The following is a 72,089-nucleotide window of genomic DNA, read 5'->3' on the forward strand; positions in this document are numbered from 1 at the left end:
TAGAGGTTCAGGATTAAGAAGTGTGTCCTGCAACTATAACTAATGAGATCAACAATTTTCTTCCACAGTAAATTCTGAAGAAAAATTATTTTATATATATTTTTTTAGGTTTATTTATGGAGAGAGAGAGAGAGAGCAAGAGTGAGCAAAGGCGGGATGCCTGGGTGGCTCAGTTGGTTAAGCGTATGACTTCGGCTCAGGTCATGCATGATCTCACGGTTTGTGAGTTTGAGCCCTGCGTTGGGCTATGTGCTGACAGCTCAGAGCCTGGAGCCTGTTTCAGATTCTGTGTCTCCCTCTCTCCCTGACCCTTCCCCACTCACACTCTGTCTCTGTCTCTGTCTCTCTCAAAAATAAAGATTAAAAAAAAATTTTTTTTTTGAAGAGTGAGCAGAGGAGGGGCAGAAAGAGAGGGAGATTCCCAAACAGGCTCTGCACTGTAAGCACAGAGCATGCCCTGGGGCTTGATCTCATGAACTGTGAGATCAGGACCTGAGCCAAAATTGGATTCTTAACCAACTGAGCCACCCAGGTGCCCCTGAAGGCAAACTCTTAAGAAAAATTCCACTCCAGAAGTGTGCTGAGCAAAGACAGTGATTTTATCCCCTATAAAATTTACTTAAAACAAAAAGGTTTATAGACAACCTGTTTAATGCTTAATATTGCAGTAGAATAATTCATAGTTTTAGAAAAAAACCAACACGTGCACAAACAACACGTATGTGCACACTCACATACACAGATGCTCTTCTCTCATAACTACAGAAATTCCAATCATGAGGCGAGTTCAGAGTTCAGATGGAAGCACCTTTGATGCTACGGATCAAGATCCTTTCATCTCTTCAGTTTGGCCACATTCAAACAGCAGCTTTGATACTTCCGATCAGTTTAACAAACACTTACCGAGTTTCTTCTCTGTGAAGACATTGCAGGAGGAGAGTCCCTTTATGATCCAGTGAGTAGATCAGACCCATAAACCACTAAAACAACGTTGCTGCAGGTTTCTATGATGCAAACAGCAAATGTTTGATAAGACAGTACAGAGGAGGGTGACAATAATTATGCTAATAAAGAAGGATTTGAGGTTTCCTTCAGGAAGTGTAATTTGAGCTATGCCTTGCAGAATGCACAAAATTTTAGTGCTGGAAAGTGAGAGAATGGTCTCTGAAACAGGATTTAAAAGATGTTTCCATTAAGGCCTTTCTCACTAGACAACCTTAATTCTTCTCTCTGATGCCTTCTGTTGCTCAGTCCAATTTTCTGTTGCCCAGATATAGGAAATTTACCCAACAACTGACTCCATCACTCCCAAATGTTTGTTAGTGAGCAGGTGGTCAGAGGCCATTCTGAGAGGCCAACTTTCAGTTTTGAAGAGCTCTGTACCTGATATGAACAGAAATATGTATAAAAGATACTAGTGAGGTGCCTGGGTGGCTCAGTTGGTTAAGTGTCTGACTTCAGCTCAGGTCATGATCTCATAGTTGATGAGTTTGAGCCCCGCGTCAGGCTCTGTGCTGACAGCTCAGACCTGGAGCCTACTTTGGATTCTGTCTCCCTCTCCCTCTCTGCCCCTCCCTCCACTCGCACTCTCTCAAAAATAAAGAAATATTTAAAAAATTTTTTAAAGATAATAGCAAGATCTCTCCAAGATCAGAGGAGATCGAGATCTGTATATCATCTCACATTTTCTGCACAAGCCACCAAATTCTTTCTAATACTTTATTTCAGAGCCTGGATGCTGCATCACCATTGACTGTACAGTAAAGCCAAGCAAATTCTCTGATACTTCATCAGTGCAGTCCTAAACTTAGAACCAATTCTGCCCAATGTATATGCTATTTCTTCTATGCCATGATTTGTTCTAATTAAAAGTAATAAATCTTCTATTTTAAATGATAGACAATTTTGTTTATTTTTGCTTTGGGTAAACCATACAGAGGAAAACTCATGTGGTCTGGGCCCATAAACATGGAATATAGAGGTGATGAGACATTTCCCTCCTTTAGGAATGACTAGAAAAGACATAAAAGATCAATTAAAAGGTTTGATGAGAACAAAAAAAAGAAATCTTTGGTGAGAAGAAAAGAGCTCAACCAATCAGGAAATAATTCATCATTTGGATGAGCCTAATGAGAAAAGCAGTGTGCTGGTTGATGTGACAATATTAAGAAAAGAAAAAGAGATTAATTAAGGAGTAACAAATTCAGGGAGGGAAAATGCTACAAAAAGAATTGGACAAACTCTTCTAAGAAAATAATCAATTTTTTCCCTCTAGTTTAGTTAGATGATTTAAAATAAAGGAATTATTCTATTTTTAAAAATTCTCTGTGAAATAAAAGTTTTATATAATTTTAGTAAATCACAATTATAAATATATTTAAAGGATTTTGGGCTTCTACTATTCTAAATTTTATGAAAATTGTGCTATATTTATTAAAGTACATTAAAAGTAGAAGAAAAGCTGATAAATATAACTATAATAAAATATATTGTACTTACTAAAATGGCAACTTAATGAAATATATTTTTACACTAAATATAGTTAGAAATTTTTAGATAATATGTTTTATAAACTTTATATGTATTATTTGGCCACAAATTCAGAGCATTTTAAAACCCTCTTCCCCCTTACTTCTTTTAAACAGAAAATTATGTGTAATATGTCTTATTGACTCAGATAGTAATGGTAGAGTATCATGGAAGGGATATTGGTCTTAGAATAGTTGGCATGGATTTAAATCCTAAACACTATTATTTTCTAACTATGTAGGCTTAAGGAAGTTTCTTAGTTTTCTGAGCTTCCTGAGACTCAGTTTCCTTATTTTCAAACTTGACCTAACACACCGTATATGCCAGAATTATTGAGAAGAATTAGTGAGATGCTGTCTGGGGCAGAATCAAACAAAAATTCAAAGCACCGTACCTGCCACAGAACACACATCCACAATATTAATATCCTCCTACCATTCCATGACATAGTAGTAATAAAAATTTAAAAATCTGAACTCATCCAAGATCTAATTAATAAGAGAGAGAAGTCAGAGAAATTTATTTCCTGGGACTCCCAAGTACAAAGCTAATTGTATGCTCCTGGGACTGACATGATGAAGACCAGATTTAGAGGGAGTTTGCCCAGTACACATAGGATAATATCCTTTTCCTTGAGGATGTTCACATTTAGTAAATGTTAATGATAAAACAAGTGTGATATATCTAGTCATGTGCCACAAATGCCTAATCTGGAGTAATCTAGAAATAGGAGCAGTTTAAATAGTAAATGCATATTTTGGGTTCCTATTTGTAACATGTAATAAGAATTTGTTCACTTCTGTTAAACTTCATGTCTTTTGAAATACCTTTATGTGTGAAAACTTATGACTTTATGACTGAAAACTGAGAAATACATGTGAAGTTTGATGACTAGAAAAAAATCTCAAGTGGCTTAATTTATAAAAACAATGTATCCAATGATAATAAAAATATGGCTCATATTAATTTGTTAATGTGATTAGCCCTAGTCAGAAATTTCCTCCAAGGGTAGAGTTCAAGCTCTCTTTTTTTTGCTATGAATACTTAAGGACACTCTTTTAGAAAATGTTATTTTAATTAATAAATGTCTATTTTAAGGCCTAAAACTCTAACGATGAATATCCTCAACATTTTTGAAATAAAATATCAAATAGGATTAAGAATTAAAAAATGGAATAAAAGTTGAAGGATAAGTATGGGATCAGTGATAGGATAAGAAAAAGGATTTTGGGGGAGGAAACTGAATAATCTAGGGACTAGGTCACTTGACTCCTGACCTTATTATTTTCCATATATTTAAAGTTTATATCCTAAGCAGGGAAAGTTGTTACGTATGTATGTATGTGTTGTATTTTAGACAGGAAAAAATTTTCTGAACTCTAATACTCTTTTGGGTAAATTATTATCAATATTAGTGAATTCTCCAAGTTGGGCACTTGAGCTGTGTTGTAAAGTTTTTCTTCAAACACAAATGGTCCCAGGCTATTATTTTGTTCTCAGTGTTTAATCCTGCAGTTGTGGCTTCAGTGTTTAATCCCGCAGTTTTTTGCTTCTCTTTTGATGTCAAGCTTTCAGGAGTCATGCTGTGGTCCGTGTAGCTATGGCAGTAGTCACTTCACTGCCCAGGGGAAACGAAGTCATACCCTCATAGTGAAAACAGAAAGAGCCTCAGAAGCAGACAGACTTGAGCTGTACCCTGGATCTCTCAGGTTGGGCAGATTACTCAAATTAAATGAGACTCACTATTATTCTCACCTGTAAAATGAAGGTAGTGAGACCTGTTGTGCGAACTAAATGAACAAACGTCATCTATAAACTATGTAACAGCATTCCTGGTACCTATAAAGTACTCAATAGATGGTTTTTCCCTTCCACTTTCTTCCATGTTGTTGAAAGTATGCCTTTTAGGGGTGCCTGGGTGGCTCAGTCAGTTAAGCAGCTGACTTCGCCTCAGGTCATGATCTCACGGTTTCCTGAGTTCCAGCCTCACGTTGGGCTCTGTTCGGACAGCTCAGAGCCTGAAGCCTGCTTCGGATTCTGTGTCTCCCTCTTTCTCTGCCTCTCCCCCACTCATGCTCTGTCTCTCTCTCTCTCTCTCTGTCAAAAATAAATAAACATTAAAAAACAAAAAGGAAGTATGCCTTTTATTGTTGTTGATTTTGGAAAGCATTAATCTAGTTTGATACATTGCCTGAAATTATGGTAAATTGTCTCTGATTAAATCCCTGAGAGACTCTCTTATGGGTTTACATTTGTCTATTTTGGCTGCCTACTTCTAGGTTTTTGGATGTATTCCAAAGAACTGAGATTTTTTTTTGAGGAAGTGAACCGTCACCAAAGTATTACAAAATTCTAACATTCAGTGTTCGTTATGTTCCTGTGTTAAGACAGCCCAAGTGCTAAATTGAGAACCTGTTTTCCTATTCACATATGAATAAGGAAATAAGTGGAAAAATGAAATATATCAGTGATTCATCATGTAGACTATAAAATTTCCCAGGTTGGTTATCGTACTGAATATTTTACCAAAACACATTTTAATTTAGCCAAACTGGTTTCAAGTATATTTTACTACACATTAGTTGGTGTTGGTACCAGTTTAACATTTTTAATTTATTTTTTAATATTATGAAAATAAGTGTGATACCCTTTGTTACTGAGTTCTATGTTTTTAATACATTTTAAAAATTCTTAAAATTAGAATTTAAACAGAAACAAATTCTAAATTTGTTTTGAAAGTAAGAGCTCATTTTGGGGAGGTCAATTATAATCTGGCTCTTTTAATTATAAACTATCTCTTTACAGGTATAATCAAATACCTGATGATAGGGATATTCAGACAATAATAATAAAAAAACTTTACATTCTGTCTATTGAAATACAGATATCTTCCTACCCTCTCTTCTTGTTTATTTGTTTCAGGGCAATAAACTCTTACTTTTCTCCTCCTGACAATGAAAAATTTGTCTTCCTTTAACATAAATTGTATTTATGGTTAATATTTTTTCCGTTTATGATTTTGGTTATTCTGTTCAGTAACAGAAAAAATTCCCCATGCTTAATCAATGGTAAATTCTTTTAAATACTGCAGAAAGAAAACATACAGAAATCACAGTATAGATACATAAAATAAAAAATGGAAACATACAAAAAAAGAAGAAAAATGTTTTACTTGATTTTATTTGTACCTAAATTTTATGTTTTCTCATAACGATTTACTCAAATGAATGGCTCTAAGGAAATTTGATTGCTTAATTCTTTTATATATTCAGATTTATTTTTTGTTTATTGAAGTTTTTTTGTTTTGAATATTTTGTTTATTGTTTTGTATATCTTTGTTGAGTATATTTTGTTTATTGAGATCTCATAAAGAAGATTATTTTGTTCAAGTAATTGCTATTTCATAGCAATAGATGACAGGAGAGAAAGATTGGAGACATAAACATCAACAGATGCATTTTCAAACTAAAATTTCTGTTCAGTCTTATAGATGTGAAACCAAGGCTATTAATGAGATTATCTTGATAACATGAGTCATAGAAATTCCCCCAAATAGCAAGAACAATATCACTCATTCCATATTCTATTTTTACAATGGACTTTAACATTCCTTCCATTAAGAGGTAAGGTCTACATTCCCTCTCCTTGAATCTGGATGTAATGATGTATATAGCAGAAGTAAGGCTATATGACTTCTGAGTCTAGGTTACAAAGTGATACAATTTCTTACTGATTTTCTTGAATACTTGTTCTTGGAACCCAGTCACTATGCTGTGAGGAAGCACAAGAAGCTAATGGAGATATCTACATACAGAAGAACCAAGACCTCCTGGAACATAGTCTTAGCTGAGTTCCCTGTTGATAGCCAGCACTAGCTTGCCAGCCATGTATGTGAGTCATCATGAAAGTGGATTCTCCAGCTTCTAGTTAAGCCATCACTGCTGATGTTGAAGAGAGCAATGATGAACCATCACTCTGAAATCTGCCACAATTGCAGATTTGTGAGCAAAGTAAATGACTTTGTTATTTTAATTCTGCTATATTAAGCCATTAAGTTTTGGGTAGTATGTCACATAGAGATAGAAAACTGATACCGATAATTTCCTAAAACGTCTTACCAATCATTCTACTAACTTTGCACGAGTTATAAGTGATCACTGTCCACTTTGCTAGTTGTAAGTCAAATAATTTGGTTTTATCACCTTTAATAAGGAAGAATGGATTTTCATATATATGAAAAAATATATATGTATATGTATTTGTATATATATTTTATGTCAATATTGAAAGATTTGTTTTTATTCATGCAAACATCTAATAAAGTCTCATTACCTTATTGAATAATAGTTTTGCTTTAAGCTCTCAAGATGAATTATGTATTATGTAAGAATTGTCAAAGCCAGTTTTGTTTGTTTTGTTGCAGCTCAGTTTGAGAAATAAACTTTAGAATTGGCCATCCTCAAGAAAGAATCTCCTAAGAGCCATTTTCTGCAAGTACTGCTCAACAGCAGCAAATATAAAGGGAATTTGATAAAGAAAGAGTATAGATGACCATTAAAATGACCTGGGTCTTCTCTCACCAAAATAGCTTTAATACATTAAGTGACAGAAGAAATGTAATCACTGACCAAAGGGGTAAGTTACCCTAATTTAACTTAATGTTACTTTCCCAAATGCAGTGGGCTCAACAAACGTAGAAAGTCAGGCAACCCCAATATTATTCATTGTCCCATCTTCCTAAGGCAACTTAAAGACAGAACTAATCAGATAAAGCCTGAAAAAGCTGAATGGACTAACACCAAATACACAAATAATGTGACTAGGTAAAATTGCAAATACAGATGAGCAATAAACAATACGGATTTCAAACGCAAAAAATTAAACAATTTGTTTTAATTAAACAAAAAATTAAACAAAAATTAAAATAAGTTACAAAAATTATAAAATTGCATATTTTACATTCTAGAATGGCAGTTATTAAGACATTGGTAATGCTATGGTTTACGGGATTGTGGGAATTTGGGGATTCTCATACAGTGCTGATGGGAAGGCAATCTGGTATAAATCCAAGGGACAATGCAGTAACAAATATCAAAAAGTACTTTCTCAAGGCTTCTATGTGCTCCTAAACACTCACTTCTCTTTTCCTCTTTGGCCCACAGTTGGATGAGATTTCCTATTAAATGTTAGACCTGCTGTTACATGGTTGTAAGTTTGGCCCATGGAGATGGGTTAGAAGTGATGGATACCACTGAAAATCCTGACCACTAAAACATATCACATGTAATCTTTCATGCACTCTCTATAAAATATTTATCAGTTAAATTATGATAACCCAGCAAAGAACCTGAAGGCCCTAAGAAATGGAAGAGCTATGATTTGGTAGGTATCTGAGTGTCTGATTCACTTCATGGAAAAGAGCCACTCAGGACAACTGGCAACCACAAACCCATGTGTTGTTGTGCAGTTGCAAAATGAAAATAAATATTTGTGTTAATCCACCAAAATTTGGGAGTTATTGGTAACAAACACAGACTTACAAATGAATTGGTATCTTAACGTATTGTGCTGGCACAGCAAAACCCTAATATATGAGGCATTACGTTAAGTGCTTAGGTGGCTCAAAGCAAGAAAACTGATTTCGGAGGCTGAGAAGATGGTAATCCAGGTTATTCAGTGGTGAAATATTTGTTAAAACTCTTATCTATGATCATTTGGAAGGCACAACACAATCCTTACTGATCTTGTAGCTGTAGAGAAATTGGTTTGAAAGAATCAGAGTGTGTGTTGGCTCTTTTTAATTGATAAGCTCAAGAAAGTCTTGGCTTTCTATATGAAACTATATGTGAAAAGGAATTTTGAGAGCACAGAGATTTGGAGCAATAAAAGTTTATAAAAACCTTATCATTTCTAAAACCTAAACAGTGAAGGATAAGATTGAAAAGTGCTTTTGAATATATTGTAAAGCTTCTAACTGAAAAAGAATGAATCATGTCTGTTTTACAGACCTAAAGAGTATTATGCTAAGTGAAATAAGTCAGACTGAAAATGACAAACACCATGTGATTTCGCTCATCTGTGGAATCTAAAAAAACAAAACAAATAAATAAACAAAAAACAGAATCAGACCTGAAAATACAGAGAACAAACTGATTGCCAGAGGTAAGAGGGGTAGGTATGGACAAAATGGGTGAAGGGGAGTGGGAGATATAGGCTTCCAGTTATGAACTGAATAAGTCACGGGAATAAAAGGCACAACACAGAAAATGCAGTTGATATTGTAATAGTGATATATGGTGACAGATGATAACTACATTTGTGGTGAGCATAGCATAATGTGTAGAGAAGTTGAATAAGGATATTATACATCTGAAACTAATGTAACATCATGTATCAAATATACTAAAAATATTTAAAAAATTTTTTTTACATTTATTTATTTTTGAGAAACAGAGTGAGACAAAGTGTGAGCGGGGGAAGGGCAGAGAGAGAAGGAGACACAGACTCCGAAGCAGGCTCCAGGCTCTGAGCAAGTAGTCAGCACAGAGCCTGATGCGGGGCTCAAACCCACAAACTTCAAGATCATGAACTGAGCTGAAGTCGGACGCCCAACCGACCGAGCCACTGAGGCGCCCCTCAAAATATTTTAAAAATCAGATTAAACATATGGACTTTACATCCATTGTTTAGGCTAGCCAAAGCAATTGCCATTATGTTGAGAGAGTAGCATGTGTTTGAAGCAACAAAGAAATAAGTCTTAATTTTTTTTTTTTTTTTTTTTTTTTTTTTTTTTTGCCTAAACGATGGCTTTGGTTGCGGTGAGTGGCACATGAGACTCATCGCAAGCAAATAGAACAGACATCTAAATTTATAAGAGAGTTTTATTGCCAAAGTAAACACGAGCCTAAACTTAAAAGCCATTGACCACTGAAATGATAATGTTCAGGATACAGTATTTGTACTAAGAGGAACAGGCTATGAAACTAGGGGAGACTTAAGAAGTATATATTCCTCATTGTTCACCTCAGTCTACCTTGGTTATGAATATGGAGGATAGGAAGATAATAACTTCTCAGTAGGTAGAACCATTAAACAAAGCAGATCCACACAAAGACCAAATCATAGTCTCAAAAAGGAATATCCTATACCCTCTGTTAAGGAGTCTTTATAAGGCCTTCCTAGTGAGATACCTAGATGTCTGCATACAAATGACCGATATGCAGCTCCCATCCTGCCCTTTTCCAATAGGATTTTCTGTTGTGTCTATCCTATCCCGACTACACTAGCATATATTGAGTGTAGGCGAAGCCAATGCTAATTGGCTCTACTTCAAGGTCATCAGATGAGAGTAGCTATATCTGGATCCAATAAAGAGGACCACACTCATATCACATTAATATTCTGGACTTCAAGTTGGAAGTAGTGACCAGATGAGTCTTCAGAATGTATCTCTTCAGAACAGAGGTGAGTAGGAAAAAGTGTAAAACTAGTATTTGGGGACCAGATGGATACGTGGTATCAGAGGCTACCATGGTTCACTGAAAGCTCTAATCCTTTTTCTCTGGGGCACACTTTTAGACCACATTCTTCATGTAGGTATACCCATGTGACTGAGTTACAGCCAGTGGAATGTGGGTAAAAGTGATGTGTGATATCTCTAGGCCTAACTCCTAAAACTCCTCAAGTGATCCTTCATACTTCCTTTGCAAAATATCCATCAGAGGACTCTGAATACTTACGGGATGCAGAATGAAGAGATAGGAGAAGCCTTAAGATTGAAAACACCATTGAGGATCTGCTTTACTGAGCAGTTTCATAGACTGTTTCCTAGTTTCATAGACTGTTGGATGACCCAGAAAAAACTTATGAATTTTGGGGCTGTTACAATAGTTAGTACATTCTAACATACCCTCTGAGTCAATAATTCTATTTCATTGACTTTTTTCCCTAAGGCTGTAGTCAAGTAAACATATATACCTGCAAAAATATATACACAGGATGTTAACTGAAGTTATGATTATAATAGTACTTGGAAAAACAATATTTCAGGGCACTAATTACATTGATTATATTTCTTTATCTAACTGAATATGATCTGTCAATTAAAATGATAAAAAAGTATCAATATAAAAATAGATTTAAGCCATATTACTCATGGAGAAACTTTTATAATAAAGTTACAATATTTATTTACATTTAAAATAAATATGTGAAATTATTTGATATTGTACATAATAAACTTTTTAATTTTTTAGAAAAATATTTCTATTTATTTTTGAGAGAGAGACAGAGCATGAGCAGGGGAGGCGCAGAGAGAGAGAGGGAGACATTGAATCTGAAGCAGGCTCCAGGCTTTGAGCTGACTGACAGCACAGAGACCAATGCAGGGCTCAAACTCGTGAACTGAGATCATGACCTGAGCCAAAGTCACCCACTTAATGGATTAAGCCCCCAGGTGCCCCACAACAAACTGTTAATAGTGGCTGTATCTAGGTAGTAAAATTATGAGTGAAATATCGCTTTCCTCTTTATTGTTTTTAGTACTGTCTGAATCTTTTACCATTTTATCATGTACTACTTTAATTATCAGAAGTTTTAAAAAATCATTTTCTTTTTTTAAAAAAGTAAAATTTATCTCACCAGCCACATGAGATTTAATCTGTACATCAAATTTAATATAGATTGTGCCTTTCCCAAATCAATTTTAGTGAATATGAATTTTTTCAGAGAGGTAGAGGACTTCTTCCAATCATCTTAGCTTGCTTTTCCTTAAATAGAAGCAGAATTTGGGGGGAAATGAGTATTATCACTGTCCTGCTGCATTGGGTGAAGATTTTTTTAGAACAATATTCATGTTGTGAATGTTAGACCATGTTAGAATAATTCATCACGTCAAGCCATGATGAATTCCTCAGTGAATTTTTAGAGACTCCCAACCTATGTGTTGATGGGATTAGTTATTTTGAAAACCCATGTCCAACTTCTCCAGCCTTAGTTTCTTTAGTAAATCACCAAGGTCTAAGCATTAGTCTATATTTATGCTACTGATCAGCAGTCCTCAGCTTTGAGTCAAACTCACAATTCTCTTCTCCATCTCAATCCTGCCATTGTATTGAGTAATGTTTATATCTGTATAGGTTGTGTATCTGTTTCCTAGGAGTGCCATAGCAAATTCCACAAACTGAGTGGCTTAACACAATAGAACCATATTCTCTCACAGTCCTGGAGTCTAGAAGTCAAAAATCAAAGAGTCAGGAGAGGTATGCTCCATCAGAGATTTGTGGGAAGAATCCTTCTTCATCTCTGCTAGGATCTCGTGGCTTCCAGCAGTCTTTGGCACGAGGACTTGGCATCACTATGACTGATCCATCTTCAAATGCCTTTTCCCATGTCTGTGTCTTCATGTGCAAATTTGTGTCTTTTTCTTTTTTTTGTATAAAGACACCAGTCATTCTGGATGTAGGGACCACTCTAGTCCAATACAGCTTTATCTTAACTTGACTATATCTGCAAAGATCCTATTTCCAAATAAGGTTACATTCATAGGCATCAGACAGAAATGAATTTTGGGGGGACATTACTCAACTTAGTATAGATGATCCACCCCAAAACCATTTTATGACTTCTTCATTTTCAACAAGATTATACTAGTCCTCAGTTACACTCTCTTTTCATCATACCCTGGTACTTGTCACAACCTGAAACTGCTTCACTTCTGAAATATTAAATTCAAAATTTCCATTCTGTGACCAAACTTTTTTTCTTCTTGCTTGCTTGCTTTTCTCTGTTCCTGCTATATCTATACTGCAAATTCTTTGAGGCTCCTAAGTCAAATTATCCCTCCAATTCTCCTGATGCATCAAGCTCTTCTCATCTTTGCCCACATTCATATTCTGTGTTAGATACTATGGTCTGTATCTTGGAAACGTCTTCACCATCTCCCTACCTCACTCCTGTCTTTTTGTCAAGCACATCTAACGAAACTCTAAGCCCTGGATGAACAGGAACATCTATCTCTGTATCTGTACTTAGGAACCTCAGCCCATACGCAAAATAATTCATATAATCAATTAGACTACTATCATCATGGATTTGGTATAAAAAATACAAATTCAACTTTCAACATTCCTGAGTAATTTCTCTGGGTATCTATTCAGATCACTTTCTCACTTCCCTCAACTATAATTTTCAATCTTTCTGTGACTTATCCTTTCAGTAGCTGACACTGACACAGCTTCTTTTTAGAAATGGTTTTTTTGGCTTCCATAACTCCTCCTCTTTGGTACCTCTTCCTTAGTCTTCTCTGCAGGACCATCACATTTTTACATATTTTTAAATATGGATTTATTAGTGAAACTCAAGTTTCTCTCTAAATGTATTTTGTTCTCATTCTATATGCATACTAGGAAAGCAATATTACCTTTTTTACTGTTTTCCATTATAATTTGTATACTGAAGATTTCCTTTTTTGTTTGGAAAACATTTCTAATTATGTCTGTCTTCTAAGCATCAGGCTACATATCCAAATGTTTACTGGATATCTTCACTTGGATGCTATATTGATCAGTTCAGGCTGCCATAGCAAAATACCAAAAACTGGGTGACTTAAACAAAAGACACTTATTTCTCACAGTTCTGTTGCTGGGAAGTCCAAGATCAGGACTGGTTAGGCTCTGGTGAGAGCTCTCTTCCTGGCTTGCAGATGGCTGCCTTCTCACTGTGTCCTCACATGGCAGGACAGAGAGAGAGGACAGGTTCTTTGTTGTATCTTCATATAAAAGCACTAATCCCATCATAAGTGTACCACCTTCATGATCTCCTATATCCTTAATTACTACAGAAAAGTCCATCTCCAAACACCACCACTGTGGTGGGTTAAGCCTTCAGCATACGAATTTGGAGGGAGACACAATTTAGTCCATAGTAGATGTCTAAAAGTAGATCAGCTACATCATGTTGCAAGATTAATCACACCCTGACATATATAATTATCCTAACATCTATCCCAAGTTGAAAATCTTATCATCATATTTGACCTTTCCTCTTCCTGCAAACACCAAGCTTTGGCATCTAGTCATTTAAAAAATACTTATTGAACACCAATAGTATATAAGGCACTGTGCTAAGCACTGGGTCAACCATGGGGAGAAAGAATAGGTGTAATTCACATCCCTAATAGCACTAAGATTCTGGTGTTGGACACAAATCACAAACATTAGTCCTGTAACCATGCAAATATATAAAATGTTACAAGTATGATGAGTATTATGAATGGTAGGGACATAGCACTATAATAGCACAACTTCACTTCAGAATGTCAGAGAAAGATACCTTAAATGAAGATTGGGCTGAGATGCAAAACAAAGGTAAAGATTTATCAGGTGGAAAGGAAAGAAGGGGCACAGGATTAGCAAAAGCCCCATGGCAAGAAGAAATATTGTTGGGACAGAGCCTATAAGCCAGTAAGGTAGTGTGCCAAAAACTTGGCAGTATATGTAGAGTCAGAATGAGTAAGGCCTAGTAAGTCTTGTTAAATGAATTTTATTTTCATTTTAGCAGACAGGGAGCTTTTGAAGTATTTTAAGGGGGATTGTGACATGATTAGATTTACACTTCAAAAGGACTCATTTGTCTGCAGTGAGGAGAGCATGTTACAGAGGAACCAAAATCTAGATGCTAGTTAGAAGACTATCAGTCTTCCACAGAAGAGAAAATGGTAAGGGACCAGAGTGATATCACTGTGAAATGGAGCAAAACACAGAGACTTAATAGATATTCAGATAGTGGCTTAGTCTGCTTGGGCTGCCATAACAAAATACCATAGACTGGATGGCTTAAACAACAGGAATGTATTTTGTGAAGTCCTAGAGCCCAAGAAGTCCAACATCAATGTGCTGGCAAAGTAGACTTCATTCTAATACCTCTTTTCTTTGGCGTGTAGGTGGCAGCCATCTCACCGTGTGCTTACATGATTTCTTCTTTGTGTTTGTAAAGACAGGAGGGAGAGGCAGCAAGATTTCTGGTGTGCTTTCTTATAAAGGCACTAATCCCATTATGAGGGTTCTATTACCATTACCTCATCCAACACTAGTCACTTCACAAAAGCCTCATCTCCCATACCATCACATTGGGATTAGGACTCCAACATATGAATTTGGGGAGGAGGGGGCACAATTCAGTCCAGAGTAGGAAGAAAAATTGACAAGGCCTATTGATGACTTGGATATGGGGTAGGAAGGTGGAAGATGAAAGTGCCAGGAGGAATTTGAGCTTTCTGGTTTGCATATCTGGGCTCACAGTGAACTGACCTCTTAAAATACTCATGAGCCAGTCTCCTTCATTATCTCTCACTTAGTTGTCTACAGTAGTTTTCTCACTGGTCTCTAAGGTTCTCTGTCACCCCCCACGAGTTTCTTTTCTTCATTTTGGTCAGTATGCCCTTTCTAAACTGAAAATCTAATTTGTTTATGCTTCTGAATGATACTCAGGATAAACATCAAATCTATGATGCTATCCTCATTTTAAAGAAATCCAATCATCTGAACTTTTCAGATATTCTAAGACCCGTTTCTTGCCTTGTTCTACTGGTGTCACTCTAAGCAATAATTGTTTTGGCATTATTTTCAGTTTTGTAAATGTTCCATGTTCCTTCTAGATCTTGGAATTTGCACATGCTATCCCATCTAATGAGAAGGTGTTTCCACTTCTCATCCTCCTTCTCGTGGCTAATTCTTACTCATTTTTCAAGAGTCGGTTTAGATGTCACTTCTCTAGGAAGTCTTCTCTTAAAGCTCCTCATTCTGAATACTTAATATGGTCCTTGACTTGTATCTTCCTAGCACTCTGTATTTATTTCAATTGCAGTATTCCCTAACCATTTTTATTTGTTTGGTTTGGTGATTATTTATTTATCTATGTCTTCCTGGACTATGAACACTTTGTTTTTTTTTTTTTTTAAATTTTTTTTTTCAACGTTTATTTATTTTTGGGACAGAGAGAGACAGAGCATGAATGGGGGAGGGGCAGAGAGAGAGGGAGACACAGAATCGGAAACAGGCTCCAGGCTCCGAGCCATCAGCCCAGAGCCCGACGCGGGGCTCGAACTCACGGACCGCGAGATCGTGACCTGGCTGAAGTCGGACGCTCAACCGACTGCGCCACCCAGGCGCCCCATGGACTATGAACACTTTGAATGTAGGAGCCATATTTTGGTCATTGCATTGCTAGAATCTAATATTGTAGACCCTCAATAAACAATTTGTTTGTTCATTTATTTTTTTAAAGTTTATTTATTTTGAGAAATAGAGAGAGAGAGTGAGGGAGGGGAAGAGAGAGAGGTAGAGAGAAAGAGAATCCCAAGCAGGTTCCACACTGTCAGCACAGAGCCTGATGTGGGGCTCAATCTCATAAACTCTGAGATATGACCTGAGCCAAGATCAAGAGTCAGATGCTTGACAGACTGAACCACTGTGCCCCTTGACCCTCAATAAACAATTGTTGAGGAATAAATTGTATGTATGAATACATAGATTAATGGAAAATTTAAATTGTATAATAGGTAATTTGGATTTAATTTGCATGCTCCATTGCATAATTATGCCTGTGCTACTTCAGAAGAATTCCTTAATAAGAGACAAATGTGATAATATTTTTAAAACTTCCTTTTCTTTTTATATCCTGAATTAAGTCATCTAATTGACTAGTTTTCCAGAGAACATTCTGTATTTTCAGCAGATTGTAAGTTTATAGTGCTTCTTTTATGTGAATAAAGTTTGCATTTTATTACTAATAGCTAACATCTATTGATTAGGTATTACATATATTCTAGGCATTGTTCCAGGTTTTTATACATTAATGTAATTCTAATTTATGTAATGTAATTGTATATAATAATGCTATGTAAGAGATATTGTTAGTATTATTTTGTATATGAGGAAAATTAGAGGTTAAGTAACTTGTGCACGGTCACACATCTAGTAAGGGCCAGAGTTAGGATGTGAATCCAGCCATGCTATCTCGAGTCTGTGCTTTCATTCCTTATACCGTATCACCTCCCAGTCTCACATATAACATGAAATAAACAGAAAACTTTTTTTAAAACCATGTTAGGCTCAAGAGAAATACCAGAGACTCTACAGAGTATTAGAAACAGTGCATATTTTCCCCAAAATGATACTTAATGTTTTCCCTCTGTAATTACATGTGCTTCAAACATTTCCAGAGCTTCTAAAATATAGTTAAGTACAAAAACAAAAAGGAATTTTTCTCAGGACCTAGCTGAAGAAAAAATGAGTACAGCTCATATGAAAATTAAAGGAAGAAAAATAACAACAACAAAAAAATCAAAATCTTTGGACCATGTCCAAATTCCAGACACCAGTAAATGCACTAAGAGGAATTGTGTGAATTTAACTTCTATTTGAGATAGTACTTGATGGAGATACATTGATAACTTTTGATGGGACAATTATCATTTGAGGAATATGCCAAGGCCTATAGTTTCAGACCTATTTTTTATTCTATACAAAATGGGTAGAAGGAGTGGTTGAGTGATGGCTTTTTCTTTGGAATATAATTATTATCTGTTCACAGTTTTGGAGGTCAATTATATGCAAATATTATATTATAACAATAGCTTTGGCAATGAAAAGCAGTAACTAGCAACAATTATTATTCCAATTTTTAGTTGTTGTACAAATACTAGAGGAATAAAAGAGGTCTATTTCCTACTTCCCTTTCCTTATTCTTCTCTATGGGAGAAGAGCCTAATTTCACACTAACAGGTTTTACCTTTCATGATGGATGCTTCAAGTAATGGGAAACACAATAATACCACAATTAAAAATTATTTACAAGAAAATATAGATTGTGTCTTTCACTAGATTTACTTATTTCTTTAACAACTTGTTTGCCAAAGTCATTAAAACATTCTGATGTTTTATTATATTAATCAATCAATTAATTCATATATTCCTTTGATAGATATTGCTGAACCTTCTCTATACATGGTAATCTTTCGACTGATGTGTGTCCAGTAGTTCATAAAATAGATATAAATACTTACCTTCATGAAGCTTACATTCTTGTGGAAAAGACCAACAATAAAATAATTAAGGAAATATATAGTATGTTAGATAGAGATAACTTATATGGAGAAAAATAAAGTGAAGAAAAAGGATAAAAATGCTAATTGGAGGGTAACTAAAAGGATATAGATGAAAACTTAAAAAAGAAAGCCAACAGCATGAGTATATGGGGAAAAAAAAAAACTTTGTAGGCAAAACAAAGGGCAAATAGTAGTCTTGCTGTATGAGTGCAACAAGGATGCTCATATTCCTGGAGCAGAAAGAAATAGGGAATGAGCAACAAGAGACAGGTAAAGAAGTAATAACCATCCAGGTCTAAGACATTTTATCATGAGTGACATTGTATGCCATTGGAGAGTTTTGAGTAGCGGAATGATATCACCTGCTATATCTTAACAGGATCACCTTGGTTGCTATGTTTGGAAATAAATAATAAAGAGGCAGGGAGATTAATTGGCAAGCTAGAAAATCAGTACCAGCAAGAAATGATAGTGTCTGAACTTGGGTTGGTGAGAAGTGTTCAGATGCTGGGAAATATTTTGAATGTAAAGCCAACAAGATTAAACGTGGACTGTGTGAGCAAAAGCAAATCAAGAATGACTCAAGATTTTGGGGTTGTATGTTTGGAATCATTACTGTTGCTATTAACTGAGATGGGAAAAAATACAAGATGAAGGTGTGTTTGTTTGTTTGTTTTTGGATGTGTGTGTTAAGCCTGAGATGAGTATTGGGCATTCAAGAGGATATTTCATGTAGGTCATTGTGCCTAAAAGTGTGAACTTTCAAGGAGAGATCTTCCCTTGTGATACAAATTTGGAACTCATCATCATATAGATGATATTTAGCACTATGAAACAAGAAGGAAACATCAATGGAGTAGAGATATAGACCTGTACTGTCTAATGTGGTAGCCACAACCGTATATGGCTATTGAGCATTTGAAATATAGCTACCATCAATTGAGATGTGCTGTAAGTGTGAAATATACATCAGATTTCAAAAACTTAGTGCGCAAAGAGAATGTAAAATATTTCACTAAAACTTCTATATAGTTAAATATTAAATAATATCTAGAGACATTTGAGTAAATATATTAATTAATTAATATTAATTAATATTAATTATTAATATAAAACTTCTATATAGTTAAATATTAAATAATATCTAGAGACATTTGAGTAAATATATTAATTATTTCTTTGGTGGTTCATATTTCCATTGGACAGTGTAGATATAGAGAAAAATGAACTCTAAGAATGGGGCTCTAGGGAATTCCTAGATTAAGATATTTGGAAAATAAGAAGAAACTAAAACAGATTGAGAGGGGCAGTTACATGGAACACAGATACCAGGAAATGCTTGCATCCAGAAAGTCAAATGAAGAAAATATCTCAAGAAGGACGAAGTAGATATGGAGTTTGATCTACCATGCCCAATTTTTTTTTTTACCATGTCCAATTTTTAACTGACTGTGATACTTGAAATAAAACTAGGGTTGAGGATTGACGTTGAAATAGCAATATGAAGATCACTGTTTTTGGGCAAGAGTAATTTCTGTGAAGCTGTAGGGTGAGAGCCTAATTCAAATGTTTACAAGAGAGAAATAGAGGAAAGAGAATGGAAGACATTAACATAGAAAGGTCTTTCGAAGTGTATTGTGGTTAAGGGAAGACAATCAATGAAATGCTAGTTGGAGAGGGCAGTACAGTGAGGTTGAGAGACATCTTTTTAGGAAGGGAAATACAGCAGCATAATTTTTAGGCCGATATGAGTGATTCAGTACTGGAAGAGAAATGTTCATGTAGGAGAACCATTTTGGTGACTTCCTTATTAGTCTACAAGTGTTGGAATCTAGAGCAAAATGCAGGTGACTATATGCAGCTGATTTGCTCACAGAATACTTAAAATCTAGCGGGGATTGTGACAAAGCATATCTGCATGGCAGGGAATTTGGTACTTAAGAATAAACACAAGTGAGGGCACTTGTGTGGCTCAGTCAGTTAAACGTCTGACTCTTGATTTCAGCTCAGGTCATGATCTCATGGTTTGTGAGTTTGAGCCCATCCTCAGGCTCTGTGCAGACAGCATGGAGCCTGCTTAGGATTTTCTCTCTCTGCCCCTCCCCTACTCTCTCTCTCTCTCTTTCTCTCTCCAAATAAATAAATATACAACAACAAAAAAAGAATAAACACAGGTGAGGGTAAGAGCTGGAAGCTTACCCTTTAAAAATGTAAAGAGATAAGATATAGAAGAGAGGTAAATAGTAAAACAAAAACAAAAAAAAACATAGCTTTTACATAAAAATCTGCCTTTAATTCACATACACTAAAAAAATAAAAAAAAAAAAACATTCTTGGGAATTACAAAGTAGTGTGCTCCACAGTATTATTTATTTTATTTCAAGAAGTGGTGAACTCTAGGGGAGAGAGGGATTAAAGAGAACAACAGATTTGTTCCAATAATGGACGATACTTTGGCTGTGCTTTACTTTCATGAGCATACTTTGAAGGTTTTGTTTTCACTACTGATTGTAGTTACATTAAGTAATTAATAATGAGCATGTGTTAACATTAAAACTAACATAAATCCTATGGTTGCTTGTGAAGGAAATAGAATAGCTGCATTGCAAAATTAAAACTTTCAACTTTTATATGAAGAAATAGATTCCAGGTTTTGCTTCTTGAATGCCTATTAAATAAGAATCCAAAGCACTGAATGTTTCTAAATACTTGCTTTTAAGAGAAGGAGTGAATATAATACATGTAATTTCCATTACTTAATTAATTTTAAATTCAACATTTATTATTGAATACTATATGTCAAATACTGTGTTACAGAAGTGGATGAAAACATTATCCTTGCCTTTGAGAATCATATACAGAAGCAGAAGAGTCACTTCTGTAGACAAATAATACAATAAACAATAACAGAGCATCAGTAGAGACTCTATTATTTGTGATAGTTCTCACAACAATCATGAAAGACAGGTATCAAAATTAATCAATAAGGAAACTGTTACTGTAACTTGTCCAATCCATTGTTGACAATGTGGCAGAAGTAGAATTTGAACTCAGTGTGATTTAGTTCCAAAACTTACCTTATTTCATCTAATCCATATTCCCTGTGACAAGCAAAATAATAATAATAATAATAATAATAATAATAATAATAATGCTGTGTATCACTGATCTATTGTTTAATAATAAATTACCTCAACATTTAGTGGCTTAAAGCAACATTTAATTGTCTCAAAGTTGCTGTGGGTCAGTAATCAGAATGGTTTTCCTGGGTCCCCTAATATTGGCAATATTGACAATCAAGTTTCAGCTGGAGCCACAACTGGCTCAACTGGAGGTGAAACCACCTCCAGACTCACTCACGTGGTTGTTGGAAGGATTCAGTTCCTCTCTGGTTGTTGGCTCCTCGTGAGTTGTTGGCCAGAAGCTTGCCTTGGATCTTTGCCACAAGAGCTTCTTCACATAGTATTTCACAACATGGCAGTTTTCTTCATTAGAGAAAACAAGAGAGGCCAAGTAAGATGGAAACTAGATTTTTTTAACCTAATTTTGGATGTGCCATTTCATCCCTTTGACTGTATTCTGTTCAATAGAAGGAAATAATTAGGTGTGGATAACATTCAAAGGGAGAAGGGTATACAAGGATTTGAATACTAGGACTCACTGGGAGCCATTTTAGAAGCAGCCTACCAGGGGTGCCTGAGTGGCTCAGTTGGTTAAGTGGTTGACTCTTGATTTCAGCTCAGGTCAGGAATTCACTGTTCATGAGTTTGAGCCCTGTGTTGGGCTCTGTGCTCACTGTGCAGAGCCTGCTTTAGACCCTCTGTCTTCTTCTTTCTGGCTTTCTCCCCTTCCCCACCCCCCCTCTTTCAGAAATAAATAAAAGTTAAAAAAAATTTTAAGAAAAGAAGCAGCTTACCATAAGGCATATATAAAAAATATAGTAGTAGCTCATAGAAGTTGTTAAATCTGTTAGAGTGGAGAAAAGAGCTGAAAAGAAGCATGATGTGATTGAACTATGGGTTGAAGATTATATAGTAGTTAAAAAGTTATTTTGTTTCATGGGTTTATTTTTTATTTTTTTGCACAGGGGAAGTATGGTTAAAACATAGAGGGGGAAAGGAAAGGCACCTGGAAGCTGTAACAGTATGGGAAAATATGCTGAGTCATAAAATTATGAAGGAAAGTTAGAGATAAAATTATAGAACAATAGACTAAATTTTGAGAGGTCATGTATAAGTTTGAATAAATAATGAAAAATAATTATACTGCCCTCACAAGAAAATCGCACATAAATATACCATTTGTTATTTTTCTGAAATTATCTGTGGATCCAGGTTAAAAATAAATAAATGCTCCCCCCCACCCATCGCCCCCAGCAATGCTTAATTAGGCCCAGGGAAAATTTTGAAGGCCATTCTTACTAGGAAATTGAAATTGTATCCTACAAGTTTTCTGAAGAAACTTTAAGGAAGGCAATGAGTTGATGACATTCATTAACAATGGGTGCAATGTCACTAACTGATTAGAGAAAAGAGATAGGTTATGAAGCTATTGTTGTAACCTAGACAATAAGATAAAGATATCTGAATAGAGCAATGATGGCTAGATAGAAAGAAAGACTAATCTGTAGAAGATATAATCAATTGGATTTGTTGACTAATTTAAAGTTTGAGTGATACAGATGATTTTAGATTTCTGGTTTTACAAGCTGGGTGATAACATTTAGAGAGATATGAAATATTTGGGATGAAAAGACAAAAAAGTCATCAACAAATTATATGTGCATATTAACAAATGCACCAATATTTTAGATACAGAGGAATAAATATAATATTGATGAAACATATATACTTATAATTGGCTATTTCATGAGTAACACTGTTTAAGTGCAACATCTGCCTGTAGTAGAAATATAAACCGTGGTCCACATGGTACTTGGAGGAAATAAGAGTTGACAGGGATCATCTACAACAGAAATGAGATACAAAAATGCTGAGAATTCCCAGTGGTTCTCTTAGAATATTGTAGGCTAAATTAATTAATGGAATTGCACTTCTTAATTTAATTAATGAAGTTTGTAGCCAGAAAATGCTTCTCTCTATTATTACTCTGACATTCACTTGACTTCTGTAGGTCACAGAATATTTCAAATCCCCTTACATTCAGGGTTATTTTCCTTATTTCATTGTTTCCTTCTTGTTCCTTCTCCTCTTCCAACTCCCTTTGAAAAACCCACCTGGGCTAGGGACAAAAGGAATAGGAGGTAATAGAGGTATGAATTGCTTTCCTTCCCTTGGCAATGACAAACTGATGATATTTTAAGAATCATAGCCACAAAGATGACCGGAAGTATAGGTTTTAGAAATCAGTTCCCTGCCCTTGTGTTCTCCAGCCACCTCCCCTAACCTCTGACAGATTTAGGGGTTATAATCTAGAGAGAAATATTTTGACCCTTATAGAAGCATTTCATAGTGAAAAAATGCCATATGAATTCTGATGCTCTTTCATTTGAGCTTTGGCCCGATGAGGACTTCAATTTAATTCACTAGAAATGTTAGGGCCATTTGGCTGAACCATTAACAATAAAACATATGTTTACTGAGTTCTTGTGTTAGGAATACAGCAAGGAATAAAACATATTTATAAACTATAGCCATACTATTCAAAAAATATAAACCTAGTGAAGAGTATATAAATAATTGTAAAGAAAATAAAATTTATAAACAGAACATCATTAATATAAAGTATTATGGAGGTCCAGAGAAAGGAGACATCATACATATCATTAGGAATCCAGACATGTTTCATTTAGTAGGTAGCATCTGAGGCCATCTGTGAGTGACAGGTAGGATTTTTGAGAAGTAGAAATACAGCAGAAGAAACAGAAGAAACCATAATCTTAAGACTTAGGTACATAACACTTTTTAGTAATTTTTCCAAGGAAAATGAAAGATGAGATTGGAAAGATAGAGTTGAAGTAAAATTTGTATATCTTAAAAGCCTTATCATTAAAGCTAAAACAAAATATTTATTGATTTCTGTTGAAGAAACCAGCAGACTTTACCAAACTTGTTTATTCTTCCTCTTTTGCATACGGCTAACCTGTATTTATCAGCATCTCTTGCAGTTAGGTTTGGCCATGTGTCTGATTTTTGACAATGATGTAAGGTATGCTACCTCCAGAGCTGACCCCTAAAACTGAATGCCATCCTCCATGTTCTTTCCCCCTCAGAATAAATTTAGAAAGCCCACATTACCTGATTTCAAGATTTAGAACAAAGTTACAGCAATCAAAGCTGCAGTGATCAAGTTATTGGTTAAAGTATAGAATCATAATCAATGGAATAAAACAAATAGTCCAGAAGGAAACCCAAAAAATGACTTATTTCTGACAAAGGTGCAAAGGCAATTCAATGGAAAAATAATAGTCTTTTTGATAAATGGTAGTAAACAATTAGACAACTGTATGCCAAAAAAAAAAAAGAGGACATCAACATATACCTTACATCTTTTATGAAAGTTGAGTCAAAATGAATGTAGAACTAAATGTAAAGTGTAAACTATTAAAGTTTAGAAGAAATCATGGGTGAAAATATTTATGATCTTGGGTTAGTCAAAGTTAGTCTCTCAGGAGATTAGTCTCAGAATTAGTCTTGCAGGAAACTGAGAACGTATCACAAAAGAAAAATTGACAAATTAGACTTCATCAAATTAAGATGAAGTCAAATTAAGACTTCATCAAATTAAGACTTCATCAAATTTTGTTTTATGAAAGAATTGAGAGAAAAAAAAGAGATCAACCACAGAGCTAGAGAAAATATCTACAAAACACGTTTCTGGGGCGCCTGGGTGGCGCAGTCGGTTAAGCCTCCGACTTCAGCCAGGTCACGATCTCGCGGTCCGTGAGTTCGAGCCCCGCGTCAGGCTCTGGGCTGATGGCTCGGAGCCTGGAGCCTGTTTCCGATTCTGTGTCTCCCTCTCTCTCTGCCCCTCGCCCGTTCATGCTCTGTCTCTCTCTGTCCCAAAAATAAATAAACGTTGAAAAAAAATTAAAAACAAAACAAAACAAAACACGTTTCTGACAAAGGACTTATATCTGGAACACAGAAAGATTTCCAAAAATCAAACGATAAAACTTGATGGTGCAACTTGATGGCTCAGTTGGTTAAGCATCCAACTTTGGTTTTGGCTCAGGTCATGATCTCATGATTCATGATACTGAGCCCCACACTGGGCTCTGTGCAGTCAGTAGACTGGAATTCTTGGAATTCTCTCTCTTCCTCTCTCTCTCTGCTTCTCCCCTGCTCACTCTCTCTTTCTCTCTCTGAAAAGAAACACACACACACACACACACACACACACACAAACAAAAAAGGCAGAAAAAGAGTTGAAGACAAAAACAGAAACAAAGAACAAGGGCAAGAAATAGAATACAGTAACAAATAGATTAGGTATTAACACAACTATATAAATAGTCGCTTTGAATATCAATAGTCTAAATGCACCAATTAAAAGACAGAGACTGAGAGACTGAGTAAATAAAAATAAACAAAACAAAACAAAAGAAAAACATGACCCAACTATTTGCTGTCATAAGAAAAACACATTGTAAAACACACACACACACACACACACACACACACACACTTTATATATATATATATATATATATATATATATATATATATATATATATATAGTGCCTGGGTGGCTCAGTTTTTTTTTTTTTTTTTTTTTTTTTTTTTTTTTTTTTTTTTTTTTTTTTTTTAAATTTTTTTTTCAACGTTTTTTATTTATTTTGGGACAGAGAGAGACAGAGCATGAACGGGGGAGGGGCAGAGAGAGGGAGACACAGAATCGGAAACAGGCTCCAGGCTCCGAGCCATCAGCCCAGAGCCTGACGCGGGGCTCGAACTCACGGACCGCGAGATCGTGACCTGGCTGAAGTCGGACGCTTAACCGACTGCGCCACCCAGGCGCCCCAGAGTGGGTGGCTCAGTTTTAAGCATCCAGTTTTAAGCATCCAACTCTTTATTTCGGCTCAGGTCATGATCTCTTGGTTTGTTAGATAGAACTCTATGATGTCAGGCTCTGTGCTGGCAGCACACAGCCTGCTTGGTATTTTCTCTGTCCCTCTCTCTCTGCCTCCCCCTTCCTTCTCTCTCTAAATAAATAAATAAATAAACTTAAAAAAGACATATATATTAAAAGTATATTATATATTGAATATATTGAGTATATATTATATATATACATACATACTGCATATATTAAAAGTAAATGCATGGAGAAAATTATACCATGCTAACACAAATCAAACAGAAAACAGGAGAAGCTATGTTCATTTTATACAGAGCAGACTACAAAGGAAGAGAAGTTATCAGGATAAGGAAAGATAATACATAAAGATAAAAAGGTCAATTCTCCAAAAAGACAAATAATTCTTAAAGCATCAAACTACAAAAGGCAAAAACAGAACTGCAAGGAAAAATAGATGAATATAGTATTATAGTTGGAGACTTCAAAGCCCTTTTCGGAAATGAACAGATCCAGCAGGAAGAAATTAGTAAGGACATAATTGAACTCAACTATATTATCAATAAACCAGATATAATTAGCACCTGTATGCTACTTCATCCAATAATAGCAGAATATACATTTTCTCAAGCTCACAGAGAACATTCACCAAGATTCCACATTCTGGGCTATAAAACACACCTTTACAAATTTAGAAGAATAGAAATCATACAATGTCTGCTCTCAGACCAAATGGAATAAAGGTAGAAATTGATAATAGAAAGATGACTAGAAAATCCTAAAATACACAGAGATTAAACAACTCACTTCTGACTTACACACGGGTCAAGGAAGAAATCTCAAGAGAAAAATATTTTGAACTAAATAAAAATGAAAACAGTTATTGAAATTTGTGGGGTGCTGTGAAAGCTGTGCTTATAGAGTAATTTACAACATTGAATGCATATGTTAGAAAAGAAGATGTAAAATCAATAAACTAAATTTTCACTACGAAACTAGAAAAAGAAGAGCAAATTAAATCTAAAGTAAGCAGAACAAAAGAAATAATAAGCATACAGCAGCAATCAATAACAGTGAAAACAGGAATGTTTTTTGTAAAAAGAGCAAATCACTAAAACCAAGAGCTGGTGCTTCAAAAAGCTCAATAAAATTGATAAGCTTCAGCTAGGTGAAGAAAAAGAGAGAAAAGTTACAAATTACTAATATTATAAATGAAAGAGGGGACATCTATCACTACAGATTTCATGGAAATTAAAAGGGTAATAAAAGAATAATATGAACATCTCTATGCCCACAAATTTGAGAATCTAGATGAAATAGGTCAATTCCTTGAAAGATACAACCTGTCAAAACTCATACAAAAAGAAATAGATGATCTAAGCAGACCTATATCTATTAAAGAAATTGAATTGATCATTAATAACCTTCCAACCAGAAAGCATCAGACCCCCATAGACTCACTGATGAATTCTATCAAACTTTTAGGGAAGAGTTTATACCAATTCTGTATAATCTCTTTCAAAGTATAGAAGCAGAGGGGATACTTGTTACCTCACTATATGAGGCCAAAACCAGACAAAAACATTACAAGAAAAGAAAACTGTAGACCAGTATCTCTCATGAACATATAGGTGCAGAAATCCTCAACATTAACAAATAGAATACAAAAAAGTATAAGAATTGTAAACTATGACCAAATGGATTTTATACCAGATATGCTAGGGGGTTTCAACATTCAAAAATCACACACACAAAAAAATCAATTCATGTGATCTATCACATCAACAGATTTAAAAATTTCATATGATCATTTCAATAGATGCAGAAAGAGCATTTGACAAAATCCAACACCAATTAAGAACTCAGTAAACTAAGAATAAAGGGGAAAATTCTCAATTTGATAAAGGAACATTCTTAATACAGCCTAGCTACAATCTACAGAAAACATCATTCTTAATGGTGAGAACTTCAAAATTTTCCCACTATAATCAGGTATAAGACAAGGATGCCTTCCCGAATCACTCCTTTTGGATATTGTACAGGAAGTGCTTGCTAATTCAATATGACAAGAAAAGGAAATAAAAGATAACACAGATTGGGAAAGAAAATATAGACCTGACTTTATTCATGGGACTGAGTGCTAGATTCTAGGAAGATGTGGATTCAAAGCCCTATCTCAAAACAATCTCCATGTGACCTTGAGCAAGATTCTCAAGTCTCAGAAATTTACAAGGATATCCTCTCCCTTACTGACTGTATCACCCTCAATGGAGCTATATCATTGTATACATGATATATCATGTATTGTGTACATGTATACATTGTATACATGTATATCATGTATATATATACAGTCCTCAGAAAGTTTTCTTGAGGACTACACCAAGTTCTTGCACTTACAGATACTTAGCAGAGTGCAGGCATATGAAGCTTATCAATGTTAGGTGAAAGTGAATCTGAGAGTGTTTAAGAATGATATAGCTCCATTGAGGGTGATACAGTCAGTAAGGGAGAGGATATCCTTGTAAATTTAATCTACTTTTCCTCATGACACGGACTTTCTTTTTTAAATTAAAACAATAAAACTTATCTTTCCTAATAAACCTATTTGCCTTTCCATTCTGTGATTTACTCTGGTCTTCGACCACAAACACCGTACAAGATTAAATGAGAAACAGTGAATAAAATAATGTGGTTCAAATACATTGAAGGAGAGTAATTCTACTAGTATAATAACTTTTTATTAATAGTATTTTCATGTTACTGAGCTTAATTATGCATCACTATATTTTTCTACACCCTACAAAATAACATTGGAAAAAAATTTTAAATAATATTTTCAACTGCTTTTTCTGTAATATTGGAATATTCAAATAACTGTCTTTATCTTTCACCCAATGGTAAAAGGTGAGTTTGTAAGTAGATAATTGGAAAGTACAGTAGTTTATATGCATTAGGTAAGGGAATTAATCTTTTATTTGTGAACCAGCCATAAAATTGCAAGTTTGGAATGTTTGCGTTTGTGTGTGTGTGTGTGTGTGTGTGTGTGTGTGTGTGTGTTTGTTTTAAGTAGGCTTTATGTCCAGTGCAGAGTCAAAAATAGGGCATGAATGCACAGCCCTAAGATCAAGACCTGAGCTGAGATCAAAAGTCAGATGCTTAACTTATTGAGCCACCCAGGCAGCCCAGAATGTTGTAATCTTGGTAATAACAGTAGTACTCTTATTTGCATTCACATATTTTTGCAGCTAGGCACTTCTACATTGATTGAGCATTGTGGGTGATGACATTTTTGGAATACTTTGGTCGTAATGAATCTTCTATCAAAGTTTAATATTCAAATGATACTCTGGTGACTTTCTAGATACTAACCTAAACAAGTAACAAGATCTAAAAGAATAGCCAAGCTTTGTTAGTAAAAATGCTCTCCAGCATACATTTGTCTTTCTCTTCCTAAAATGAATATGCATTTTAAATCTATTTCCTGGGGAAAAAAAAACTTTTGTATTAATTTCATGCATAATTCAGCAAGGTCAATTCTGACATTTTAAAAACCTTACAGTGGGTGCTAAAATAAGTTTTTAGGAAATGATATTCAAGATTTAGGAAAAATATAGTAATCATTTACCAGTAAGCATTCTGCATGTTCCACATTTTATCTGAGCAGAAGACATATACAAATGAACTGATAATTGTGTATTCTGCAATTTCTTTATTTGCTATTCCCATTCACATAGACTAATACGTATAGATGTTTTTCACTCTCTAGAAATACTGAAATAGTAAATATGAGAGGAAAAAAAACCCTCTGTTTTTACTTATAGTCCTTCTGTACTATTCATCTGATTTAATAAAGAAGAGAGAGAGAGGGAAAGGGAGTGGAGAGGAAGAAACGTTGAGAGGAGCTGGGGAAGGAGAAAAAATAAAAGAAAGAACTACAATGTTAAAGTAAAACTTTAACATTCAACTCTGAGTTTTGATTTAACATACTAACGTCTTGATTGAAACTCAAATGCCCATCACAAATATGAATGTCTTTTGTTCCCAACAATTTACAGCATTTTATGGCCTATTTCATTGCATCATAAATGTCATAATGACCAAATGTTCCATGAAATGTCATAAAATGACATGAATTACAGCTATCATCCAGGTCTACGTCTGGAAAACTGAGTTTCTGGCTCATGCTCAGCTAACGGGCTTTTTGTGTTTGAAATCTCTGTGTACTGTGACACTGAGTTAATTAGTTTTACTTTATCGTCCAAATGTACTATGGTTCTCTCTCAAAAAGTAATTCATTTGTCTGGAGAGTACATACGTAACTGAATTAAGTATCTCCCAATTATAATGCTGTTATTTCTTTAAATATCAGCTATTTAAAGATTCTTAAAATCTCATCTTAACAAAGCTCTCTGGCATGATAATGCTTTACAACTAACGTTTCCTTTTCAGTATTAGGACATGTGCTGCTCTGGGATTTATTAAGGTGTGTGAGACTTTATCATACTGCTCAAATTCAATAATGACTGCCATGTTCTTCGGCCCCCCCTTCTCCCATTAATCCTGTGCATGCCAGAATCTAATCTCATAGTTTCCTAAACGTGAGTAAGAAAAAGGGAAAAGGTCATAATACTGCTATTCACACCACTGGACTGCCTATACTTGGATTACTAACCCTGTTTTCACAAACTGATTTCACTACTTTGCTATGATTCAGCTGGAAGATTTAGCATGGTAGCTAAAAACAGTTTTTAAATGTTAATTTCCAATTTACATCAGCATTTTCTAGCATCTTGCTTCTCATTTTTTTTTTCTTAATTCAAAGAAATGCTATAACTCATAGACAGGATTTTAATGCATCTATTTATTCAAGCATTGATTGAGACCCTTCTGAATCTGGGCACTGTGACTTGGAAGAAGTAAACATGGCAATTGCTGTTTCAGTTTTTATGACATTTATCAAGATCTCAGAAAACAAATATGTAATCCTAAATCCAGTTCTGAGTGTCCAACTTTGGTAAGTGAGGGCATTTGCTACAGAATGCCATTACTACAGAGAAATAACAATTGAAATATTTAAACCAGCATTTTCAATTCTGCAAGCTATTCCTATTCCTTTTTATTTCCTAGTGAATTTTCCCTACACTTTGCCACTGAATAAATTTCAAGCAACCTAATTTAATCACATCCTTCTCAGTAGGAGTGCATCTTTGTGCACTGTAACAGTGAACACTTTGTTACTCTCAATTTTCCAGTTTCACTCAGTATATTCTTTCTGATATAGGAGAGCAAGGAGTGACTGAATGTCCTGAGTAATGTACATCTTGGGTCTCTGCACTCAACCTAATTTTCTCTCTCACTCCTATCTTCCTCACCAAAACATTTGTCTCCTATCTTTCAACACCCAGTTAATTACTCACAACCTGGTTTACTGCCAATCCCTAGCCTGACATACAATAATCATCCAATAAATAACTGAAACAACCCCCAAACTAAGCTACAGAAAGTTAAAAAAAAATATTTACAGAAAGAAGGTTCATTCCATTTGGCATGACACTTTACCTATAAAAACTGTTGTGTTCTCCCAAAATATTTACTTCTATGTAGAAAAGGCTGAAATGAATTTCTTAATTTTTGTTAGAATTAGACAAAAGAGCCATAAAATAATGGGTTTTGTCACACTGGAGGCTTATGTAGTTGGACAATGAATTTTAAGACAAATATAGGTGCTTAACTTATTATAATGCCCCAAGAGATAATCCTAAAGCCCAACTCAGCAACAATAGTCAGAGTTTATATAAGGCAATTTATATATTCCAAGGGGGTAATTACCACAATGCTTGGGGCACTTTATAATGTGGAAAAATACAGTGAGAAAGGTTGTCAGCTTAATGCTTCAATAGTACTAAGCATAGATGTGAATAATTTCCTTGACTTCAATCTTTATAAAATGGATCTTAATCACCAAAGAAAAGACTGGAAGAAAAATGTCTGTTTAAGGGTTTTGTAAAGTTCTGAAACTTCCCATCTGTGTCCATTTACCTAGAATCTGCTGGTCATGCCAATGCAATTTATAATTTTTTTCTCAAGGATTTTTTTAATGTTTAGCATTTCATGAAAAATTCTTCCATTTAAGTACACCTAAACTTTGAACTCCTTGTGGTTTTATAATTAGTAATTCCAATTGTCAGAACTTCTGATTCAGGAAAAAAAATCTATAAAAGAAATATTTAAGTGCTTGAAGAAAAATATTTGACAATAATAAATGAGATATTTGGCCTCATACAAACAAGCCAATGAGGAACATTTACATTATAAAGAGAACAATATATTACTTAAAATGTGCACAATCATGTTTTCTATATAATTTGTTAGGTTCTAGTATATCTTTTACATACTGTTTAATGTGGTCTTTAATGTCATAGTTTTACATTCACATTTTTTATAATTTTTAAAAAGAAATTCATATACATTTACAGAATGTTTTAGTTCATGAATACCATTATACTAGGGATATTTAAGGAAATAAAGATAAAGAAGACATAGTCTATTTCACAAAAGAGTTTAAGTGGTCTACAAGGAGGGAGAGCTCACCACGTTTAATATAGAGATGAAAAATTCAGAGAGGAATATGGTAGGAGCTGTTCTGAATGTTAAGTACATTTTATTTTCAAGTATGCTAAGGCTTTCAACTGTTAACAATAGAAGAAAAAAAAAACATTAAGGGTTCATCTCCAAAACCTGGATAACAAATACCTGTGCATTCATTATAATCCTACTCTTTCTCAGCCCCTTCATTTTGAAAGAGCAGAACACAGGTAGAGATTTTCAGACCTTTGAAAACACCTTTTTGTGTATGCAAAATTTGGTTGTCTTCTCTATTTTAATGTTCCTTTTAAAGTCTATCATTTCTTCAAAGGCAAAATTAACATTTTAATGTTTATTGTGTGGCTGTACCCTGTGATATTCAAGATTCATGAAAACTGAATAAAAGTAAAATTGGACTTCAATGAGTTCAAGGAATATTATCCAGATAATATTACTGTTAGATGAAAAAATTTTCCTTATGCTCATTTATCTTAAAGTAGAGGGATTATTTATTGTTTGGGAGAAAGCTTACAGTTTGGAGAATTGTGTAAAGAAAGCTCTTCCTTTCATTATTTATGCCTGGCTAGATCCAAAGAATTCTCCAACTGCACCACTTTGTTAATGTCTGAACATCAATTCACAGAATATCTGTTATGTGGCAAAGCTGACACTAAGTATTGGATGTTCAGAGGTACAGGACCTGGTCTCTACACTGAAAGAACTTACAGATGAGGCTGGGGGGAAACACAAGGAAAAAGATAATTAAATGTAACATGGAAACTGTAAATTTTACCAACCCTTCAAGGAAGCTACAATTCTTATTTTAAATTTTCTAGATCTTCCAACAAATTCTACCAGTTGAGCAAAACCCTGATAGCAAACAACAGAAAGAATGCAAAAAAAGAACATTTTCACATTTAAGCAAAGATGTGAGAAACTCAAAGTATTAGTAAGTACAACCTATCATTGTATTAAAGACTCATGAAGGAGTCTAATGACTTCAAAACTTAGTTGAGATAAGGAAATCTATTAATGTAATTTATTACAAAAACAAGTTAAAAAAGAAATAAAATAGTATCATGATATTGGTAGCTATACCAAATCATGTTATGAAGTTTAATACCTATTAACTAAAAAAAAATCTGCAAACAATACGATAATGAGCACCTCTCGGAAAACCATTACAAAACATATCTTCTGTACATACATTAAGAGTTTTTTATTACAGCCAGGAACAATACATGTGTGGTTACTCATATCTCCTCTTTAGTGTTGTACTATATCTGCCTAAACATAAATAAACATGGTTGATAAATTAACCCCTCCCCAAACTATTATTTAAATCTCTTTAATAATCCATTATGTGTTCTTAATACTTGGATTCATCTTGAGCTCCTTTATGGAGAAGACTAGATTGGATTTCTTATCACTTTCCCCCAAAAGAATCCTCAAATATGGGATTTGCAATACAAAAGACTTATTAAGTTAATTGCTTATAATTTGGAATGCATTTTCCCACAGAAAACTATGTTTCTGTACTAGTATACAAAACCTATTAATATTAGAGAATGAACATAATGAGAAAACAAAATCAAACTGCATTCTGTATAAGTGAAATACAGAATACTGAAATACTGAAATAAAATGCTGTTGTGGTACAAGCCATAAATATAAAATATATAAATAACACATATAATGAAAACATTTCAATTTTCCTTAGAGCTTGTATTTGAAGCAAGTAAGGTGAGTTTCTAGGCCCTCACATGGACATTAAAAATCAACAGCACGTCTTTTGTTTTGTTTTGTTTTTCATGTATGATTTCACTTCAAAAGTGAATTTTTTTAATTATTGAAACATTATTTTAATTATTTGAAAAGAAGTTTACCTTTATCAATTATGATGCCGGTATTCCATGGGCTTACAACAGATTTATCCAAAACCAAGCAAATGATTTGGTTTATGGAACTGAGAAAAAGAGGACAGACAACAGAGACTATTCTTGAATGAGATTGTTTCTTACAATACTGAAGGAAGGAGGACCCTGATGGAAAACATTTGTAGCACTGCCTTGAGGGAGAGAAAGGATGATGAGTCAGTTGGTTCTTTAGCCAGGCATGAGGTTGTGTCTGCATATGTCACTGGGGTTATTACCCAAAGCAGGTATGAAAAGTCAGGATAAGCGTGCAGATATGCAAACAGTCATTTGAAACTACAGAGCATTAACCAGAAGGACATTTGCAAAGTTTTGACAACTGCATAACTAAATGGACTAATATTTCTAACAATTTTGCTAAAATTAAAATGTATTTGGCATGCTGCTGCCAAAATTTAGTGGTCTGTTAAGCAGCCTTAGGCTAACGTGCCAGACAATGGTGATTTGCTATTTTGGAGTAAAAGCTAACTTAAATACAATGAATTTCATCTTTCCTTTTAATTGAGTTGTGCAGGACTACCCTTATTAAAAAAAAATTATAATCTGTTCAACGTGCCATTTTTAGAGGATCTATTATTGGTATTAGACAAAGTACACATAGTTTTTTCTGTCTTGGAATGACATTACACAAACAAGAAAGAATAAATCCATAGTTGAAATCTGTGCACAATGCAATGAAGGAAACGAATAGGATGCAGTAACACACACTAACAGGGAGAACAACTTTTAGGGGAGGTGGTTATAGAAGGTCTTGTTCAAATGGCATTTAAGCTGCTGTCTGAAAGGTGTCTAGGAGTTATCCATGTGCAGAACGAGGTGATGTACATTTCAGGCAAAATTAATAGTGCATTAATAACAACAGTAGTAATAATAACAACAGCAACAATAACAATAATCCATTTAGATGAAGGAAGAGCTAATGAAAAAGTACCAGGTTGGCTGGAAAGTATTGAAGCAATCGGTGTAGTGACAGGCATTGAAGTTGAAGCCAAATCATGAAGCTTTTACATTATTATGTATATAATGAGGAGGGCAATGCTGTGATAATATTATAGCTGTGGCCCAGCCACTCCCACCTAGGCCTTGTCTCCTGAGTTAGTGGCATTGCGCTTGGAAAGAAATGTCAGAAAAGGAGTGAAGTGACCAATTCTTTTGTGTTCCCCCGGCTTTGAGGCCTAGTTGGCATTTGCAGAAAGGAAAATACAGCAAGAAAATTGGGATATTTTTGAAAGGCAGAGTGGGAGAAGGGAAACAAGGTCTTAGATTTTCTATGATTTTTTAATGTTTTAAGCATTTTAATTTTTTTCATGTTTATTTATTTTTGAGAGAGAGGGAGGGAGAGTGAGAACATGAGGGGCAGAGAGACAGGGGGACGTGGAATCCGAAGCAGGGTCTGTGCTGACAGCAATGAGCCCAACGTGAGGTTCAAACTCACAACCAATGAGATCATGAATGGAGCCACCCAGGAGCCCACAGATTTTCTTTAATTTTTTTTTTTTTTTAAATCTGCAGTTTGACTTTGGTGGCAAAGCATACCAATCCAATAGTGATCTTTCTATTAAAAAGAGAAGCTGATTTTTTTGTGTGTCCTTTTTGATTCCAGCCTTTTCTCCCCGTGACAAAGCATAAATCATGGACGCCAGAAAATAAGGTAGATCTCAGGAATCCTGAAAAGGCTGAGAAGCTTATATTCTTCCTCTGGAGGAAAGGGCAGGGGTTTTCAGCCCTCTCTGGAAACAAAAGTGAAAACATGAGTTACACGAGCCATGGAAAGGAGACAATCTGAATCCGAATCTGAATCTTTGGAGCTGCCCCAAGCAGCATCCCCACAAATCTACCGTGAAAACACAGCACAGGGACCTTCGTGCCTTGCATGCCTTCCGTAACAACTTCAAGGAAAGCAATGCCTTTGCCCAGGAAATGCTGCAAGAGATTCTCCAGAGGTTGTCTCTGAACACCACAGTGATGCCCCCGCCGTGAGCAGAACATGCTGGGAAATGGGAACTAGGACGTGAACGTCATTATGGCGGCAGTTCAAGCCAAAGCCTATGATGCTGTCCGGTGGGACGAGCGCAGCGACGTCAATGCCATTGCTCTTGCTAAAATCATGGGATTCATTGTGCATCTGCCCTCCAGCAGGTGCTTCTCACTGAAGTTGCCTCTCAACAGGCAGCACTGGATCTGTGTTTGAGAGGTGTTTGAGAGATGAGAGGTGCCTATTATAACCTCAAGTCCAAACTGAAGATGCCCAAGTGGACTGGAGGCAAGAGCGAGCTCGGGACATTTCTAAAATATCACTTGTGAAGAAAGAACTGTGAACTCCTACTGGTGGTGCCAGAGGAGGTGGGGGCCCATTAGAGTTGGAGGAGGGCTGATGTGGAAAGCAGTTCTACCCAACCTGCCCTCACCTCAGCCCCCTAAATCCCCTGTAATGTGCCCTGTTCTATACAGTGGGTCTGCCCTTGCCATGTTCCCAAACACAGAAAATGTGGGAGGAAAAACACAAGAGCTTACAGGTGAGGCAGTCATATGCCAGGGAACTAGGATTACAGAATTTGTCATTATAAATAATGGAAACAAAACAAAGGGAATATGAACAAATGGAACAGAAAAAGTTAGTGTCTTGACTAGCTTCAGACACAAATCCAGGTGCTGAAACAGTGACTGCAGAAAAAGCTATGTTTTATCACCTCTAAGCTGTTTTAGTGTGTGTGATTTTACTTTTCATACAGAGTAATACGCATGGCCAACAGCACCTCCAAGGTTATATTCTTCCAGCCAAGTGACCACAACCACAGTGATTCTTGCTCAGTAATTCCCATAATAAAAGTCTCCTTTAAATGCACACCATCTAGCAATTGAACCAATTGCTATGGTCTGGGAAACAGAATACTTGTCCAGGTGTGGCTCACATGCCCAACCCTCAAATAGACATGGGGTCAAGCTTTTCTGAATCACACTGGCTCAACATGACTGAGGCTGCAGAAGTTATTCACTAAGAGAAAATCAGGATGATATTATGGGAAGAAGTAGAATGTATGCTAGGTGGGCTACAGATACAGAAGTGGGGATTCCAGAGACAATCAGGATACTGAGAATGAGGAAAGGACCAGAGGAATTTGAAGAATGAGAGATGGATCCTTCTGGGATTTCTGAATATAAGTCTGAAAGTAAGATAAAATTACATATTCCTGATCTCCACCCAAGGTCTACTGAATCTGAACCAGGAATGCTAGGGGTGTATCCTGTCAATGTGTGTTTAAAGATAAAGTGATTTTTTTTTCTAGCACCATAAAGTTTGAGAACCACTGGGTTAAAATTACAGCCATGAGAAGGCCTCAGTCTCTCAGTAATTCAGTGTGTAGAATTTCCCTGAGCTGTGAATTTGTATTATTTTTTTTTATGTTGCTTATTATCTGGAAGGAAAAAAAAAAGAGGATAAAACAGACCTACTACATAATACTGAAAGGTTTTTAAATATTGGTACTTCTATTAGTGCTTTTGTATGTAGAGAAAAAGCAACCAAAATCTATTTAATATCAGAAATACATCTTAGATATTTTGTTTGCACCTCCAACCTCTCAGAAGATTTTCCCCACAGAGTAGCTTCCAGCAGATGAATTGAGTTTTTGAAATAGGGGTAAAAATTTAAAAATGAATACCCATGAGTGTCTTTGAACATGAATAAATTGCAAGATTTTGCTTTAACTCTGAATTTCTTACTCTGCTTAGACTGGAGTTAAGTGTTTAGTGCTCCCTCAGTGTCAAGTGTGTTGCAAATCCTAGATGTTTTATTGCAAAAACAGCTCATCACTGGTTACTGCGAAATCTGTTGAGATTTAGCCACCAGGTGTCAGTAAGACTTGCAAAACAATAGGTTTTTGCAAAGTTCAGGGATTTTGTGCATTCAGTCTCTAGGAACAAATTAATACAGTCTTTGGTTATATCTTTTTTTTTTTTTCTTTCCAGGGAAAGAGATGCAATCCATTGACAGACCCACCGAACACAGCCAGAGTTTAAGTCTTTTATTCCCCTCTGATATGTCAAGGTCTTGCTTCACCACACTTTCCGAATATGGGCTGGGCTTTAAATTTCCAAGAACTGAGTACTTCAAGACCCAAAGTGAGTGAGGTAGTTTAGCCCAACCAGAAGGAAAAGGATACATCTGAGGAAGGTGATAAGTAGACAAGGTATCTTGCCAGTTAGTTACTGTAAACTCCATGAAATATCAATTAACAAGGAAGCTCTGAAAAAGGTGAGTACTCTTAGACTATTTATAATATTGACAAAAGCAATATGCTAGGACAGTTGTGAAACTTAAATAAAATGAAGTCTTTTTAAAACTATTCATCCAAACTTTTGTATTAGCATTCTCACTTATTAATATTGTTATAGTTGCTATTATTATTGTCTTTGGCATTATTTTTCCTTTTCTGTTATTGCTTATAAAACTTAAATATAGGGGCTCCTGGATGGCTCAGTCAGTTAAGTGTCCGACTTAGGCTCAGATCATGATCTCTCAGTCCGTGGGTTCGAGCCCTGCGTGGGGCTCTGTGCTGTCAGTTCAGATCCTGGAGCCTGCTTTGGATTCTGTGTCTCCCTCTCTCTCTTCCCCTCCTCCATTCATGCTCTATCTGTCTCTCTCTCTCTCAAAAAATGAATAAAAGTTAAAAAAAAACTTAAATGCAAATTCATTTGTCCCTTGTGCCAAGCAACCTGAACACCTGACTTTATTTTTCCTATTTCATATAGACCTTGAATTAAAATTGAAATGAAAATTTTCACAGTATATCATATCAGTGATACCATTCCCAAGATGTATTCTATTTCCTATTGTTCTGGGTAGAGATGAGATTTTTGTGAAATGTATTTGCTGTCACTTTCTTGAGAATTACTCTAATAGTCACTGTGTTCTGGTAAATCCTTTGGTTTAATTCCAATTTCACTCTGTTTCCTCAGAGGCAGACATTTCAAGCACTTGGTGTAGCCAGCCTATCTAGTTAAAGTCTGAGCAAGGTCACATAGTCTGTTGACTCATATGGCAATTCCTGTGTAGAACACAAAATTCTACATCATCTTTGAATCAAATCCAATAGAGCAAGATCCCAGCTGTCCTAGTATCTGTTGAAAGCATGAGACTGACCTAGTTTAAATTATTTCACCGAGTTATTTTAGAGAGTCTTTTAAGACTGCAAGAATAATACAAATTTATTTTAGAAAATTTGACAGATGAAAATACTGAAATGAAAAAGAAAAGCAACGATTAATATTTTGATCTACAAGTCTCAAGATTTTGTTTTGTTATCTTGTTTCACTGTCTATAGTATTTAAAAAAGCAGGAGAATAAACTGCTAATTTTGTACCAGAAATTACCTATTTCTGAATGAATGGAAAGACTTTATAGAGTGTCTTTTCTCCAGATAATAAATGGTAAGCTACAATGGCCAGATTGTATTGTTCCTATGCCTTGGCAGGGTGAAGCCCCTGACAGCTACTGGCAGACATAAAGCACTAACATACATCTTTTTTCCTCCTTCAAATACAACACATTTCTAGAAATTGAAGTAGGAAAGAATTATTGCATAAAAAGTGGTTATGTGGCTGGGAGAAGGATTTAAACAGCTTTGAATGCTCTATAAACTAGGTTTGGTATTATAAGGGTGTGACTTATTTCTCTCTGCTTACAAAAAAGTCTGGGTCTGTAGGGAGTGAGTGATTACAATACTGCTGAGCATCATGATTTTTCTTCGTGTGCACCTGCTGTTTTGCCTGAAGCCTTCATCAGAACTTTGGTTGGTGGACATTCTATTGATATTTGACAAATTAAAAAAAATAGTTCCAGTATTTTTAAATCTCTCCACATCACCTTTTATTTTGTGTTGTGTTTCAGTGAGAATGTGAAGAGAGGTTAATCAGGCATCACTAACTTTCTGCCATTTAACTTGGAAGGCCCTCTTTACCATCACTGTAGATGTTCCCATTCTGAGTCATTAGTGGGAACTTTTCCTTTTATTGTTTTTCAGTATGAGTCAGTGAGATGCATTTCTAGTGCCTATCACTGGGCCCAGGACAGAGCAGATACTGAAAAAATATTGAAAGAGGCAATAAAATATTTTTTTAGGAGATAGCAATCTGTTGCCAGATATTAATAATACAAAAGAAGTCATATTTTTCATCTGTCATGTTTCATCAATTTAGTTGGGACATCTGGTAGATATAATCCAAGGCAGACACTGTTAATATATATAAGTGGCAAGACGCATGGACAAATCTGAGTGATAAATATTGGACAGATTTGTAACAAGACAATATGGAACATTTAGATTATATACAACATAAATACAGTTCCATTTGGGGCAATGAAGAATAATAGAACAAGAACTCAATGTTTGGTAGGAGTGGGTGAACAGAATGTCAGTTGACAAAAAGTGATATTGTCAAGAAGGAAACCAAACTTTGATAGTGTATAGAGGAGAAATTGGATCACAAATTGAACTTTGGTTATACTCAAACTGTGAAGTTGGAACATGACCTGGGAATATCACTAGATTTATCACTTTTGATGGTTTTCAGATTGCTTAGGCAGCCAGGATGCCCTTTTAAACTCTCCATCTGACTGACTGTCTGCATCCTTTCCTACAGAGCACAGGACTCTGCTACAGTGATCCCTGCATTTATCATGTTCAGATGTGTCTATTTCAATGTGTTTTTCTGAAACTAGAGCAGAAAACCATGTGGAGATTGCAGCTGGTACCTGATGCAGTACCTCATCTCATGGTATAAGATAATCTTCAAGAGAACATTGCTCAGACTCCCATGTACACAAAGAGAAAACATTCCCCAGGGAGGATTATCTAGCTCATTGCATGACTATCTAGTTGAATATTTTTCCAAAGTGATATGTAACTTCTAAAAAGCCCCACAAATATCATAAAATATTACAAATAGCATACAAGTCACTTTCAAGAGAACTTGTAACTTATTAGGAGATTTTGTTATTAAAAATAGTTAGATTTGAAATATTATTTCAGAAGGAATTAGTTTGTGTGTTAACATCTTCTGTAGCTACAGGCATGATAGAAACACATTTCTATCCTAATGTGTTTGGGTTCTAAAATGTATTTGTGACTTTGGCTCTATAGAATATAATTGTTACTTATTGTTTTTCTCATTCATTTGCTAAATATTTGCTCAGCACTTCTACCTTTAAACAAGTCTACTATACTCCATAGAAGATACAAAAATGTTTAACCCACAAAAATAAATAGACCCTCTAGGTGCTTAGAAGACCAAGAGAGAAAACAAAAAAATCACAAAAATCTTCATTTTTTCTGTTGATTTATTTAGAGAGAGAGAGAGAGAGAGAGAGAGAGAGAGAGAGCATGAGCAGGGGAGAGCAGAGAGAGAGGGAGAGAAAGAATCCCAAGCAGGCTCTGCACTGTCAGCGCAAAGCCCGACATGGAGCTCAAACTCATGAACCGTGAAATCATGACCTGAGCCAAAATCAAGAGTCGGACACTTAACCAACCAAGCCATCCAGATGCCCCACAAATCTTTATAATATAAGATATAAAAAAGCAGTATGTTCCCTGAGAAAAGTGCAAATCAGTTATTCTCAGTTGGGACAGAAGAATTGGTGGAACTTTCTAAATACTTTTCTTGTAAAATCAGATTAAATTCCTTAAAATATGATGAATTTGAAATCAAGCCAAGAATTAATTGAAGTTGAATACCAGTAAACATAGAAGTTCTAAGTAGTGAAGCATATGCATGTATATTTAATTGGCAAAAGTTACCTGATTAAAAATCTGTCAATCATGGTAATATGAATGGCTGACTCAGTCACCTGAGTGATTGATATGGCATTCAATGAAAAGTATTGTTATTAAAATGACTGGTAAAAGAATCAACTATAAATAAATCAATTTGTTGGCTGGGGATAGACTGTCTCAAATTTATATAAGTAAGAATCTCTGTTTTATAAGTTTATTTTGTATAACAACTAAATTTCTGCCAATGTGGTGGAAACATAATTTTATTTAAGATATAACCTACCCTTCCTCTTTTTCCAAGTTACTGCTAAGTTCTGGGAATCTCACATAGCACAAGGCATTGGAGAGATTCATTAGGTCCTCAGTATCCCCATTCTGTATGGGCTAGATCCATTGTTTTGTCCACACCCATTTACCAATCCATATATGTTTCCACAAAGGGACTTTTCATTCCTCTCTGCCTTACCCTGTGGCTCTGCCTCCTATAGTCCCATGCCATATTGCTAAGAACAAGTATCATGCTGCTATTTCCATTCAAAAATAAGGTACAGAAATCCCTGGAAGGCTATCTAAGGGCTTGACTTTTCTCTCCACTTCCATGGTGTTATCTGGAAAACAAGGCTCAGGCTCTCTTTGTCTGCGAGGGAACCACCCATTTACTATCCTGACCTCGTCATGTGCCATCATCAACTTGCCTCTTTTCCAATAGAACATTTTCTATTTGGAGTGAGAGTGAAGATTCTCTTCTTCAATCTACCCCTTTTAAATATTAATTGTAGGGGCGCCTGGGTGGCTCAGGTGGTTAAGCGTCAGACTCTTGATTTCAGCTCAGACCATGATCTCATGGTTTGTGGGATCAAGCCCTGTGTCAGGCTCTGGGCTGACAGCACAGAGCCTGCTTGAGATTCTCTCTCTTTCTCTCTGACTCTGTCCCTTCCCTGCTCTCTATCTCTCTCACTCAAAATAAATAAGGAAATATTTTGCATACTAATTGTATACATAGCATTTCTCCATTTACTGAGGGAATTATGCTGTTAGAAAATAGGTAGAGCAAGTCTTCCTTCTGCCTTATTGAGGTGTTGAGTACAAAAGGTCTAACTGCTTGAAATGAAGGACAAAACAAAGTAAAAGGGAGAATATACAAAAAAAGTGGGTATTTCAAATGTTTATTTCTATATTTATGTATATTATGACCACTTTATGATTTTTTGATCAAATACAAATCAAATATATAATAAGCAAAGCTATATACATGGAATAACATATCAGAAAACCTATTCATTACTTTGATATCAGTCTTTAAATGGACTGTTTCTAGGGGCTCAGTATGCAAAAACAAATTTTCTCTCTTTTTTTAGATGTTTATGACCTAGATAGGCATGATAATACATAAGTAAGTGCACAAAAATATTACAGATTATGAAAATATAGAAAGTAAACTGTAGATAGAGGTCAATTCTATTTGGATGTGGAAGAACTAAGGAAGTTTTCATAAAAATGCCAAACCTTGAGTTGAGTGATGAAAGACGGCCAGATGGTCTCTAGCTGGTCAGAACAGTGAAGGTCTCCCAGGAAGTGCAAGCAGGAGTAGAAGAGCTGCAGAGGAGTGGTGTAACCAGGTACGATATAGACTGGAATGAGGGGGTGTGACAAAGAAATCTGAGCAGCTTGACAAAGCAATGGCACACAGTGGGCTATGTTAGGAAAAAAAAAAAAACAAAACAAAACAAAAAGCAAAACAGCTGTAGACAGAATTCTGCAGTACTCTGTGTCATTCCGTGGGACTCTGCATGTCATTCTGAAAGGTTGGAACTTTGGTCAAATTGTATTAAAGAACATTACGTGGTTTTAGAGGAGAGGGTTAATAATACTGAAGTCGATACTAGGTATATCATGTTGGCTTCGATTGTGGAGAACAAGTGTGAGGGGAGCACAGATAGAAGCAGAGACAATTTTGGAGACTATTTCAGAAGTGTAGGCAAGCTATATTTAAAAGGAATCTGCACCAGTGATGGGGAAGCAGTAGTGTCACAGTGTTATAAGGAGGCTGAATCAACAAGACCTTGAAATCCAATGCATATACTGGCTAAATATGAATGATTCTAAATTTTTAACTTGGGTCTCTGGTGCATGGTGATGTATTTCACAAAGACAAAAAAAATTAAAAAGAAGAAAGCAGGTCTATTTGGGGAAAAATTAACTCAATATGTAAGTGAATTCTACATTGATAACATGAATTTGATCTTTTTAATACTGAGAAGAATGTTGACTTTTTCATATCCTTCTATTAAGTGAAGGGGTTGAAATGCAAGGTTTAGTGCACATAATACCAGACTGACTGTATATACTTATCTCAGTAATCCGTTGTGGATAATTTCAGTGTTCTATATCAAAATTCTAGCTGCCACTTGGAAGTATATGTCTGATCAGATATATCTAGAATCACTCAACATCTCAAATCACTGTTTTCCTCTTAAACTGTAACATACTAATAAATATTTTGTGTAAGCTGGTGAACAAGATTGCAAAACTACCATACTTCTACTTCTTTTAAAGATTTATTATCTTTAATATAAGGATTTATTTCAGCTGGGGTATTGCCCTGTGTCATATTCTGGACTGTTTTCTTCATCTAATGTCCCATTAATATTAAACCGAAGCCAATGATAACAAAATTTTAGAAGGTAGTGAAATCTTTGGGGGAGGCAACTATTTTACACATATAATAGTACACTGCCTTTTATGATATTTTCAAATTGACAGGATTTCATCTTAACTCACCAACTAAATAGATGGTATTGACCAATGGAAATCTATTTAGTAAATGAAATCATTTTTAAAATGGTGTCTATAGAAAGGTGACTATGGCATTTATGAAAGCTGTTCTGACTCCAGATCTGTTAAAAGATGGAGGAGGGAACAGTAGCATGTGGAATTAGTGTCAAGTTTGCTTTAGCTCTCACTTTAATGTCAGAACCAAAAAATACTTTTTTTGGCCTCTCTCTCACCTTACCATTCTCTCTTACGTTTTTCCTTTCTGATGTTTGTCCCTTTCCAGACATCTCTGCCATAAATGAAACCAATCATTTGACCCCGTCACTTATTTCACTCTTCAAAAAGCATTCATTGAGCCAGTTAGTAGAGATACAAAAGCAAATATAAATTGGTTTATAAACTACAAGGACTCTGATATGGGTAACAACTTCCTACTGGCCATTGTTACTTGACTGATAGATTGATTAATTTTCTTTGCTCTTTTTTAAAATGTTTTCTTCTTAACAGAACAATGTGATCAGACCGATTATAATGTATTTCTACTTTTCTTGAGTGTGTGCTGTGGAGTGAGTGAGTCAATGAGAAAGAAGTAATTGCTGCTGGTAGACAGTCCCAGGAGAAGTGACCCAGTGAAGAACAGGAGATGACAAAGCCATTCAAGGGGTTGTATGTAATCAAGGTGTGGGATCATACAATTTTGGGTCCCGATGACTTCAGAAAGGCACACGAACCTTGCTGATTTCTCCTGTGAGGAGGAACAAGTCGCAGTTCTAGAAAGTGTGTATTATATCCACTTCCAGAGAGAACACCCAGGTTTTGGGAGTATCACAACCTGAACCAGAGATAAGAGATAAGTAGGGAAAAGCTTACTGGGGCCAATAGGTCACTACTATAGTGGCACTGTAGCCAATATATATACATCCTATTACTATTTGTATTAGTTATCTATTGCTATATAGCAAATTGTCATAAATTTAGTGGCTAAAAAGTCACATATTTATTTTATCATATTTTCTGTGTTTCAGGAATAGACATAGCTAGTGGGTAACTCTACTTCAAAAGGCTGACTTCAAAAGGCTGAAATCAAGGTGTTGACCAGGGCAAGGGACTCATCTGAAAGTCAAATGGAAAAGGATCCACTTTCAAGCTCAAATAGCTATTGACAGGATTCTATTGCTTTTTGACTATCAGGCAGTGGGGCTCAGCCCCCGGCTGATTGTTGGCCATAGGCCATTCTTAGTTCCTTGTCATGTAGGCCTTTTGAATAGCTAGCTTACTTCACTAAAATCAGCAAGGGGAAGAGTCAATACACAGTGCCTCCTAACAAGATAGAAATTAGAATCTTAGAAGTTACATCACAACCTTTGGCCTTATCCTCTTATTTACAATCAAATAATAGGTTCCTTCTATACTGAAGGTGAAGGGATTACACCAGGGCATGAATGCAGAGGTAGGATAATATGAAATCATTTAAAAGTATGTCTCCCACGCTACTTACATTCACATTTTTTTATTACAAAGTATTCCAGATACAGAGCAGACTAGAAGAAGCATCAATGATGTAGCATAAACTTTAGAGCAGAAAACCTGGGTTCAAATCCCAGCTCTTCTACTCTCTAGTTGTGTACTTGGCATTCAGTTCATTACTTAACTTCTTTGTGTCTCAATTTCCCTATCTATAAAATAGGAAAAATAATCCTGCTCATCTCTTAGGATTTTTATGAGGATTAAATGAATTCAGTTGTTTAAGTAGTAGGGCAGTCTCACTAAGCTTTTGTTATTATATTTTGTGGATAATATGGCAGAACCAGATGTATTCATCACCCAGCTACACCCCGGATGATCCACTCGAGGGCATGTTTGGTTTGCAGAGAGACAAGAATATCCAGATTTACAAATCTGTCTCTAGAAAGCAGGCCTGGGCTTTGGCTTTCCTTATGGAGAACAAGGCATGGAAGGAATTATACCCATCCTGAGTGCCCTTAAGCCAAAATGAGGATGCAGAAGGAACTGAGTCACACATACTCTACTTCCCTGAAGTAAAGGGGTAAGGGTCTTCATACTTTGTTTCCCTACTTGGAAATGGAAATTCTCACCTCTCTGTGGAGCCACAAGAAATATGAATCAGGTGGTATTCTCAACCCCCAACTCAATACTTACCATGACCTAGAAGGCACTGCATAAATCTGGTTCTATCCACTCTCCATCATCATGACGATACCTCAGTAACTTCACTTACTGTCCCCAGTAACTGACTTCCTTTCTGTTCTCCACAGGAACCAGGAGCTTTCTTACCTCACAGACCTTGAATATGCTCTTTCTTCTGACTGAATGCTTTCCCCAAATCTCTCCACACTGTCATTTCAGTCTCAACTTCAGCAGGAAGGACTCAACCCTCCCACAGAGGTCTAGCATGTAAATTCTCCTTCTCCAATTTCTTTATTTTACTCTCTCCCCTTATTAGAATGTAAGCTCTATGAGTCCCAAAGTCTTTTCTATCTAGTTTTCTGCCATATTGGCAACACCTAGCAGACTCTCTGATAGTAAACATTTGTTGAATGAATTAATGAGACAGATGCAAAGATATGACTGTTGAATTCAACTACGTCTTTACAAAGGAGAAAAACTAGCCATTTTAAACTCTCAAGATTTTCAAATAAGTGGTCACATGAAGGTAGAGTTAATTATTTTTCCCTAACAATGATCTAAAACTGTATCTTATTCTTCATGTGGAAAGCATTTTAATAAGTGATAAGTTAATTAAATTAATAATTTTAATCAGGAGCTTAGAAGAGACAATTTATCAATTTGTGTTCATAAATTAACTAGGAGGCAGAACTTAACAATTAGCTGTTAATCATGTGCTGATTGGTTTTGAAATAACTAGTTGCTTGATCTGATTATTTTCATGTGGAATATCTATTGGAGTTCTGTATTCTGCATGCCCAGCATTGGACTGCCAATAAAAAATGTGTTTCCAATATCATGGGGAAGTCCTCACAATGCATTGTTAAGTACAAAGAGTTCACTCTGTGAATTCAATTTTTTTTTATAAGGAAAGATTCTTTGGAAATATAACCAACTATTAAAAGTGGCTATTTCTAGAAGGTGGTTGGTTTGCAGGTGATTTTAATTTTATTCAGTTGGCTTTTATGCTTTTTCACAATCTTTGTACTTCAGATTATTTTAATAAGGGGTTTCTAATGCAACTGCAAGAACTTTCTCTGTGTGGATATCTTAATAGTTGAAAATCAATGACTAGTTGAGGTCAATACGGATTTAAGTATTAAAGTCTTTTTAAAATGAAAAAAGATATGAACCAGCTGCATTCAGTAAAGTCCTGGACAGAGACAAATGGACTAACAATGGTTAAACAAAGTTTAGGCAATAATCTCAAGGAAGTGTTTTCAACCAGTGGGCGGTGCTTGAGAAAAAAACACCCTACCAGGAGGAGCAGTAGAGCAGTCCCCTGGTGCCACTTCAGGAGAACAGAAAGAGCACTTAACAGGAGAGACCCCTGAGGACTATTACTATATTAATGGCTAAACCCACTACTGAAGTCAGGTGGGAAGTTGGCCAGGCCTCTGCTAAGTCTCAGGTGCTTGATGTAGCTGCCTTTAGACAATGATACGTTTGCATTTTCTGGAGACTGTGCAGGCCAAGTTCACAGAATTTGGTGGATAACTTTTTTTTTTTTTTAAGATTTGTCCATTCCAGAGACTTAGTCCCACACATTAATTCAGAATTATTTCTGAGCCTTCATAGTTGCTAATTAATTTTCTAACATGTAGCACAAAGAAAGACAAAAGCCCTTCTTTTTTTTTTATAGCTCATTCATTTTTACATTTCTTTCTCTGCCCTACCCCTTCTCTATTAGCACAAAGACTCCTTCTATTTTATATAGCTGTAAAAACCAGCAGGCTTCTCTCTTAATCAGTGTTGTCTGGGTTCGTTGCCTGAGGGTCTAGGTCGTTAGTAATAAAGGTCATTAGTTGATGTTTCCAACATACAGAGACTGTCAAATGATCCCCTCATTTAATCTCCCCGTGATTAGAAACAGGCCCAAGCTTGTAGTATTTAGTCATTTTATTTTCTTGTGGGAGAGGTAAAAGGCTACCTCTTGGAAACAAAAGCTTTTAAAAACTAATAGCTTCTTCATAGTAGACCTGAAGGAATAACAGACTGTATAAAGGCACTCAGAGCCGAAACAAGGAAGAAAATGCAAAGAATTGGTATCTGCTGCACCCCAGGCTTCTTCAAGGAGCTGAATTAAACGTGAAAGGAATAGTCCCATCGAGCGGTAGGCAGCCCTAACTTGCCCGCCCTTGTTACCTTACATCTTAGCACTGTCTGATTTCCACCATTCTAATTGAAAAGACACTTTGTAGTAAAAAGCTCTGTTTGAGTCACTTTGAAATCATGGTCCTCAGGTTTTCTTTCTGGCAAATGTTTCTTAGAGATCACTGAGCTTATTAAACAGTTCTGTGTTCGGAAGCTTCTAATGTTGGAACAGGCATAATCCAGACACCTTGGTCTAGGACAAATAGCAGCCAATTCCCCATGGACTCTTTGGAGAGAGGCTGTGTGCTGGTTTCCCTCCCTTGACCTGTATCTTTAGAAGCTCAACGCCATGTACACAGGAAGCACCTGGTAAATATCTGCGATGGCAGATCATAATTATATAATTATCATTAATCATAAAACAGATTAATTTCTGTTCATCTAACTTCCTCTGTGCACCCAAAGGAAGAATGAGGATTTATACAATATTAAAGATTTTGTAAAGAAGGAAAAATAGTTGTATTTGAGTGGAATTTAATAATATTTAGGGAGATAAAAGCATTTATGAAGTTTGGACACCTAACAATTTTTCACAATTCATTTTGAAATGTTGAAAATAAGATTAATGAATGCAATTATAGATGTGTTTCTCTTTTCCTCCAAACTTTCCTCAGCATTATGTTACACAATGAGTACTGTGATATAATAATTGTCCTAAGAAAGTGATTTTTTAAGGAAAAGTCTTTGTTTTCATAGTTATTTTGCAGTACAGAAAAACTGCCTTTTTTTAATTTTTAAAGTTCCTTGAGACAGGAAACACATAATCTGGTTAAAAAGAAAATGGCAAAATTAAAGTATTTAAAGCTCAATCTAATAAAATGCATAATCATTTTCATTATAGGTGACCACCTTTGATCAAATACTGATAATTTATCACAGTTGAACAAGCCTTTCCTGGAAATCTGCTTCCACTCTGTATAGTTGGCATATCTGTGAGCATTCAAGGCCTCACTGACTCCAAACTGAGGCAGAGAATTCCAGTCACCTGTTCATTGATTCACACTATTTTTTAACAAAGAGGATTTGTGAAAAAGGAAATGAAGGGAAAATACCATTTTGAGCTTCTGCATACCAGGCAGTTTTCCACATTTATCTCTTTTAATCCTAACAAGAATTTTACCCTACAGGGTGCACATAATTATTTCCATTTTACAAATAAAGACATTCAGACTGAAGAGAAGCTATGACTTTCCCAAGATTATAAATTTGGATAGGATGGGAAACAAATTTCAAGCCCACAATGACTGCCTCTAAAGCTTACACCCTTTCTTATATTCCATACTGGTGAAATTACTTTGAAAAAGATACATCTACTGCATTTATTCTCCCTACCCCATTCAGAAATTTATATTGCCTATTTACTTTTCTAACTATTTATATACATTATTAATTTTAGTAATTAAGTATATATTGATTTTTTGATGCAAGTTTTCCCTTTGTCCTACTTTATTTTTGCTATTTATTTCCTTTTTCTTTTTCCTTTGCACTATTTCTTTTCTTTTTTCTTTGCACTATTTCTTCCCTTCTCTTTCTTATCCTTTTCCTTTACAAAAGCAGTTGACAGGAAGGAGGAAATAAAGCAAAAAAAAAAAAAAAGTCCCAGTAGCCCAAGTGAAGAAAGAAAGAAATATGAGGCTCGGTATGTAATTCTGGGAGATTAACCAATAAGATGATACATGTGCCCAGGCCAATGACCATTCATTAAACTTGTGTATTGAGTTCCTAGTATGTGCCTTCCATTGTGTTGGTCATAGACTTTAACATCAGGAAATATAGAATTTAATTGACAATATTTAAACATGATGAAGGCAATGAGAACAAGGATGATATGGCCAAGGTGTTGAGGAAAGACATTGACTGGGCCCTTAACCAAATTGGTGGCAGAAAACCAAGAGCTCCATAAAGAGTTGAAGCTTCAGATAAGTCCCAGAGTTTCAAAAGAAGTATTTGAATCCACGGTCCACTATCTAAGGAAGATTTATCTGTGGTTCTAGACTAAAATGATAACAGCATCTAAAGACTGTGATTCATGGAAATCAGGGTCTAGAGAAGAAAATATGCTTCAAGCATAATGGTTGTGGTTTTGGGTTTTGTGTTCTTTACCAGACGGCAGGCTTGGAGTAATAAGGCTGAAACACATTTCACTTTGCTAACTGCACCTAATCAGCACAAAGTCACACTCTCAAGTTCTGAATTATGCTTTAGTAGTCATAGACAGAAAAACAAAAACAAAAACAAAAACAAAAAGAGCTCTGGTCTTTTGCATTTACCTAGTTATTTATACTGACTCTTTACATTTTCTTTTTTTTTTTTGGATATCATGCTAGGTGACTAAACAATGTAATGGTTAATCATGGGACATTCAAATAGAACTCCACTGTCTGAATGAAAGCTGTGAAATTAGTAGTTTTATCCCAAAGGTATTCTAGGAAGAAAAATTTCAATATAGTTTTAAAATTAGAAATTTTTATCTAAGTAGAATTTTTAACTGTAGTTTCCATTATTTATGACATTATGTTGGAAAGTTAATAACAACAAAATAAAAATTGAAAGGAAGTAAATCAAATGTAGTTTTATTATATGTCTGAGAATCACTGAAGTTTGAAAAGCACTCAACAATTAAAATAAATGTGTCACTGTTACTTTTCTTGAATTACTGTTTATGGGTCTACTAAAAAAAAACCCTATAGACTTTGTTCTTGAAGGTGATTTGGGAAATAAAGCTTGAAGATACAGTTTAACTTAATACTTTAGCCAATAAAAATGGAGTATGTGTTTAAAAAAAAATATTCAGTATTGGTACCCAACTTCCATCTCTAAAGCTGGTAGAAACAGAAAATGTACATTCTATAAGCAGAACAGAATATAATTTCCAGCATTTCTTTTTTTCTCTTCTCCTTTTCCCTCCCCTTGTTTCTTCTTCTCCTTCCTTCTCCTTTTTCAATTTCAAGCTGGGTATCTGTCTACTAGATATATGCTGATAGGGCTTTAAGAAAGTTTTGGTTTAATCTATTCAGCCTCTCATCCTTCCAACACAATTGAAATTTCTAATAGCCCATAAATCCCACATATAGAATTTCTTATTCAAAATAAATTTACAATGATAAAATTGGCATTTTCACCTCGTAAATCAGAAATAAGTTCAAATTTGCCCTTAAATAGCATTGTATAGATGAGCCAAACTGAGCCAGCTATCAATTCTGTTTTAGTTCCATCTTAGAACCAAAGATGCCTCACCCTAAAGTCTTCCTCAGCTGAGTTAAGTACTGGTATGAGAGGAGAAAGCCTCAGCAAGAGGAGGCCAGTAGTAAGGGAGGTCTTTGATAGTGTTTGAAGTAGCAGCAGAAACCAGGAGTACTAAGGCAAGAAAGAATGAAGAAGTGAAGAAAACCAGCTGAACAGAGGCAAAAGAAAGTTTGGGCAGGCATATACTAATCAATAGGTTACTTTATAATTAATGCAGTTGTTGTTTATCAGTATTTACATCTGATCTGCTTTTGAACACTCATGAACACATGCATTAAAAAATACATACTCCTCTTCTACTCTAGGAGGCACCATTTATAGGGAACAGAATGGGAATGATGCTTCTGGAATTGTACATCATGGTAACCTTCTTGAAAATTTACAGATTTGCAGATTTCTGCATTATTTACAGAAGTTTTTTGACACATAGATATTATCAGTACAAAAACTCTAGAAAAGAGCTAACTTAAAAAAAATCCTATGTAATTATTAGACAATCAGGATGCTGATTACACAGAACTGATAACCAGATTTCTAGTTATATGGAACTGTTTAATATAACCAAAAATTTGTATGAACCTTTCCATAGATTTAGAACTAATGTTTTATATAACTTGATGAAAGCTATATTGTTATGGATGAAAAACCCCATATCTGAAAGTCAACACGTTAAAACCTAAGCTCTTGATCATCTCCCAGAAATCTTGGTCTATTTTAAAATCTCCTGGGGGGTGCCTGGGTGGCTCAGTCGGTTAAGCATCCGACTTCAGCTCAGGTCATGATCTTGTGGTTTGTGGGTTGGAGCCCTGCATAGGCTCTGTGCTGACAGCTCAGAGCCTGGAGCCTGCTTCAGATTCTGTGTCTCTCCATCTCTCGCCCCTCCCCTGCTCATGCTCTGTGTCTCTATGTCTCTCAATAATAAATAAATGTCAAAAAAATTAAATAAATAAAATAAAATAAAATAAAATAAAATAAAATAAAATAAAATAAAATTTTCTCCATATATATTAAGGAAACTGCATCCTTTCAGTTTGTCAGACCAAAAAACTTGGGAGTCATCCTTAGCACCTAGAAAATCCTGTTAGTTCTTTCAAATTGGTTTAAGATCTGACCACTTCTTGCCACCTCTATGGTTACAAGTTTGGTGCTAGTCAACAAAAAAAAAAAATAAAAAAATAAATGAGGCAGCCCTGTTAATAATATTATGGAAATATCAACTTGATATTTTAAGTGAAATAATGAAGTTCCAAACTAATTTTCTTTTATACTGCCATTTGTGTTTTGTGATTTCTCACTACATATAGTAATGTAATATATTTATATGTGTATTTATTTTACTTGTGTAGAGAATAGGTAAGGAAGAAAAGCTTTGTAAGAATGCTGGAGAGGGGTACCTGAGTGGCTCAGTCAGTTAAGCATCTGACTCTTGATTTTGGCTCATGTCATGATCTCATGGTTTGTGAGACTGAGCCTCATGTTGGGCTCTGTGTTGACAGCATGAAGCCTTGGGATTCTCTCTCTCCCTCTCTCTCTGCCCCTACCTGCCTCCCTCAAAATAAATAAATAAACATTAAAGAAAAAAAAAAAAAGACTGCTGGAAAAACTGACTGCAATAAAGAATGCTTAAGGGGAAAAGTATGGGAGAGTTTTTTCTTTTGATCATATAATTTCTGCTACCTTCTGAATTTTATAGCAAGTGAATATATTGCCAACTTTTTTAAGTTTAGAAAACCATAATTACCCAAGAAAACATTTCATTTATTTTACTTTCAAGGGTTACTTAACTAATGGTTACTTTAAAAAGATAAATATCTTAAGATATAGTTCCATTTTTCACAATAGGTGAAAAATCAATTTAATATTATGTGGTTAGTATAAAATTACACTATGATCATTTTATATCACTATCTTGTGGAGAGAATATAGTTGGAAAGTGGAGATAAATTACTTACGCCATTATGAGGTCTCTTACCTAGTGAAAATTAGGTGAAATTAAGAAAATGGAATGTATGTTTTGTGTATAAAAGAAAAATCATCATAAAATCCATTAAATTAATAAGGGGTCAAATGATCTTTCAGGGAAAATGATAGAAATCATGTCTCTGGAGACAACTGTAACCAAATTGGACAAAATACTAGAAGTATCCTCATGGGAATAATCCTGTTATCTGCCAGGGAAGTACATGACATCAGAGAGTGGCTTCTTTCTTCTTCTTCAATGATCCAGTACTATGATTATGAACAGTAATTAACTCTAACACAACAGGGAAGTTGGATGGGAAGAACCATACCTAAAATGTTGGATAATTAAAGTGAATGAAACAGGAAGCATGCACTGGGGACATAAAACGTGCTACTCCAGAAAAGCTATTAGCTATTGCATTAGAGCCTCTAAATCATATGCACTTTTTACCTTCATTGACTTAGGTCAGACTGGATCTTTCCACTAAAGGAGCCAAATGAGCTTAATGTTTTAGCTGGCTGATGCCAATGGCAAAGAGACCTTAAGATGCACTTCAAGAAAGATGTATGATCAAGGAGGCATATGCTTTTCTCCATTAGTGTAACAAGTCAAGATATCATTTATTTCTGAAAGTGTTTTTTATTGTAACGGATATGGCTCATCATTTAACTCAGTTCACTAAACATCATACACTAGTATTTTATTATAGTTTTAGGAAGAGAAAGGGGAGATATTTCAGGGGTAATTCGCTGACATTTCTGAAAAGTAGTATCATTGCTACAGAATTCTTAAAATGCTAAGTATAGGTTTGAATGCAGAACATGTGGGCACTGAAATTAAGGGTTTCTGTTGCTGTTTTGACTGCATATCATACACTACATTCTTATAGAATCCATATAAAACATTGTGGGATTTCAAAGAAGAGACAGAAAGTATCATCATTCCTACCATTAACACCAAAGGGAAGAATGAAATTGGAGTAAAATACCACTAAATATTAATATAACACTACTAAGTACACTATGACTGTCAGAGCTGTATTTTATTTAGGGCCATTATCTCATGCCACAGATTTTCCACATGAGAAAAAGTATTCACTTGCTATAATTCCTAATCTCTGGATTTTTGGTTTCATACAGAAGAAAGAAAAACTTTTTGAGAGTTCAAGTTTTCAATTGTCTCTTTTATATTTTAATGACATGTAGATAATATAGATACTATGATAATATCGATATACAAGAAGTTTTGGGACATAGATAACTGACACAATTTAGTGTGACTACAGATATGAGCAGTTATATTATGAATCTAGAAAGTAAAATGGGCATTTATGTACATATTATAATAATGCATAAACATGGAAATTATCAGCTATCAATGAAGTATTTTGGGGATGCAATTTACTGTAGAAATAAGAACTGCAGGAAAGAATACTTAAATCATTTTTTTTTTTACTTTGGAAATTGAACAAGTCATTAAACATCTCTTAACCTCTATTTACTTAGTAGGGAGTTAGAAATAATACTAGGAATAATAATTCCTACATTGTAGGGATATTATGGATAAATTAAAAGTTAACAGGCAGCACTTGGCATAAAATAAATGCTCAATAAATTATAGCCATTATTCTGTGCAAATTTTGCTATGTTAAGCATTTTTTTTGTAAATGTAATTGTTAATGCATTTTGTTTCTTTTGACAGTTAGTGACCTAACTATCACTATTAATCAGGTGTTAGCCTGGTAATGTATAAGTATGGGGTAGGCTTGTCTTCAAGAGAGTCAATGGTCATTAAGTTGCATAAAGAAGTGGTTCTGGCTCTGGCCTGACTGTGAGATTGACCTGCTTTTTTCTATCATGCTTTTTGCAATATTTTACAGTTCTACCTTGTAGATGCACCCTACCAGTCACCTGGTAGGTGTTCCCTCAGGGCAATGTCAAACAATGGTTAGAGGAGGGACTCAGGTCAGAGTTCTGGCTGTGAATCTCATCATTTTTTATCTACATATCTTTGTTTATATGATAATTGTATAATTTTTTTCTTCACTTTGCTTGTACCTAAATAGTCCTCAAATTCTAGAGAAATAAAACAAGATTTCTCCTCCATCTTGCATAAATATGTTAAGTATACATATTTAAAATCAAAGTAAAGTAAAATAAAATTCATTTAAGAAAGGCAAAATGTTTACACACAAAAATAATGTTATATGAAAAAATACATATAGTTTAAAAAAGAACTTGGAAACCCAAATAAAATAAACTGTTTCAATGTATTTAGTTCAAAGTTGGATATAAATACTTGTTTTTGCTTTTTAAATTTATGTATTTATTTTGAGAGAGACAGAGCATGCGCAAACATGAGCCATCAGGGAAGGAGCATGGAAAGGGAGAGAGAATACCAAGCAGGCTCTGGGCTATCAGCGCAGAGCCCAGTGGGGGGCTAGATTTCATGAACCGAACTGTGAGATCATGACCTGGGCCAAAATCAAGAATTGGATGCTTCAACAACTGGGCCCCAGGCGTCTCTAGTTATAAATCCTTGTAAATGCATTACAGAAAATTATGTGACAAAACTTACCAGACATTATGGCTACATAGTTAGAATGCTAGCTTCCTTTTTCTTGTGTCAGGCCTAATTGACCATATAGGCTGAAAATAATGATGATGGGCCCAATTAATTATGCTTTCAGAATGTTAAACTTGTATTTAAATATTATTTTCAGGGTGCCTGGGTGGCTCAGTCAGTTAAGTGCTGGACTTCAGCTCAGGTCATGATCTCACAATTGTGAGTTCGAGCCCCACATGGGGCTCTGTGCCGACAGTTCAGAGCCTGGAGCCTGCTTGGGATTCTGTGTCTCCCTTGCTCTCTGCCCTTCCCCTCTTGCACTCTGTCTCTCTTTCAAAAATAAACATTAAAAAATTTTTAAATATTATTTTCATTATCCTTGTGACTCTTTGCCTCACATTAAAACAAACACTATTTTCAGATATAGAAATCTACTTTATTTATTTTTTTTTCAACGTTTATTTATTTTTGGGACAGAGAGAGACAGAGCATGAATGCGGGAGGGGCAGAGAGAGAGGGAGACACAGAATCGGAAACAGGCTCCAGGCTCTGAGCCATCAGCCCAGAGCCTGACGCGGGGCTCGAACTCCCGGACCGTGAGATCGTGACCTGGCTGAAGTCGGACGCTTAACCGACTGCGCCACCCAGGCGCCCCTAGAAATCTACTTTAATAGAATAAATGAAACTAAGTTTTTAGATCTAGGCTTATGTTAACAGAACATATGAACAACTGGATATATGTTTTGAACCAGATTTAATATCAACCTCTGGTTATTTCTGGATTGTAGAAAATGTATACTTCTTCTATAGTACAGTAATTTTTCAAACCACATGATATAAATATATGTTTGTGTTATACCTACCAATGTATTTTAGGTTGTATGATGTATTCTAATTATGGGTTAAACTGAGATTCCATATATGAGGGATATATTCATTAATTCTATGTTCTATATAGTAATGTCTTCAATTCTCACTAGCAGGTGATAACTTTTTTTTTAACAACTATCATTTAGAAGGGACACTGGTGGGGCACCTGGGCGGCTCAGTCAGTTGAGTGTCTGACTTTGGCTCAAGTCATGATATCGTGGTTAGTGGTTTCGAGTCATGGTCTCATGGTTTGTGGGTTCGAGTTCTGCATCAGGCTCTGTGCTGACAGGTTGGAGCCAGGAGTCTGCTTCAGATTCTGTGTCCCCCTTTCTATCTGCTCCTCCCAGGCTTGTGTGCGCACATTCTCTCTCTCTTTCTCTTAAAAATAAATAAATATACATTTAAAAAAATGGACATTGGCAAACAACAACTGAATTAAAATAAAAAGTTTGGTTTTACAAAGGAAATGCTTTTGTTGTGATTTTTTTAAATAAAAAAGTCACTGATACTGAAAATCAAGTCAAATCATTACTTTTAATTATGGTTTGATAAAGTTGTCTACTATAGTCATAATCCTAAACATGATTATCACACACTAGCTGCCCCCTCCATTTGAATATAAATCCAAAATTCACTCAGCGATCATCCACATTGTGAATTACTCTATACTCTTTAGATGTGTCATTTGGGAACATTTAAGTATTTGAAAAATATAGCTTCCCAGGATGGAGCTTCAAACCTTGAGTGACTGGCTATGAGAAGTACCTCCAAGATTCATCTTACTATAGCTCCTTTTGTTGAAGAATTAGGTGATCCATCCATATGTGCAATGTTTTGAGCCAATGACCTTGCTTGACTGGTTCCCTGTCTCTGGGTATGTATCCATAGCCCTTGAAAAGCCTCCTCCTCCCTTTAAGTTCTAGGCACCAGACTTAAATCCTAGCTCCTATTACAGCCATGGTTAGAACTGTAATAAATGCAGATATGTTCATATACATAGTAACAGTTTTATATGCATATATATATATTTATTTATATGTATTTGTGTGTATATATATATATGTGTGTGTGTGTGTGTGTGTGTGTGTGTATTTTAAAGCGAACAAAAGAAATCCCAGTTTTGAAAAAATGTTTATTAGAATAGTTACCAGTTATATATGGTTACTGTATTCTCCCATCCTATCATATTAAACTGTTACTTTATTTTCTCAAATGTTTGTGTACTACATTGTAAACATGGGTTTAATGAACCTTCATTAAATAAACAAAACACTTCCTTCAGGCCAGTAGAACCTTGTCTAGCGTGTATATAATTATCCATGTGTATTTTCTGAATCTTAATACATTCTAAGTGAGAATTCATTTCTCTCTCTTTCTCTTAAAACAGGCAACAGTGATATTTCAGGAACCTATGCTTACCTTAAAGATTCTCAAGTTGCCCTTTGCTATTTTTATACAGGTCAAGACATAGCTTCCATTCTAGCTTAATAAAAGAGGAAATGATTTTCTTTCCTTTCCATTCTCATATATTTTATCTTGAGTGAGAGAGTTGTCTTCAGCACATCTGGTTGCAAGACAGAACAATGAGATGTTTATAACAAAATAATGTTGCATAATGAAGTATTTGAGGTACATGAAGAGTGAATCTCTAAAGAGATTAGAGATGTAATTTGTATTTTGTTATGAAGATGAACACCTGTAATAGTCATTTTTCCCTATGGTAGAGATCTTTATAAAATTAACAGTGATTTATATTTATACTGGAGGATTAATCCATATTAAATTCAGATGCTAAGGCAATTTCAAATGAGTAAAAATGCTTTTTCTCTGGGTCAAAAGCAGGTATTGTGAGGGTGTAAAACTGCCTTTACAAATGAAAGGCAAGTGTTAGAAAAGTGACATCCATTTCTTTGTCTAACAAGTTTCTCTTTGAATATGCAAATGGATATAAAGAAAGGAGACAAGTGGTGAGTGGTTATTTGTCATTAACATCTTATTGTGTCTGTTCAATCAAATCCTTTCTTGTGAACACCTAACTTAAATGTCATGGAAGAATACTCATAATATATCCTTCCTTTTTTTTTTTTTTACAAAAATATTTCTCTTGAAGTTGGCACTCAATGTATAAATAAATAGCAATCCCTCCCTAAATTGACACATACTTGAAATTTGATTACTGTAAATGATGACTATTCAGACCATTCCTAAATAGTTGTTAGGTAAACAAAACTTGGAGTGGTCTTGATGAGGGACCATAAGGCAAGCTGAGGGTCAAACACAAGCTAGCATTACCTGCCCCCCACAGGTAGGATATGTGTGATATTCCTCAGGCACTCCTGGCTGCCCAAGAACAAAAGAAAGGACAGAAAACAAATGGTTAAACTTATAGGGTCTCCATCAGTTTACAAATATCTTAGTAAATTACAAGAAAAAGGCACTATTATCATTAGCTTAATCTCTAGAAACCCATAGACTCTTCCCTGGAGCTCCAACATCACCCTACCCTTAACAGTGATTTGAGGAACAAAGGCAGAAGGAAATGGCAGATAAAATTGGATTTCCTTACAACCTGCAGCCCATTGACAAATACTTGAGGCAGGCAGAGCAAAATGGTTCTCCAGGAACTCCCTACTGTCTTAATGTTAATGCTTTACTAGAGGGAAAAGCAACCTTAGTTTGACAATAGCTAGGCCTCCAGTAATCTGTGAGTCTTTAGCATATGGAAAATCCCTTTAAGAAACTTCATTTTGACTTTACCTCCTGCAACCTCATAGTATATAAGGAACCACTCTTCACAACCCCAGTGCGGCTTGGCACTTTCTGACCACGGGTCATGTCCCCATGCTTCAATAAAATCACCTTTTTGCACCAAAGATGTCTTCAAGAATTCTTTCTTGGCCATCACGCTGAACCCCACCATCACCACAAAAACCCAACATTATCTGCTAAATTTGTGAATTAAAATAATTCAATAGAAATAATTCATTTCGGGGCCTGCATTTGCACAACCCCATATATGATCACTGTGAAGCAAAATAGCTTGGTAGTTAGAAGCCCTGGCTCTAAAGCCCATTTGTGTGTATTTCTGTATCTCTTCCCATCCCAGGGCAATAGCCTGCGTTCTGTGAGTCTCACCTTTCTCATTTCTGGAAGAGGGATGAACGTAGCTAGCTTCCGCTTAAGAGGGCTGTGATTGGAATTCAATGCATCAATACATGCAAAGTTCTCAAGAATAATGCCCAGTTCATAATACAGTAGTTATTATGATTGCAAGCTCAGACACAGTATATAAGAACAATTTAGTGAGAAGTCATATTTTTTATCTGAACTAAATGATTTTGAAAGTGAGTACAATCGGGACTTAACTTTTAAGGTACTACAACGTATTTAAAATATCCAGGTACTATGGGCTGAATGTTTGCCTCCCCCCACCCCCATTGATATACTAAAATCCTAACCTTCAAAGTGAAGGTATTGGAAAGTGGGGCCTTTGAGAGGTGATTAGGTCATGAAGGTGGAGCTGTTATGAATGTGAATAGTGACCTTATAAAACAGACCCCAGAGAGCTCTCTAGCCTCTTCTACCATATAAGGATCCAGCAAGAAGACAACTATCTAAGAACCTGAAAGTGGGCTCTCACCAGACACCGAATCTATAGAGGCCTTGATCTTGAACTTCCTAACCTCCAGAACTGCAAGAAATAAGTTTCTATTTTTAATAAGCTGCCAAGTTTATGGTAGTCTGCTATAGCATCCTGAAGATAAGAAGACACCAGGTTTAGACCCTGACCTAATATTAAATGCAAATCTCTCCTTCCCCCTCCCTCCTTTCCTTCCTTCTTTCTTATGGAAGCTTAACCTCTGAAAACATAGACAAGTAATCTTGGCAACAACTTCAACAAAATTAAACAAAATCATGGAAGGTATTGGTAGTTATGACTCTGTCTGTTTATTGAGTAAAAAAGAAGTGTTCTTTTATTTTACCTGACTTTTCTCCTGTTTTGATAGGATTATTTAACTGGAATAAGATAGGGCCCCAGACATCTAGATTTCAACAAGGCTGCTGAAAATGTCTCTCATTATGTTTTTGTGAGAACTGACTTAATTAAATTTTAAACAAGAGTGACCTAGTGATTTTAATTGACTATAAGCTCATACTGAGACAACACCAAGCTGCAGCTGCAAACAGAGATAAATGACTTTAGGCTGTATTGGAAATGCAGTATCTGAAGCAAGGGAGGTGAAAGTTTTCAGCCATATCTTGATTTCTGTGTTTGTTATAGAAGCACACTTTAATATGAACGTGGCAAAAGAAAAATTTATTATAAGGCCAGAAAACTGGAAAGAGCTGGTTAACAGCCTGAAAGCTCTGTTACATGAAAGAAAACAGATAGGGATCGTCGGCTTGAGAGAAATAGGAAAGGTATGTTTATTGGTTCCCAATGTGTAAAGACCAGTCATATGGAGGGATGCTTAGACTGATTCAGTGTCATCCTACATCATGAAGGTAAGGCAGTATGTGGGAGCACATAGGGTATATTCAGCCTGAAGGAGAGCAAAGTATGCCACTCCAAATCATGCCATTTTAGCATACTGATTATTTTGAATTGAAGTTACCTAAGTAACAGCAAGTACAAGAAAGACACTCTGACCCTCATTTATCCTGCTGAAAGCAGGAAGCAGATGTTCCATGTGAAGGTACTCTCCCTATACCAGGAGAATAGAAGCATCCTTATTGCCAGAGATAGGGAATTCAGGGCTGCGAAGGCTGTACCAACATCACTACTTCCTCACTAATTTGCTACCCCAAGCTCAGACTTATCTGTCTTGTCAATTCTTCACAAATTTATTATTTTTTTCTATAAAAGGTATATAAAATCAGCCTGCTTTGGTCATTGCTTTGAGCTTCATATCTTTGGGGCTCCTGTACATACAAAATTAAATTTGTTTTTCTCCTGTTAATCTGTCAGTTATTAGAGCAGCGAAAGAATCTAGAAGGGGAGAAGGGAAAAGTTTTACTCCCCTACAATCTCACACTAAGGAAAAAAAAGTGTTTTTTCAAGAAATGCCAGCTTTTTAAAAAATATAAAGAAAGAAATGTTCTTAGAAATATTTACACAAAACTGGATGATGATCTGTCAAAAGTGATAGGAGTAATTTCTTCATTAGGTGGTAAATTGAGCTAACTAACCTTCTCATTCTCAGTTTTCATGATGGTCTCTTGTCTAATTTATCCTGAAAATAAGTGGGATTTGAATTCCAAGTGCTAGTATCCTATATGCAATCCTCATGTGTTGTGGAAATTACACTGAGATATTTTAGACAAGTTTTTGAGATATACAAGCTTTTTTAGATATAAAATGCTTTAAGACCATGCTCTGTATGAAAATGTTTACAGATAAAGAAAAAAAACACACACAAAAAAATTGCTATAATGCAATCAACTGAGTAGACTAGTGCTTATCCTATTAAACAAGTCTTTCGGTTATACTCTATAGCTGAAAGGAAAAATTGCTAAATATAGCAATAACAACAAAACTTCCTAGTAGTTTAGCAATGTAGTGAACTAACCACCAACATCATATTCTAATCACTACATAGAATTTACCAAATATGTAATAATTGGTATTGTACATTATTTTAGGTTAATCTACAGATACCATTTAGTTTCTTAATGACCTTGTATTTCATTTAAAAAGTATTTTTTGTGCTTTTCATTTGAGAAGTAAACCTTTATACCATGCTTTACATTTATTGAATTGAAATAAAGTCAAATATGAAGTCACACTTTCTTTTGTTCTTTTAGTTTATTTATTTATTTATTTATTTATTTATTTATTTATTTATTTTTGAGAGAGAGTGCATGAGCAGGGATGGGGCAGAGAGGGAGAGAGAGAAAATCCCAAGAAGATTCTTGGGATTCGTGTGGAGCTGGATGTGGGGCTCAAAGTCACTAACTGCGAGATCATGATGCAAGCCAAAACCAAGAGTTGGAGTCTTAACTGACTGAGCTACCCAGGAACCCTTACACTTTCTTATATAATGAAGAATCCTATAAGGATAAAATATCATAACAGATATTTCATTTATTTATAAAATCACTGAACTGGAGGGGCACCTGGGTGGCTCAGTCAGTTAAGCGTCTGACTTCAGCTTGGGTCATGATCTGTGGTTCATGAGCTTGAGCCCCACATTGGGCTCTGTGATGATAGCTCAGAGCCTGGAGCCTGCTTTGGATTCTGTGTGTGTGTCTATCTCTCACACAAATAAATAAACATTAATTTTTTTAAATTACTTAACTGGAGCCTATTCTTTCTATAATTCATAATATTATTGTCAGAGTTTTAATGTTATACTATCAGTCTGTTCAAAATATGAATTAGGATTTCCTCAAGAAGATTTTAGCTTTATGCCTATATCAAATTGGCTAAACAACATGTTCAAAGTTTACAGAATTCTTCTTTTAAATTCCTTTAACATAATGTCAAATAAATTAAACTTGCCTCAGCTCATCTTTAAATACACACACACACACACACACACACACACACACACACACATTTAGTAATACTTTTCTACCCATCATTGAACCTATCTATGGCATTCTATGAACCAAGCTGTCTGTCCAAGAGCATGCATAGTTAGGAAGCAGTAAAATTCAGGGATTACGCACAATCAAAATAGGAAGCCATTAACAAAATAATTAAACACTTGATCACATGCAGTCCACTGTGCCATAAATTGCTAGTTACTAGTTGATATCCTTTCTCTCCTTCTTTTTTCTTTTTTTTTTTATTTTTTTTATTTAAAAAAAATTTTTTTTCAACGTTTATTTATTTTTGGGACAGAGAGAGACAGAGCATGAACGGGGGAGGGGCAGAGAGAGAGGGAGACACAGAATCGGAAACAGGCTCCAGACTCTAAGCCATCAGCCCAGAGCCGACGCGGGGCTCAAACTCACGGACCGTGAGATCGTGACCTGGCTGAAGTCGGACACTTAACCGACTGCGCCACCCAGGCGCCCCTCCTTCTTCTCTTTTCTTAAGAAAACATACTCCCCCACCTCCATCCTCTATTTTATTCAAGTGGCCCTGTGGTACAGCTAAAAGATTACATTTACAACTTCTTTCTTTAAAAGTTGTAAAGGTGTGTAAATTTACTAGGTGTCAGGTGTGTAAATTTTCATTGATAAGGTATAGATACAAACTATTCATGGTGTTTCTGGAAAGGCTCCTTAATTAGAGCTAAATTAGTTGGGAGAAGTCCTTTGCCCTTTCCTTCCCCTTTCCCTTCTTCCTGCTACAACATGTACATGGAATTTGGAGTTCTGGTACCATCTTCTCACTTTGTCTACAGACATAGAAAGAAAAGCATGCAGCAGATAAATAGAAGGAGTCTGAGTTGCTTAATGACATTATGAAGTCCTTTCACCCACCAATCTAGTAATGCCTACTGATGTTCTTTTGTGAGAAGATAAACACTAGTTAATTTTAGCTGCTGGGAGTCTGGTCTTGTTATAAGTAAAAAAAAAACAAAAAAACAAAAAAACAAAAAAACACAACTCCTAACTAATAAAGAAACTCAGTGACATAAAATGTGATTGGATGCAACTTTCATGTCCAGAAGAGTGGCAAAATGATTTGTTTTATTTTGCATGAGGTCATAATGTAGAAAATACTGGGGGAGGGCATATGTGTATTATGATCTTAGTATGATTTAATAGATCAATCATCATAGAAATTTGTGATTTAACTATTTTTCCTTAAGTAAAATATCCTCCATACCTTGGATTAAAAACAACTGGGTCAAGGATGGGATTCTAGAATATTTGTGAACAAGTTCTTAAATATTTGTGCCAAGAAAATTATGGCAAGAATGGACTACCTCCATAACACAGATGATCCTGGATTATCACACAGAAAAATTAATTTAGCATTGGGAAACCACCCACCATGCTTCTCAGAACAGCGTCCAATAGACACTATTGTCTCTAATGGATTCTCTGTTGCTTCTTGGCATGAGAATTGATTATACTTGGATAGTAATAGAAAATATTCTAACAACAAGTGAGGTCATTGGAAAACAACTGTATCTAATTCAATATTTGACACAGCAAAAATGCCTTGCTGATGCTCAAAGATAAAATGCTAATAAATATACTAATTTCCACTACCAAACTCAGCTTCACTTCTCCCCACCTCACTTCCAAAGAAAACTAATCATAAATAAAACAGATTTTTAAAAAATCTGCCAAATCACATGTGTCCTCTTTAAGCAAGAATTCTCAAATTTATCATTTTGACCTCTGATATACATTAGGTCTTTCCCTTTTATTCTTTATCCAGCTTCTAGGTGTTTATCCTATAAAATAAATGAATACAGAGCGGGTCCTATGTGATACCAGTTGCATTTGATGGCAGAGATACCAAAAGTTGTGACTGGTGAGCCAGAAGCTTCCCCTTTCATCTTCAAGTGTGAGCATTGCGCCTTTGCTATGTTACCTGCAAGGGCTTTAAGACAGGGCCTTCTCCTGGCTGCTATGTGGGGGGTAGGATTTTGTACAAAATTTGGAGAATGTGAGAGTTGGAGAGGCAGACCATTCTTTTAACCCATGAGAGACCATAAATAACTGTCTCTCATTCATATCATATAACTTAAGAATTGAAATATAATTTAGTTCTGTAGTTTAAAAATAGCATAACTTTCCAAAAGAAAGCAGATTATAGAATTCTAGTATCTGAGAGTGATAACCCCAATAAAAATGGAGCTCCTCTGGTTAAGGCTTAAAGGGAATAACAAAGCCCCACCCTACTTGATCTTCCACACTCTCCCGTAAACAGCTCTTATGATTGTCCAAGAAAGTTCTGAGTTCTATAGGACCCTCAGAATGGACAAAACATAGTTAGAAAACTTCTTGTGTAACTTCCTTCTTTCCATCTCCTACCATTGTACAACTTGGGTGCTGGATGAGCAAATTGAGATCAGAGAGTTTCAGGAATTTCTCCACGCTTGTACTATCAGAGGGAGAAGTGAATCTAGACCACTGGTCTATGGGGTGCTTATTTTTCATTATACAACATTGTCTGGATATAAAGGGAATAATTCTTAATATCATTTCAAACTGTTTTTTGAATAATTTCCCATATGAATATATTAAACTGCAGAGAGGATAGAATTTGTCACATGTTTTGGATTCCTTCAGAAACTGAAGACAGTTAACAATGGCTAAGAGGGAATAATTCATGGACATGGTCTTCGATTGTATCAAAATTTAAGGCAACCATAGACAGTTCAACCAATCAGAATATGATTTATTCATTATTAACCATGTGCTCAGGATTCCGGAACATATAAAAGAAGCCTAAAAAATTGTACCTGACCTTAAGAAATGGACTATTTTATTAGGTAGACAGTGTGTGTGTGTGTGTGTGTGTGTGTGTATTTAGAAGATAGTTATCAATTGACCTGTGCAGAATTTAATAAAAACTTTATTATAGTTAATGAAAGGGAGGAAGACAATCAGATTTCTTACTTATCAAATAACAAATGAGTGAAAGAGAGAGAGAGAGAAGTTCAGAAATTTGTTTTTGGTCTTTGAAGTGATCAGAGGTTAATGGGTCTATGGTTGCTCGAAGTCTCCTGGCCTGTCAAACTCCTGGAAGGCAGAAGCTAAGAATTTTGAAAAGAATGATGGTTAGCATTGTGTAAAATAGATTACATATGGAAAGAGAAACAAAAATAGAGAATTTAGAAATGGAACTGGTAGCTTAGAACATTCTAACGAGTATATTTCCTGAAGTTAGACTGTGAAATTTCCTTCAAAACTTTAGAGTCATGAATCATTCTCTAAGCTTGTGTGAAGGGTTTGAGTTGTATTCAATCAAACTTTTCTTGACTAATTCAGAATAAATGGATATAAACTACCTAGTAGAGTGTGTAGTACATGGTAGGCAAAACATGATCTATATCATTATTAGGTTGAAATACTGTAATTCCCAGTACCCAGGATTCCACATGGTTGATGTTATAAAAACAAACATGCAAAGCTGCTGCACTTCTCAATGTGTTGTGTAAAGGAAAACACTGAGTGGAATTTAAGAGCTGGGAGTTTTAGTTCTGTTTCTTCTACCAAATGTCCAGTTGTCCTTGGTTAAGAAGGATGTAAAGAAGCCTCAATTTTCTTTTCGCTTTTTAAAAGTTTTTTTTAATGTTTATTTATTTTTGAGACAGAGAGACAGAGTGTGAGTGGGGGAGGAGCAGAGAGAGAGGGAGAGACACAGAATCCAAAGCAGGCTCCAGACTCCGACATGTCAGCACACAGCCTGATGCAGGGCTCCAACTCACAAACTGCAAGTTCATGACCTGAGCGGAGGTTGGTCACTGAATGGACTGAGCCACCCAGTTGCCCCAAGAAGCCTCAATTTTCTAATGACAAAGGAGAAGATGAGTGATTTCAAAGATACCTTCCATCTTTAAATTTATGTAAAACTGGAGTTGAATCAAAGGCCTGGTGTAATCTACAAGGATTTCTTAATTTTTTCCTGTGAAATCTTCCATGCATAAACCTATATGACTTCCAAAAAAGGGAAGACATGTTTTTTTGTTTTGTTTTCTAATTTTTTTCAAGTATTTTATTTAAGTGTTCTCTATGCCAATATGGGACTCAAACTCAAAACCCCAAGATCAAGAGTTTCATGCTCCTCCAACTGAGCCAGACAGGCATCCCTCAGAAGAAATGTATTTTTTTTTACATGAACTTTTTAATATTAGCTTTCCAGATTTGCACTGTATGCCTAAACTCATTTCAGATAATTATTTAATTATCACTCATTAAAAGACTGGGGAATTTTAGTTTCTAAATCCTAACATGTGGGAAGTATACACTTGTTTTCCTTGACATTAATAAGATCTTAATTCCTTTCGAAAAACTGACTTAACACAGGTTTAATCTTGTATATGTGTTATTATTGAGAATGGATCTGCTTTTACATTTGATAGAAACCATGACTGTGTTCTTATGAGAGTGACATTTAAAATTAGTTTCCCAAACCTGGTGTGCCCATTGAAACCTTGCCAATGGAAGATGAGAAAAATGTCAGAGAAGCTCATACACTTGGATTTCTTTCTGCTGTCTACACTTTTCTCCTGATATCTGCTCCTTGGCATTGCCTCTAGTGCCTCAAAGAGAAAACATGCTGCAAAATGATATATTAGAGTGTTGTACACTATTTTAATACATTTTTAAAGGGAACAACTTTCTCTGCTCTCCTATTGCTGACCTCTCCACTCCTGTATTCATCTTCGTCCCTTCCCTTGATTCCTCCGGACACTGGAGTGTTTTTCTGGGGGATGAAACCAAAAAGAAACTCTTGGTGCTTTAACAGGCTTAGAGACTGCAGGGAATTCTCATTTCTCACAGTGCCATGTCTGATAGCAATTCAAGGATTCACTTTTGCAAAGACTGATGTATGTATTTTGAGCAGAAACAACAAGGAAAAGCAAGATGCTTTTCTATATGTTACAGTGTTTTTAAAATTGCCCATCACTTGGTAACCATGTCTTCCTCTCTAAGGCAAAATATTAGAGGTTCATCTTCTAGTATAAGTGACCATGGAATTAGTGGTTGGAATTGTTATAGCTTGTAAATCACATAGCATAAGGGGAAAATCTGACCCTGAAATTAAAACACACACACACACACACACACACACACACACACACACACATTTTATTTGCTAGACAACTTTTGTTTAGAAGAAAACTTTTTAATGAAACAAGCTAATTTAATCTGGCAAAATTATGGTTCCTCATGGATTCATGTATTTGTAAGTAATGATTTCATGCCTCCTTTCTTGTTCTCCATTGTGATGGTTAATTTTTATGTGAAAACTTGACAGAGCTAAGGTATGTCTGTATAGCTGGTGAAAGCTATTTCTGGGTATGTTTGTGAGGATGTTTCCAGAAGAAATTAGCATTTGAATCAGTAGACTTAGTCAAGAAGATCTACCCTCACCAGTGTGGGAGAGTACTATCTAATCCTTAAAAGGCTCGAAAAGAAGAGAAAGGCAAAGCAAGATGAATCCCCTCTCTCTCTTCTTGAGCTGGGACTGCCATTTTCCCTTGCCCTGTTTCTCAGGTCTTTGAACTCTGGAACTTGCATCAGTGACCCCCTCTTTCTTGCATTTCTTATGTCTTCAGACTTAGGCTGATTTATACCACTGGATTTCCTGGTTCTCCAGCTCACAGAGAGTAGATTGTGTGACTTTGGCGTCCACAACTGCATGAGCCATTGCTATAACAAGTATCCTCTTATAAATATCCATATGTATCCTATTGGTTCTGTTTCTCTGGAGAACCCTGATCATAAACTATCATTCTCCCTTTTCTGTGTCTTAGATATAAAAATCCATGTATATTTATCTGTTTTCAATGACACTGCTCTCAAACAATTTTATGTTTGTCTTCTGTGGGATATTAATCTCATCCAAACTTCAGTACAGAATACAAGAGTCAACATTAAAATTGCTAGGACATCTTATCTTTCTCTGTAATAGAAAAATTATTATTAATGTTCTAGGTCCACTTTAGTAAAAATGCAAATGTGTCCATTTCTCTCAATTTTCTAGCATCCTTAAAGTTGTGACTTGGCCTAGTAGCCTGAAACTATGTTGGTTTTAACAGTAGTTCTGAACTAAATGCCTTAGGTAGCAGAAATCAGAGGAATAATATTGTAGTGACAAAGTTCCTTAACAAAGCAGTAGCACTCAACATGAGGAGATTCCAGTCTGGCCACTGAAACTGAAGAAAAATTGCTACTGTTACAATTGTGAAAAAAGGAGAAGACAAGGGGTTAAAAGTTAAATTAGGAAAATCATTCCAACACTGAAAAGAAGTCCATCCAAATGACAAACAGAATGGAGTTTTTTACAAAACTGTGGCCTCCCCATAACTGGAAGTGTTCAGACAACAGATGGATGCTAATCTAGGGGAATCCTGCAACGGATGGGGGTTGCACCAAGTGAGCTACAAGCCTCTTTTAATGCTGAGATTCCGTGGTTCTAGGAACCATATGGTGAGGGCATTTGAAACAGGACCGAGAGAAAAAAGACAGTTAATCCCTCAGTGTTCTTCCATGTTCTCTCCACTTGCTGCACCCTTGGAAATGCAGCCTCTCCTTTACAGCAGACATACTAAATATATAACTATATAAGCCTAACCTCATCTTTAATCTCCTAGCCTATTTTCCAAGTTTGTTTCTATACAATTATAGACATAATTTAAAAATGATTAATAATTGTGTCCATTAACTGTTTTCACATGTTCTGAGACTCAGGTTCAGAGATGAGGCATGAGAGGTGGCTGGAGTCTAGAATAGAGAAGAATATGAATTGCATTCAGTCTGTGGCAGAAGGGAAGAACATAGGAGACTATTCCCCAGTTCACTTGATTTTTACCTGATGATTTACAAGGTATGTAAATTAGGAGACAACCACAGAAGGTACATTTAATGACATCTTAATGCATCACAGAATTTACGACAAGGCATGAATAGCTTGTGCACTCAACCATTGGAAGCAGATGCTGCAATAATTCTACTTAATACTTAGAAGCAAAGTAAAGCATATTGTTTTTTGTACAAATGTTTATGAAACATTAATAAGAATAATATGCACCATTCAATGGTGAACATATAATCTGAAATCCTTTCCTATAAATATTTATAAAGGAGACATTTTGGTTCTCAACATAAATTGATTTTAAGCCCAGATTCTGAAATGCTGCATGGTTTTCTTTCTCTGGGTATATATTTAACTAGAGTAAGACTAACTGACTCACAAGACAGCACTACTTTTTACTGTACCTCCATACTGAGAGCCTACAGAGATTGCTTTGAATCAATTCGTAAAATATACTCTCCTCTACAATAGCTCAGCTAGTGGCTTGGAAATGGAACTTTCACTATTGTGTTAGCTAGTAAATACTTACTGTGTTGGGAAGAATTAATGAGCTTCATTAAGTTCAAGAAAGTACACAGTTTCTAAATGATGTGGTAATATTTGATATGTATAATATAAATAATTAAAAAAATGCCTTTTCCATCAATGCCTCAAATGTTGGCTTGGTTATTCACAATGACCAATTATGGGTATTAAAGGAGCTAGAATATATTTGAGAAAAAACATTTTACATTTCCTTATTACAGTAAATGTGATTTACCATTCAAAATGCTGTAGTTCTTCACTGCTAACTACAGTTGCAGGGCTCTTAGTCACACCATTTTCTTTCTGGCAGTATCTTTTCCATTTTCAGTTGTATTATGTTTCTTTTAATGACTTCTACTAGCCAATGTCAGCTTTTGTTTTG

General features: G+C 35.4%; 1 pseudogene; it reads left to right on the forward strand.

Moving 5' to 3' along the window:
- The first annotated feature begins 776 nt into the window (after nt 1–776).
- LOC115513030 lies at nt 777–36,615 on the forward strand (annotated as a pseudogene).
- The last annotated feature ends 35,474 nt before the right edge of the window (nt 36,616–72,089 follow it).

Source organism: Lynx canadensis, chromosome B1 (assembly GCF_007474595.2).
Source record: "Lynx canadensis isolate LIC74 chromosome B1, mLynCan4.pri.v2, whole genome shotgun sequence".
NCBI lineage: Eukaryota > Metazoa > Chordata > Mammalia > Carnivora > Felidae > Lynx > Lynx canadensis.